Below are 72,089 nucleotides of genomic sequence, written 5' to 3'. Positions count from 1 at the left end.
TCTCATGCTGTTAAATTAGTGCTGAGACACTAGCAGACAAGACTGTCTGTAGTAAGTTCAGTTCAGAAATCTCAGCTAATCTGTGATGGTTTCCAACGAGACATTTCAATACAGATAATATTACATGGTGCACCCTTACTTAGATAATCTCTTCTAGCTGAAAAGCCAACTGAGATTTCTATACTTCTTTGATTCTACCCTCTTGATCGCCTCTGAAATGAATCAATCTACCACTGGTGGATGTGTTTCAAGTGCCAAAGCCCTAACATTTTCATTCCCTCACTTAACCTCCTTTCTGACTCTCTTTTTCCCTTTTACATGTCTATTAAACCTACTTCTTGGTCAAGCCATTGGTCACCATCCATTACTCCAAGCTCATCATCAAGTTCTGTATGGCAACACTTACATGGAGCTTTATTTTTTGGTGTGGCTGTATTTTACTGATATCTGATATGTCCCTGCTACCTTGAATGTGCTGTGTGTAACTGTTGGTACTGTGCTTTGCACCTTGGCCCCAACCTAATGCTGTCTCGTTTGTATTAAATTTTATCCTAAAATGTTGAAGCTATTATAGGTTTGTAATGGTCATTTTATAATGTTAAAGATGCTATGTAACATAAAGTTACTTTAGAGGCAGGGGTAAAACCTTTAAATGGAGGTCCATAGGTTAAGAACAGTAAGGACTGGAATGATTTTTATATAAGGACGTTCTCAATATTTTTTTCTGGAAATAGAATAATCTGGGCGTTCTCAAAAGCAAGTTGTATAGCATTTGAATTTAACACTAAACTAGGTGGTAGAGTGGACAGTGAAGAAGGTTTAAAAATTACAGGAGGAAATTGAACAACTAGGCAAGTGAGCAAGGAATGGCAAATGGGTTTCACTCAGACAATTGCAAACTTTTGCACCTCGGAAAGTAATACTGAGTTAGGAATTTTTTATTAAATGGTTGGCTCCTTTGTTCTTCAATAAAGGGACCTTGATGAACATGGTTCTCATGGTGAACAGGGTGGCAAAAAAGACTTTAATCATGCTGGCCTTCTTTAGTGAAGGAATTATGCATAATACTGGGAGGTTATGGTGCCCTTTATCCAGAACACTGATAATGACATAATTAGAGTACCGTGTTCAGTTTTTGGTCACCCTACTGTAGAAAAGATGTTAATAAACTGGAAAGAACGTAGAAAAAAATTACAAGGATATTCAAGGACTTGAGTGAGTGAGTTATAGAGAGAGGCTGGACAGATCAGGACTTTATTCCTTAGGGTGTAGGAGACTGAGGTGATCATATAGAAATATATTAATGTTGCGAGACCTACAGCAGATAGGGTGAATAAACTTAGTCTTATTTTTTCCAGAGTTGAGGTATCAATAACTAGAGGACATTGGATTAAGTTGAGAGGTAGAAATTTAATTGGAATTTGAGGGGCAATGTTTTTACTTTAAAGGTACTGAGCACAGGCTAAGCTGGCAAAGGAAGTGATTAAGGTATGTACAATAAAAACTTTTAAAGAGTCAGACAGGTAAATAGATTGAAAAGGATTAAAAGGTTACTAGTGAATGGCATTATTCTGTATGGGTCATTTTGATTGGCATGTATCAGTTGGTCTGAATGACCTGATTCCATGCTGTATAAATCTATGACTCTGTTTGAGAAAGAATAATTTGGTGGACTACAGGGGAAAAAAAAGGGAGGAAGGTGATTGGCTAAGTTGCTCTACAATGATGAGAGGCATTGATCATGTGGATAGTCAGAGACTTTTTCCCAGGGCTGAAGTGTTTGCCACAAGAGGACACAGGTTTAAGGTGCTGGGGAGTAGGTACAGAGGAGATGTCAGGGGTAAGTTTTTACTCAGAGAGTGGTGAGTACGTGGAATGGGCTGCTATCAACGGTGGTGGAGGCGGATACCACGGGCCTTTTAAGAGACTTTTAGAAAGGTACATGGAGCTTAGTAAAATAGAGGGCTATAGGTAAGCCTAGTAATTTCTAAGGTAAGGACATGTTCGGCACAACTCTGTGGGCTGAAGGGCCTGTATTGTTCGGGAGGTTTTCTATGTTTCTATGTTTCTAAGTAACTGGCATTGACTCAAAGGATCGAATGGTCTCTTTCTGTTGCATATAGGTACTGCAATTATTGTAATTAAAAGCTGAATCAAAGAATTTTTGCTGGTTATTTACTTGTTTAAAAATCCATGTGAAATTTCAAGCCATTTATTTCAGACAAATGCATCTTATAATATATGGTAATATAGCTTCCTTTACTCAGTTAACCATTGTTATGTAGCAAATGGGATCTGTGGCAGCCGCTACAGTGTCAGTCTTAATGTCACGGTCAAAGGCAGTGACAGCAGCAGACGAGATATGGTCCAGTGAATGACAGAATAATCAAGGTGGCAAGGAATTGTCTTCCCCATGAAGGATGGAGCCAGCAGGATGGCACTGCTCATTCTGAGCAAGATTGCAGTATTATTGAGCCATAATTTACTGTCAAAAATCTGTGAGACTAATAGCACTCAATGTTATTTATGCTCATTCTGCAATAGGTGAGGGGCTGCAGCAAGTTAAATGCATTCCCTCAGTGAAATAATATAGAAAACTGGACTCCTCTGTGGTAAACATAGAACTATTTGAAAAAGTTAAGAATCTGTCTGATTCACTAATAATACTCCACATAGCATGTGTCTGATTCACTGATATTCTATGTGGAATGAAATTAGCCATGTTTATCTAGTCCAGCTATTGTTCCATTTGTGAAGGTGACTTGTTACCTTAATTCAGGCAATTGAAGTCAGTAAGACCAAGGAATTGATTGGAGACTTTGAAAGGGTAAGACAAGGAAACACACGCCAGTCCTCACAGAGGGATCAGAAGTGGAAAGAGTGAGCAATTTCAAGTTTCTGGGTATCAGTATCTCTGAGTACCCTAGGCCCAACATATCGATGTAGCTAGAATGAAGGCACAATAGTAGCTATATTTTGTTAAGAGTATGAGGAGATTTGGTATGTCACCAATCTATCGTCTGCATCACAGTCTAGTGTGAGGAGGGTGGGGGTAGATGGCACAGGATCGAAGTTTGCTGCAGAGAGTTGTAAACTTAGTCCGCTCCATCATGGGCACTAGCCTCCATAGTGTGCAGGACAACTTCAAGGAGCGATGCCTCAAAAAGGCAGCATCCGTCATTGAGGACCCTCATCACTCAGCATATGCTGCGTTCTCAATGTTGTCATCCAGAAGGGGGTACAGAAGTCTGAAGGCACACACTCAGTGATTCAGGAACAGCTTCTTTCCTCTGCCATCCGATTTCTGAATGGACAGTGAACCTATGAACACTACCTCACTACATTTAAAAAAATCCATTGATGCACTGCTTGCTTAATTTAACTATTATGTATACTTGCTGTAATTCACAGTTTGCTTTCTCTAGCATTATATATTGTATTGCTGCTGCAAAGACAAAATGTTGCACCACATACTGTATGCTGATTATACTAAATGTGATTCGGATTCTCATTGTAAAAATTAATATTAAATGACAGAATTTCCAGCTATGTCCATAATAATTGTTTGAACCAAGCTGTGTTAGGTTGCTGTTGACATTTTTGGACTCTCACCCTAAAACTTGTACTGGAGACAGGGCAGTGAAGAATAACCAGGATATTGCCAAGGATGGAGCATTTCTTTCATCAGGAGAGAGTGAATAGATTGGATTGATTTTCCTTGGAGAACAGGAAGCTGAGAGGAGACCAGGCAGAGGGTTGTTAAAGATAGGTAGTAAAAAACAATTCCCTGTGGGTAAGACCAGGGGGATTGGTTTAAATTGAGAAGCGGGACCTTAAAGGTAGTAATCTCGGGGTTACTGCCTGTGCTACGTGACCGTGAGTATAGGAATAGAGTGAGGTGGAGGATAAATGCATGGCTGAGGGATTAGAGCAGGGGGCGGGGATTCATATTTCTGGATCATTAGGACCTCTTTTGGGCCAGGCGTGACCTGTACGAAAAGGACAGGTTGCACTTGAAATCAAGGGGGACCAATATCCTGGTGGGGAGGTTTGCTAAGGCTATTGGGGAAAGTTTAAACTAGAATTGCTGGAGGGGGTGAACCAAACTGAAGAGATGAAGGATGGGATGGTTGGCTCACAAATCGAGAAAACTTGTAGACAGTGTGAGAGGGACGATATGGAGGAGAAGGTGATAGAGAAGGGATGCGCTCAAACTGATGGTTTGAGATGTGTCTATTTTAATGCAAGGAGTATTATAAACAAAGCAGATGAACTCTGAGCATGGGTCAGTACGTGTAGCTATGAGCTATTTAGAATGCCAGGCTTTAGATGTTTCAGAAAGGATAGGGAGGGAGGCAAAAGAGGTGAGGGCGTGGCACTGCTGATCAGAGATAATGTCATGGCTGCAGAAAAGGAAGCAGTCGTGGAGGGATTGTCTACTGAGTCTCTGTGGGTGGAAGTTAGAAACAGGAAAGAATCAATAACTCTACTGGGTGTTTTTTATAGGCCACCCAATAGTAACAGGGACATCAAGGAGCAGATAGGGAAGCAGATTCTGGAACAGTGCAATAACAACAGGGTTGTCGTGATGGGAGATTTTAATTTCCCAGATATTGATTGGCATCTCTCTAGAGCAAGGAGTGTAGATGGGGTGGAGTTTGTTAGGTGTGTTCTGGAGAACATGTAGATAAGCTTACAAGAGGAGAGGCTGTACTTTATCTGGTATTGGGAAATGAGCTGGTCAGGTGTCAGGTCTCTCAGTGGGAGAGCATTTTGTAGATAGTAATCACAATTCTATCTCCTATAGCATAGCATTGGAGAGGGATAGAAACAGACAAGTTAGGAAAGCATTTAATTGGAGTGAGTGGAAATATGAAGCTATCAGGCAGGAATGTGGAAGCATAAATTGGGAACAGACGTTCTCAGGGAAATGGATGGCAGAAATGTGGCAAATGTTCAGGAGATATTTGTGTGGCGTTCTGCATAGGTTTGTTCCAATGAGACAGGGAAAGAATGGGTAGGGTACAGGAACCATAGTGTACAAAGGCTGTTGAAAATCTAGTCAAGAAGAAAAGAAAAGCTTATGAAACGTTCAAAAAACTGGGTAATGATAGAGATCTAGAAGATTATAGGGCTAGCAGGAAGGAACTTAAGAATAAAAATTAGGAGAGCCAGAAGGGGCCATGAGAAAGCCTTGGCGAGCAGGATTAAGGAAAACCCCAAGGCATTCTACAAGTATGTGAAGAGCAAGAGGATAAGAGGTGAGAGAATAGGACCAATCAAGTTTGACAGTGGAAAAGTGTGTATGGAACCGGAGGAGATAGCGGAGATACTTAATGAATACATTGCTTCAGTATTCACTATGGGAAAGGACCTTGGCGATTCTAGGGATGACTTACAGCGGACTGAAAAGCTTGAGCATATAGATGTTATGAAAGAAGATGTGCAGGAGCTTTTGGAAAGCATCAAGTTGGTTAAGTCGCTGGGGACGGACAAGATGTACCCGTGGCTACTGTGGGAGGCAAGGGTGTAGATTGCTGAGCCTCTGGCAATGATCTTTGTATCATCAATGGGGATGGGAGAGGTTCTGGAGGGTTGGAGGGTTGCAGATGTTGTCCCCTTATTCAAGAAAAGGAGTAGAGATAGCCCAGGAAATTATAGACCAGTAAGTCTTACTTCAGTGATTGGTAAGTTGATGGAGAAGAACCTGAGAGGCAGGATTTATGAACATTTGGAGAGGCATAATGTGATTAGGGATAGTCAGCATGGCTTTGTCAAAGGCAGGTCATCCCTGATGAGCCTGATTGTATTTTTTGAGGATGTGACTGAACACATTGATGAAAGTAAAGCTGTAGATGTAGTGTATATGGATTTCAGAAAGGAATTTGATAAGGTACCCCATACAAGGCCTATTGAGAATGTAAGGAGGCAGGGGATCCAATGGGACCTTGCTTTGTGGATCCAGAACTGGCTTGCCCACAGAAGGCAAAGAGTGGTTGTAGACGGGTCATATTCTGCATGAAGGTTGGTAGCCAGTGGTGTGCCTCAGGGATCTGTTCTGGGATCCCTTCACTTTGTGATTTTTATAAATAACCTGGATGAGGAAGTGAAGGGATGGGTTAGTAAATTTGTTGATGACACAAAGGTTGGGGGTGTTGTGGATAGTGTGGAGGGCTGTCAGGGGTTACAGCAGGACATTGATAGGATGCATAACTGGGTTGTGAAGTGGCAGATGGAGTTCAACCCAGATAAGTATGAGATGGTTCATTTTGGTAGGTCAAATATGATGGCAGAACATAATATTAATGGTAAGACTCTTGGCAGTGTGGAGGATCAGAGGGATTTTGGGGTCCGAGTCCATAGGACACTCAAAGCTGCTCGGAATAAGATGGTGGCAGGCACTCCCGCAACAATTAAGAAGCATTTAGTTGAGCACTTGAATCACTAAGAGATTAGAAGCCTAGGAATCAACTGGCAATAAAAAGCATTAACGAGGGGTGATTGATAAGTTCGTGGCCTAAGGTAGAAGGCATCAATTTTAGAAAACCTAGCACAGTTATTTTTCAACATAGTCCCCTCCTACATTTACACACTTAGTCCAGCGGTCGTGGAGCATATGGATTCCTTCTTTGTAGAAGTGGTCCACAGCAGGGGTGATTGATTATTTGGTGACCTAAGGTAGAAGGAGATGAGTTATTAACTTCAAACTTTCTGCATTATCATTCAAAAAGTTGAACTGCACGTGCATGGAACGAGAGCGTCTTGGACCTCCAGGTGGTCCACAGCAGGGGTGATTGATAAGTTTGTGGTCTGAGGTAGAAAGAGATGAGTTATGCAGCTGTCATTACCTGCTCGTGCAGTTCAACTCTTTGAAAAAGCAGAAAGTTTTGTTTCTCCTTATTTCCTTCTACTTTCGGCCATAAACTTATCAATCACCCCCACTGTGGACCACTACTGGAGGTCCAAGATGCCAACTTCTACAAAGAAGGGATCCGTATGGACTAGGTATGTGAATGTAGGAAAAATAAATGTGCTAGGTTTTCTAAAATTGACTCCTTCTACCTTAGGCCACAAACTTATCAATCACCCCTCGTATGAATAATGGATAGCATGAGGACCGAAGAGCTGAATGCTCTGCTGTATGACTTCATGAATCTATGAAATGTTTAGCTCCTGAAATGATCTAAATGCAGATGTGTTGCAGTTTTAACACTCTTTTAATGGCAAGATAAATATTAAGCATAAGCAATCAAGTTTCCTCCTACTGAAAACTATTGCAAATATTAAAGATTTGGCCTTTATGCTCTGTTGGGGAGGGAAAGAGTACACTGTGCTTGAAAATTGATCAAGAAATTCTATCACAGCTTTAGATTAAGGATACTTGTTAATACATAAACTAAATATAGTTTGAATTGAATGAAATCAGTTACATAATAGCAACTCATCCAGCTACATGCCGTCGAGGACATATTCAAAACCCAGCCCTTCAAGAAGGAAGCATTCATTGTTAATGACTTACACAGTCTAGGATATGCCCTCTTCTCATTACCGTCGTTAGGGAAGAGGTACAAGAGCTGAAGATGCACTCTCAACAAATTAGCAACATCTTCTTCCCCTCTGCCGTTAGGTTCTGAACGGTCCATAAATTGATCCTCAATATCCCTTATTTTTGCATTGCTGAAAAGTAATTTATGGATCCATTTGAGGAGGAATGATATGCAGATGAAGGAGGAGGAAGTGGAAACAAAGACAGAAGCTGGGAAGTGACAAGTGGAAGTGACAAAGGAGTCTGATAGCAGAGATGGTGGATCATAGAACCGAGGGAGAGGGGTGGGAAGGGCAAATGGAAAGAGTGAGAGGAAAGGAATCAGAGGACGGAGCGTGTGGATGATAGGTGGATGGAGTGAGTGGAGGCAAGGAATGAAACAGGATGATGGGCTTAGTGTAGGGAGAAAAACTGACAGAGAGGAGGAGCAGGTTACCTGAAACTGGAGAATTCAATGTTTTTACTGTTGGTTTGTAGATTAATCAGGCAGAATAAAAAGCGCTGTACTTCCAGTCTGAATTTAGCCTCACCATGGCAGAGGAGAAGATCAAGGACAGGCATGTCAATATAGGATTGAGGAGGGAAATTAAGATAGCTGGCAACAGGGAGCTGTAGATGGTCATGGCAGATGGAATTTATTTCCAGTGATTTGCTGCTCAAAACATTTAAAATATTAAATAGTCACTGGCTAGTCCAACTAATGGAAGAAGCTTTTAGTTTCACTCCAGCAAAATTTACACTATCTCTGCTTGTTCCATATGAGTCACGATTTAGTTAGTTATGCAAATCAATTACAAAACAAAGATATGAATTATTAATTGATTTCCCAGCATAGATATAATTTTAAATGTCACTTTTACCGATAAAATTGGTTGGTGCATTTCTGTCTGATGATTTGGGTCTGCCCCTACTTCCAAATAATACAATAATTCTACCCCCATTGGCTTTATGGATTTGCTGTTTGTGTCGAGGCACGCTTAATCAAATACAAATTTTATGAAAATGAATCTAATATCTGATGTGTCATAAGGCATTCCAAGTCACTAGAAATTTCAAATCTCAATTCCAGCTGTGTGTTAAGTACAGCAAAATTATGTTTCCATTCTATAAAATATTTTACCATATAAGAACTTTCCCAAATGACTACATACTGATAAGAAATTAACAAATTAATTTATAATTACTCTATACTGTCTGCTGGGAGCAGGATTAGTTCTGTGAAAATTGGGTTAACCTTTGCCTTCTATAGTCAGAAATATGGGAGATTAACATATTCTTTTCAACATTTGACAGATCAGAATTCATATTCTTGCAATAAGAAGCATTTTTACTGTGCAATTCAACATATTCTTTTATATTAAAGCCTTTTATTTTTATATGCAATGTTTGTTCGAACAATATTTGTTCCTGGCTATTTGCACTATTGGTCTTGTAAATTGTTGGTTGTTATTGTGTTGTCTGTTATGGTATTGCCCTGTGTCTAATGCCAGACACCGAACAACAATCAATTCTGGTATGTTTCACATATTGACAATAAAATGATTCTGATTCTGACTCTGATAAAGGAATAATTTTATTTCAAAGTCAGTTTGGAATAGTGTATTAAACTTCCAATTTCAAAATAGGATGCTTTGAATATTATTTGTAAAGGGATTGTAGCTTGAAAGGCTATTATTTGGTATTGTTGCCAAATCATTAGTTCTGTTCTCCATTTAAGAAAGGTTCCACACAGGTGATGGCTCCTCAAAATATTTACCTGTGTATAAGATACAAATATGGGAATTTTACAGCTGTAAACCTTGGTCTATTTTAAAAATCCTATGAAAATATGATCAGAACAGAACAATTGCATCATTATGACCGTCTGCTCAACATTAATAGGTAACTGTCTGTGGGAAATGACAGTTAATTACATGCTATTGCACTGTGGTAATTAATATGTTCTCCCACCCTGTGACTGAGATATAAAGACCTACGTAAGGGATTATAATAAGATGAAAGTCTTTTTTATCATGTGCTTAAATACACTTGGAATAATTCAGTCTTAAATCACAATAGATCATCAACTAATCAGGTGCTCCAGAGGATATTTTGAAATGATCATTACAATGACTTCTTTGGATATACTTTACATACTTATGCAGAAATTTCACATATTCCATCTACTTTTGTAACTGTTAATATATTCAGTGATATATTTGTTAAAGAACCAATCTCAACATACTTAGAAGTGTAATAATGTGTAATATGTTAATAGTCCCTGCAGCAGAAGAGGTTAAGAGTGGACATGACTGAGGTATATAAAGTTATGTTGGGCAGAGATAGAATAGAATGCAGGATGCTCCTCATATCGGAGATAGTTAAATCTAGATGCCATACATTTGGGGTAAGAATACCTGGAATACACTGTCTGAGAGAGCGGTGGAAGCAGAGCACTGAGGATGTGTCTGTACAAAACTTGGGTTATACAGGTATAGAAGTTGACAAACCAGTTGCTGGACGATGGGATTAAAATGGATATATTTCCTCTTGGTGGCAAGGACATGGAGGGCCATATGACCTGCTTCTATGCAATATGAGCATGACGTAAAAGCCAAAGTAGTTGGGCCTGTGTGTTAATGGACACCGCAAAGTTGGAAAAAAATGAATTCACCACTTCTGGCTTTGATGTGGACAGAACAGAGGGGAAGACGGCCAATATGTTCCCAGCTACTTACTGAAATATGGTACAAATCTATGTATCATGGTTTGATCTAATCATGAATCCTGAGAGCAGAAGAGAGACAATATGTGCAACCAGCTCCTCTATCATTGATCCTCTCTCTAAGAAATGGCATGATTTCTCACTCTTACTATGCTCCTGTCCTTTTATCTCTTCATAACATCCCAATCTCAGTCGTCAGCATGAGGTAAAGCAGAAAAACATAGGGCAGGCAGCACCTGTGGAAAGAAAAACAGAGTTAATGTTTCAGGTCAAAAGACCTCAGTCCATATTATTTCCTCTCTCTATCTATTTGACAATCTACAGATATGCAAATTAAGGCAGTTAAAAATTGGAATTGGTTTATTATTGTCATAAGTACAGTGAACAACTTGCCTTGTATTACTGTTCATACAGGTCAATTCATCGCACAGTACTTTGAGGTAATACAAAACAAATCAAAAACAGAATGCAGAATAAGGTGCAGGAGTAACAGAATAAGAACAGTGCAGGTGGACAATAAGTTGATAACTTTGAGGTCACGAGTTCATCTTATTTTCTTAGAGAACCCTTCAGTAGTCCTATGACAGTGAGGTAAGAATCTGTCCTTGTCGCTGGTAGCATGTGCTTTCAGGCTTTTGTATCTTCGGCCTGATGGATGGTAGGGGGTGGGGGGAGAAGAGAGAGTAACTGTGGTGGGTGGGATCTTTGATTATGCTAGCTGTTTTACTACGGCAGCAGGAAATATAGACAGGATCCAAACTGGTTTCTCTGACATGTTGAGTTGTGTTCACAACTCTGTGCAATTTAATCTGGTCACGAGCACAGCAGCAGACATACCAAGCAAATATGCATCCGGACAGAATGGTTTCTATAGTGTATCAATAAAAATTGGTAAGAGTCGAAGGTGACATGTTATATTTCTTTAGCCTCACGAGTAGGTAGTCACATTGTTGAGCTGTCTTGGCTGTGGCATCGGTGTAGTTGGATCAGGACAGGCTATTTGTGATGATCAATCCCAGGAACATGATGCACTCGGCCCCCTCAATCTCAATGTCACTGATGAAAAAAGGAGTGTATGCACTGCCCCTTTCCTGAAGTTAATGACCAGTTACTTTGTCTTACTGATATTGAGGCAAAGCTGAGAAGCTAGTGCCAGACACAGGGCTTCAGGTTCTTGGATCATTTGGATCTCTCCTGTGGGAGGTATGACCGGTTCAAAACAGAAGGGTTGTTCCCAAACCCGAAGGGAACCAATATTCTCGTGGGCAGGATTGTCAGAGCTGTTGGGGAGGGTTTAAACTAATTTGGCAGGGGGGTGGGAACCAGAGTGAAGGGACTCAGGACAGGACAGACAGTGAAAAAGTAAGTGCGCAGTCTGACTGTCAGGAAAGGCAGGGAGATGATAGGACATAACTGCAACTAGCAGGGTGAGTATCAGTACCTTAGGGATGCAGAACCAAAAAGGGTAGCAAATACAGTACTCAAAGTGTTACAGTGCCTTTAAGAAGTATTCACCCCCCCCCCAGAAGTTTTCATGTTTTATTATTTTACAACATTGATTCACAATGGATCTAATTTTGCTTTTTTGACATTGATCAACAGGAAAAGACTCTTTCATGTCAAAATGAAAACATCTCTACACAGTGATCTAAATTAATTACAAAAATAAAACACTAAATAATTGATTGCATAAGTATTCACACCCCTTTAATATGACACACCAAGTCATCACTGGTGCAGCCAATTGATTTTAGAAGCCATATTAATTAATTAAATGGAGATCACTGTGTGCAGTCAAGGTGTTTCAATTGATTGTAGTAAAAATACACCTGTATCTGGAAGGTCCAATTGCTGGTGAGTCAGTGTCCTGGCAAAAACTACACCACGAAGACAAAAGAACACTCCAAGCAACTCCACAAGAAGGTTATTGAAAAGCACAAGTCAGGAGATAGATACAAGAACATTTCCAAGTCACTGAACATCCCTTGGAATACAGTTAAGTCAATCATCAAGAAAAAGAAAGAATATTGCACAGCTGTAAATCTGCTTGGAGCAGACTATCCTCAAAAACTGCGTGACCACGCAAGAAGTGGACTAGCGAGGGAGGCCACCAAGACACGTATGACAACTCTGGAGGAGTACCAAGCATCAGTGGCTGAGATGGGAGAGACCGCGCATACAGCAAGGGTTGCCTGGGTGCTTCACCAGTTGCAGCTTTATGGGAGAGTGGCAAAGGGAAAGCCACTATTGAAAAAGACTCACATGAAATCTCAGCTAGAGTTTGCCAGAGGGGGTGTGGGAGACTCTGGAATCAGCTAGAAGAAGGTTCTATGGTCTGATGAAACCAAAATTAAGCTTCTTGGCCATCATACTAAATGCTATGTTTGGCATAAGCCAAAAACCGCACCACATCAAAAACATCATGAAGCATGGTAGTGGCTGCATCATGCTCCGGAGATGCTTCAGGCTCTGAATGGTTTGTGCAGGTAGAAGGAAAAATTAATGCAGCAAAATACAGGGAAAACCTGATGCTGACTGCAAGAAAACTGCAACTTGGGAGAAGATTTGATTTCCAGCAAGACAATCACGCTAAGTGCATAGCAAAGCTACACAGGAATGGCTTGAAAACAACAAAGTTAATGTCCTGAAGTGGCCGAGTTATATTCCAGACATTAATCCAATTGAGAATTTGTGGCTGGATTTGTAAATGGCTGTTCACTCATGATCCCCATGCAATCTGACAGAGCTTGAACAGTTTTGTAAAGGAGAATGAGGGATTATTGCAGTGTTCTGATGTGTAAAGCTGATAGAGACCTATCCACACAGACTCAAGGCTGTAATTGCTGCCAAAGGTACATATACTAAATGCTAACTTGAAGGGGGTGAGTAATTATACGAGGGGTGATTGATAAGTTTGTGGCCTAAGATAGAAGGAGATGAGTTATTATCTTCAAACTTTCTGCATTATCACTCAAAGAGTTGAACTGCAAGCGCATGTAACAAGAGCTGCATAACTCACCTCCTTCTACTTTAGGCCACAAACTTATCAATCACCCCTGCTGTGGACCACTTTCTGGAGGTCCAAGATGCCGAGTTCTACAAAGAAGGGATCCGTATGCTTCACGATTGCTGGACTAAGTGTGTAAAGTGGGAGGAGAAGATAGCGCGCGCACAGCTCTCCAGTGAAAATGATATTTTATCTGTTACATAGGGGCCGTGGACAATTCTGATTTGATCGAGACAAATGTGACAGCACAGAGGAGCATCTAGAGAAATTTCTGAAACGCTGGTTCGCTGCCGCTGTTACTGCGCGATCGAGAATCTTTCAGAAGGAAGGCCTCAAAATCCCTGGCTTTGCTTGCTGCTGGCGACCGAGACTGAGATCAAATCGTTCGGACAGAGATGGTGCTCAGTACTCGGTGTCGGAGAGCTGATCGGAGGCTCGAAGTTTTCGGACGACTCAGAGTCGGACTGTGGCATGGCAGGGAAAGTTTTCTTCCTTCTCCCATCTGCGTGAGATGTGGGACTTTCGAGAAACTTTGAACTCTTTTACTGTGCCATGGACTGTCCTTCATCAAGTTATGGTATTGTTGCACTGTTGTAACTATATGTTATAATTATGTGGTTTTGTTAGTTTTTTCAGTCTTGGTCTGTCCTGTGTTTCTGTGATATCACACCGGAGGAGTATTGTATCATTTCTTAATGCATGTATTACTAAATGACAATAAAAGAGGACTGCATGTCTTCATAATCTAAATCTAAATATAGGGGGGGACTATGTTGAAAAATAAATGTGCTAGGTTTTCCAAAATTAGCTCCTTCTACCTTAGGCCATGAACTTATTAATCACCCCTCGTACAATCAATTATTTTGTGTTTAGTAATTGTAATAGATTTAGACAAATTTGTAGAAATTTGTTTTCACTTTGCACAAGAATATTTCCTGTTGATCAGTATCAAAAAAGCCAAATTAAGTCCACTATGATTCAATGTTGTAAAATAATAAAATATGAAACCTTCTAAAAGGTGAACTTTTTTTTAATTGCGCTGTATATCTCAATGCACGGAGTATAATTAATAAGGTGAATGATCTTGCTGCACTATTACAGCTTGTCAGGTATGATGTTGTGGCCATCACTGAATCGTGGCTGTATTTGGGAGCTAAGTGTCTAAGGTTACACGTTTTATTGGAGGGATAGGAAGGTAGACAGAGGAGCTGGTGTGGTTCTGATGATAAAGAATAGCATCAAATCAGTCGAAAGATGTGACATAGGATTGGAAGATGTTGAATCCTTGCGGTTTGGGTAAAGAAACTACAAGGGTAAAAGGACCCTGATGGCAATTATATACAAGCCTCCCAACAGTAGCTGTGATGTGTGTTACGTACCCCGTAACTAGGTTGCCAAACCAGCAGAAATGGATCACTCAGTTGGAGTCTGGATTACTAGAACTAAGAAAGTTTTATTAAAGTAACAAGCAACACAGTAATCGAAAGGATAATAAATGCAACAATTCAGCAATGATAAACACACGTGCACAGAATTAAGATAACAGCATCAATCAAGCTCTATCGTTGTCTAGGGGTAAATGACCAATTTCAAAGTGACACAAAGTTCAGTCCAATTTAGTTCAGTTCACAGTAATCGTTGCCATGGCAATGGACAACGTGGGGGGGAGGGAGAGAGAGAGAGAACGACTGATCATTCAGAATGGCTTCCACTCACAGACCGGCGATATTGCTCACAAGCAGTTTTCGGGCGAGTCCTTTGTGATGTCACCTGAGGTCACCGACTGTGACCCCTCCTCCAGATGCGGTCGATCATCTGCAATGAACCTGGCACCCAAGCAAGGGTGGACACACACCGGGTTCCCGCTGATCATACCTTTCCACCCTGTGCGTTTAAAGCTGATCCCCCGATCAGCTGTCCAAGAGCTTCCCACTGACTCGTGAGAGGCTCACCGCTTCCAGGGTCTCGTTACCTCGAGTGTCATGTGTGTTCTGCCTTAGCGAACCTGTGCCTTTTTATCCCCCTGCTGGGGTATCGCCTGTCCATCACTTCAAACAGTTCAGGGTTCAAAGGGGGAGCCGCTCTAGACAGCTCTCTCTCCCGTCCCTTCATTACACATCTCCAGATGCTGCTTCATTGTGTGCCTTATCTCTCCCTCCCCTGAGGACAGGTGGCAGACCAACTGCTGATGCCTCTGGTGCTAGCCCAGGCCAGCAAATATCTTAATTTATGTGTATTCTCATCACATGTGAACCATAGATTACAACAGAAAATAGAAAAGGTGCATCAAATGGGTAACTTTTTTGATTGTCATGGGAGATTTCAACATGCAGATCATTGGAAAAATCAAGCTGGAAATGGATCCCAGGAGGGAGAGTTTGTTGAACACCTGTGAGATGGCTTTTTGGAGTAGTTTGTTGTTGAGCCTATGAGGAGATCAGCTAAACTGGATTGGTTGTTATGTAATGAACTGGAGGCGATTAGGGAGCTTAAGGTAAAAGAACCCTTAAGTGATAATGAACACAATATGATTGAGTTCAACTACAAATTTGATAGGAGAAAGAAAAGTTTGATGGAGGGGTATTTTAGTGGAGTAAAGGAAATTTCAGTGGTATGAGAGAGGTACGAAAGACAAAGATTAAGGCGGCAACCAAGAAGGCCAGGCTGGATATGGACTTACTGAAGAAGAGCGAGTATAGTGAAAGATTTTCTGCAGCGGTACAAAATAGGATTAAAGGATTGAGAGTTGAAGACATGGAGCAGACACCAGATAACGTGGTCAAATCTAAAGGACTGTATGCAAATAGCAGCTGAAGAATGTCTCCCCAAAAGAAGGTGTGTAGCTAAACAAGCCTGGATGACAGATCACATTCTGAAGCTCATGGAAGGTAGAAGGAAGCACAAGAAGGGCACATCTAAGTACAAGGAATTGGACCAACAAATAAGAGCAGAATATGCAAAAGCTAAAGAACAATGATTATCAAAGGGTGTGAAAAGATAGAGACCATACTACATCTTTCAAGGGATATACACAGGGAGATTGCAGAGATGACCAGCAGAAACAAGAAACAATCAAGGGCTGGCATTATTCAAGACAAGGACGGGAACATATCCTGAGAATGACAAGGTAGAAAGTAGATGGATGGAATACATTAGGGAATTGTACTACGATGCTGGAAATGATCAAGTGAGTGAGAAGAACACGAAAGGTCCAGAAATTTTGGTAGCGGAAGTAAGGGCAGCTATTGGAAAGTTAAAAACTGGTAAAGCTTGCGGTGTAGATGGTATTACAGCTGAAATGTTGAAATGCCTTGGCAACTCAGATGTTGAGAAGATCATGAGGCTTTGCAATACAATCTACTCAACAGAAAAGTGGCCAACAGATTTTGTGGTGTCAGAGTTTGTCATGATCCCAAAGAAAAGTAAGATCACAAAATGCTCAGACTTTAGAACTATAAGTCTTACACGTCATGCCTCCAAGATCTTGTTATTAATACCTCTAACCAGAATGAAAAGGACAGTTCTTAATGAAATTAATGAGTGCCAGAGCGGATTTATACCAGGTAAGGGTACCCGTGAAGGGATTCTCAATTTGCGAATGATTGTGGAATGAGGTCTTGGAAAAAAAAAGACATTTACATGTGCTTCCTCGATTACGAAAAAGCTTTTGACCGAGTCAATCATGAACAGCTGGTCAATTGCCTGAACTCATTGGGGCTGGATGGGAAAGATCTTCGACTGATTGCGAGTCTGTACTGGCATCAGAAGGCAGTAATAAGAACTAGTGCTGGGAATTCACCAGAAGCTGAGATCCAAAAAGAGCTGCATTATCTGCCCTTTATTATTTAACATTTACTCAGAGGTAATCTTCAGTGTGTTGAACGATGAAGCTGGTGTCCAAATTGATGGAGTGATGGTGGACAACTTGAGGTATGCAGATGATTCAGCGTTGTTAGCCGAGACTGAGGACGAGTTACTTAGAATAATAGATAAGATAAATGCTGAAGGTGAACGATTTGGAATGAAAATAAATGCTGCAAAGACAAAGATGATGGTAATATCACGGAAGAAAGAAGTCCCCAAAATCAGTATCAAAATTAACGGCGTAGGCATAGAGCAAGTCAAGAAGTTTGTGTACTTGGGACAAATGGTCACAGAGGATGGGAAATGTGATACAGAAATTAGACGAAGAATTGAGATTGCAAGATCAATGTTCTGGAGCCTGAGTGACGTGCTGTGTGGCAAGAGGTTGGACTTTGGGCTGTGTTGTAGAATTTGGAAATGCTACATCTGGAGCAGTCTGTTGTATGGAGTTGAATCATGGACCTTTTGCAAGGAAGTGCAATGATCACTGGAGGCATTGAAATGTGGTGTTTAAGGAGAATGCAGAAAATTAGATGGGTGATGAAGATCAGTACTATGGAAGTGCTGAAGAGTGTGAGGAGAGAAAAGGAGTTGCTGAAGAATGTGCAGAAAAGGAAGCTGGAATTGGCCGGGCACTTGTTAAGAGGTGCTGGACTGCAGAAATTGTTATTGGAAGGGATGATAGAAGGAAAGAGGGAAAGTGGAAGGCAGCAAACCACTTGGTACAATAATGTGAAGCAATGGACTGGGTTGAGTTATGCTGAGCCCAGAAAAAGAGCGCAAGATCGAAGAAGATGGAAGTGCACAGCCGTCAACCCCGGATTTGGTTGGCACCCACTGACTGACTGACTGATGAGAGAGGAGTTGGCCAAAGTAAATTGGAAGGAGATGCTGGCAGGAATGACAGCAGAGCATCAACGGTGTGAATTTCCGGGAAAAAAATGAGAAAGTTGCTGTATAGGTGTATTCCAAAAATGAAGAAATACTCAAATAGCAAAATAGTCCAACTATGGTTGACAAGGGAAGTCAAAGCTAATGTAAAAGCAAAAGAGAGAGCATAAAACAGTGCAAAAAATAGTGGGAAGACAGAAGATTGGGAAGCTTTTAAACCCTACAGGGAGCAACTAAAGGAATCATTCAGAGGGAAAAGATGAAATATGAAAGCGCATGAAAACAGGCCATTCAGCCAAACAGGCCTGCACTGACTGAAGTATCCCATCCAAGCTAGTCCCATTCATCAGTATTTGGGCCATAAACTTCCAAACCCTACCAGTCCTTGTGCCTGCCCAAATATCTTTTAAATGTTGTTATTGTACCACTGCTGGCATTTCCTCTGGCAGCTCTTTCCAGGTAGATACCACTGTTTGTGTTTTTTTTAAACGAAGATGCCCCACTGGTGATACAGAAAGAGGAGTGTGAGGAGGGACTTGAAAACAAAGGTAAAATGGACCATTGCTTAAGCTGGAACCAATATAGATAAACAATCACTGTAATAATGGGAAAAGTGGACATGGTTCTGTATTCTCATCTGAACAGCATCAGATTGCTTTTCCTTGAATATTTTCTTTCTCAACAGTTTCTGGCAGTATTTTGAAACAGCTTTATGAGAAATGGAAAAATTTATTACCCATCAGGAAGAAGATCAATGGCTACTATTACAGAATGGCTGCTACAAACGGGGATGTCCGTGCAAGAGATGTATTCAGCACTGCCATTGTAAATGTAACATTTATTCAGTGCAGATTTTATTTGGCCCTTGTTTCCACAAAGGTAGAGCTATAACCAACAGAGTTAAAGAATGAGATAAAACATATCATTGCCATGGGTCATTGAACAGACAGAGACAAATGATTTCACAAGTGACAAGATCTCTTTCATCTTTAAATATTAGGATAAGGCTTTTTCCTAACTCATTCATTTTTAATTGATCTTAGAGATTTATTTTCTTTGTTTCAAGTGAGAAAATAATAACTATTTATTTTGCCTTCAAGGCCTTTTACTATGAATTGAATTTATGTTGTCTTATGCAATTTGTACAATGGCTATTCAATTCTAATTGCAATTGATTGAGAAACCTACATTCATTACTACTGTTTATATAGAAAGAGATACAAATCTTTTAAATAATGATTTCAAGCTTAAGTAGAGCATAGCTTCTATGCTGTAGTAAAATGTGCATTGAAAATGCTCCGCTTCAAATGTAAATTGACTCTCTTCTTGGCTTGCTTTTATTGTTTAAACTATACAGCAATGCAGAAAATAGTTTATAATAAAATGGGAAATGGAAGCAGCAACACAGTGCAAACAACCTTTGGAAGCAAGGATTACTAAGATGTCGCTACAGAAAAACTAGGACTGGCTGTGATACCTACACTCAGTGGCCACTTTATTAGGTATAGGTACACCTGTACACCTGCTTGACGATGTAAGTATCTAAACTTACAAGTCGTGATACATGTTGGTACCAACGACATAGGCAGGAAGAGGGGTGAGATCCTGAAGTATGAGTTTCAGGAACTAGGCAGAAGGCTGAGGAACAGGACCTCAAGGTTGTTGCCAGTTCTACGTGATAGTGATGGTAAGAATTGGAGGAGATGGCAGTTGAATGCATGGATGAGGAGTTGGTGAAGGCGGCAGGGTTTTAGATTTTTGGATCATTACGATCTCTTCTGGGGAAGGTGGGACCTGTACAGATTGGATGGGTTGCACCTGAACTTGAGGGGGAGCAATATCCTTGCATGTAGGTTTGCGAGCATGGTTCGGGAGGGTTTAAACTAATTTGCAAGGGGTGTGGGACCCAGAGCGATACAGCAGTGAAAGAAGTGCATGGAGTAAAGCCAGATCTAACATATAAAGTGCCTTTGAGGAAAGAAAAGCAGAATAAAGATGTAAAGGTAGCAAAGTAGAAGGGTTAAAGTGCGTGTACTTCAATGCAAGAAGCATCAGGAACAAAGATGATGAACTGAGAGCTTGGATACATACATGGAATTATGATGTAGTGGCCATTACAGAGACTTGGCTGGCACCGGGGCAGGAATGGATTCTCAATGTTCCTGGATTTCAATGCTTTAAAAGGGATGGAAAGGGGGGAGAAGGGGAGGAGGGGTGACATTACTGGTCAGGGATACTATTACATAAACAGAAAGGGTGGGTAATGTAGCAGGATCCTCTTTTGAGTCAGTATGGGTGGAAGTCAGGAACAGGAAGGGAGCAGTTACTCTGTTGGGAGTACACTATAGGCCCCCTGGTAGCAGCAGAGATACCGAGGAGCAGATTGGGAGGCAGATTTTGGAAAGGGGCAAAAATAACAGGGTCATTATCATGGGTGAGTTTAACTTCCTTAATATTGATTGGCACCTGATTAGTTCCAAGGGTTTAGATGGGGCAGAGTTTGTTAAGTGTGTCCAGGACGGATTCCTGTCAAAGTATGTTGACAGGCTGATTAGGGGGAATGCCATACTAGATCTAGTATTAGGTAACGAATTAGGTCAGGTCACTGATCTCTCAGTGGGTGAGCATCTGGGGGCCAATGACCACCGCTCCCTGGCCTTTAGCATTATCATGGAAAAGGGTAGAATCAGAGAGGACAGGAAAATTTTTAATTGGGGAAGGGCAAATTATGAAGCTATAAGGCTACAACTTGCAGGTGTGAATTGGGATGATTGTTTTTGCAGGAAAGTGTACTATGGACATGTGGTCGATGTTTAGGGATCTTTTGCAGGATGTTAGGGATAAATTTGTCCCAGTGAGGAAGATAAAGAATGGTAGGGTGAAGGAACCATGGGTGACAAGTGAGGTGGAAAATCTAGACAGGTTGAAGAAGGCAGCATACATGAGGTTTAGGAAGCAAGGATCAGATGGGTCTATTGAGGAATATAGGGTAGCAAGAAAGGAGCTTAAGAAGGGGCTGAGAAGAGCAAGAAGGGGGCATGAGAAGGCCTTGGTGAGTAGGGTAAAGGAAAACCCCAAGGCATTCTTCAATTATGTGAAGAAGAAAAGGATGACAGGAGTGAAGGTAGGACTGATTAGAGATAAAGGTGGGAAGATGTGCCTGGAGGCTGTGGAAGTGAGCGAGGTCCTCAATGAATACTTCTCTTCAGTATTCACCAATGAGAGGAAACTTGATGATGGTGAGGACAATATGAGTGAGGTTGATGTTCTGGAGCATGTTGATATTAAGGGAGAGGAGGTGTTGGAGTTGTTAAAATACATTAGGACAGGTAAGTCCCCGGGGCCTGACGGAATATTCCCCAGGCTGCTCCACGAGGCGAGGGAAGAGATTGCTGAAACTCTGGCTAGGACCTTTATGTCCTCGTTGTCCACGAGAATGGTACCGGAGGATTAGAGGGAGGCGAATGTTGTCCCCTTGTTCAAAAAAGTTAGTAGGGATAGTCTGGGTAATTATAGACCGGTGAGCCTTACGTCTGTGGTGGGAAAGCTGTTGGAAAAGATTCTTAGAAATAGGATCTATAGGCATTTAGAGAATCATGGTCTGATCAGGGACAGTCAGCATGGCTTTGTGAAGGGCAGATCGTGTCTAACAAGCCTGATAGAGTTCTTTGAGGAGGTGACCAGGCATATAGATGAGGGTAATGCAGTGGATGTGATCTACATGGATTTTAGTAAGGCATTTGACAAGGTTCCACATGGTAGGCTTATTCAGAAATTCAGAAGGCATGGGATCCAGGGAAGTTTGGCCAGGTGGATTCAGAATTGGCTTGCCTGCAGAAGGCAGAAAGTGGTGGTGGAGGGAGTACATTCAGATTGGAGGGTTGTGACTAGTGGTGTCCCACAAGGATCTGTTCTGGGACCTCTAATCTTTATGATTTTTATTAATGACCTGGATGTGGGGGTAGAAGGGTGGGTTGGCAAGTTTGCAGACGACACAAAGGTTAGTGGTGTTGTAGATAGTGTAGAGGATTGTTGAAGATTGCAGAGAGACATTGATAGGATGCAGAAGTGGGCTGAGAAGTGGCAGATGGAGTTCAACCCGGAGAAGTGTGAGGTGGTACACTTTGGAAGGACAAACTCCAAGGCAGAGTACAAAGCAGATGGCAGGATACTTGGTAGTGTGGAGGAGCAGAGGGATCTCGGGGTACATGTCCACAGATCACTGAAAGTTGCCTGACAGGTAGATAGGGTAGTTAAGAAAGCTTATGGGGTGTTAGCTTTCATAAGTCAAGGGATAGAGTTTAAGAGTCACGATGTAATGATGCAGCTCTGTAAAACCCTGGTTAGGCCACACTTGGATTACTGTGTCCAGTTCTGGTCACCTCACTATAGGAAGGATGTGGAAGCATTGGAAAGGGTACAGAGGAGATTTACCAGGATTCTGCCTGGTTTAGAGAGTATGCATTATGATCAGAGGTTAAGGGAACTAGGGATTTACTCTTTGGAGAAAAGGAGGATGTGAGGAGACATGATAGAGGTGTACAAGATATTAAGAGGAATAGATAGAGTGGATAGCCAGCACCTCTTCCCCAGGACAGCACTTCTGAATACAAGAGGACATGGCTTTAAGATAAGGGGTGGGAAATTCATGGGGGATATCAGAGGAAGGTTTTTTACTCACAGAGTGGTTGGTGCGTGGAATGCACTGCCTGAGTCAGTGGAAGAGGCAGATACACTAGTGAAGCTTAAGAAACTACTAGACAGGTATATAGAGGAACTTAAGGTGGGGGGTTATATGGGAGGTAGGGTTTAAGGGTCGGCACAACATTTTTGGCCGAAGGGCCAATAATGTGCTGTACTATTCTATGTTCTATGTAAACAGCTAATCATGTGGGAACAACTCAATGCCTAAAAGCACTTTGACATGGTTCAGTTGTTGTCAGACCACACATCAGAATGAGGAAGAAAATGTAATCTAACTGACTTTGACCGTCGAATGATTTTGGTGCCAGATAAGGTTGTTTGAGTATCTCAGAAACTGCTGTTCTTCTGGGATTTTCAGTTACAACAATCTCTAGAGCTCACAGAGAATGGTGCAAAAAAAGGCATCCAGTAAGCAGCATTTCAGTGAGTGAAAGCACCTTGTTAATGAGAGAGATCAGAGGAGAATATCCAGATTGGTTCAAACTGACAGAAAGTCAACAGTAACTCAAATAATCATGCATTACAACAGTAGTGTGCAGAAGATCATCTCCAAACACACAACATGTCAAACTTTGAAGTGGATGGGCTGCAGCACCAGAAGACCATGAGCATATACTCAGTGGCCACTTTATTAGTACAAGAGGTACCTAATAAAGTGGCCACTGAGTATATAATATCACAGGGGACCTGAAAGCAGGAACACGTTGCAGGAAAAGTTTTGTAGCAAAGATTACTATGATGTAACTACAGAAAAAAATAAGAACTTGCCCATTGTACCAATTTTGAAATGAGGAACCAGGAGATAATGTGAAGAATCTTATCAACAGAAAACAATAACTGTAGATGTGACACAGTTTTCAGTAAGGCAAGAACAGAATCCATACAGAAAGAGATAAATAGTACTTAAGGATACGACACTAATATAAGCACCAAACGGAACAGACTTGGAAGAAGACATGACAAAATAGAAACACGAGATAAAATAATTACCTTTATGAGGAAAATCAAATTTCCCGAAACTAATTGCTAAAAGAGCTGGATAAAGAAAATAGGACAACGGATATGCTAAGGATTGATTTTCATTTAATATATTAGAAGCTCTGAAAAAGAAGTTATACTAATTCATCTCGAAAATGTATTAGCATTGAAAGACAAATTAAATATTCTAGATATTTGAATTATGACAACAATATGCTTCAAGAAATTAATTGAGAAAGCGATAAACAGGACAGGAGAATGAGTTCCTACTGAAAAGGTAAGATGAAATAGCAGAAGATAAAATGAGCATTAATATTGACAAGCTATGATGCAAAGGGAACAGCATATAATGTTCATGAAAACAAGTAGGCAATAAATGACAATGCGGTACCAAGGCTGAATAATTTTATAGTGCAAGTTTAATAGAATAGATACCTTGGGTAAGGAAAGAGTTAGTCATTTAGTACTGAATTAAGGTATGCACCATTCATGGTAGGACAAGAACAATCAATAAAGCTGCTGACACTTGACTGTAGCATCTCACAGAAGTTTTTGGTGACGAAAAGATCACACTGCATGGCAGGCAGATTGTATTGGCACACATGTTATGTATTTAATGGAAGGGAAAAGAGGCTAAAAAAGACAGTGGTCTTCCCTCCTCGCTAACAATTTAACATGGTTTAATTGTTGTGTAGTGCCCATTTATGCTGGTAAATGGCAAAATGAATCAAAGAGGAGTTAAAGAGTCTGTGACAAAGAATAAATTGCAAGTGTACTGGGAAATTAGGAGAGATGGAATGGGTTGCTTCCTGGAAGCTGACATCAGCTGAATGGTCTCCATCTCGATTGGATAAGCTAAGAGTAGTCTCCTTGAGGATAAATGATCCCATGGAGAAACTTAGAAATCAAAAGAAATTTTAGTTTCATGGATCACATTAAACTGGGAGATGTAGCCTATTATCATGAGTATTAATCTAAATTAAAGTTGATATTATTAACCTCAAAAAAAAACAAATACTTTACTGGCAAATATATCTTTCATGTCAACTTGTCTGTTTTAAGTCTACACTAATGTAGTCATGACTGATGTCTGAACTCCCAGGAAATATAGAACTTTTATTTTACACTGTCAAAAATGTATTATTAAGTTCTTCACCTACCATTCAAGCACATGTTTATTAACCTTGCATTCAAATGTTAATGTGTATGCAATCGATGAAAATTTGTGAAGGTTGACATCTACTACGTCTCTTTTTTTCTTCCAGTTTCTGCTATTGATTTATTATTATCACATGCACCAAGATACAATGAAAATCTTGTATTTCCTACTGTTTATGCAAATCAAATCATTACATACTGCACTGAGATAGAAAAGAGTAAAGCAATAATAATGCAGAATAAACTGTAAAAGCTATCAAAAGAGTGTGGTGTAGGTAAACAATAAAGTGCAAGATCATAATGAGGTAAATAGTCAGGCCAAGAGTCCATCGTACTTTAGAAGAGGTTCATTCATAAGTCTGATGACAGTAGGACAGAAGCTGCCCCTATGTCTGGTATTACGTGCTATCAGACTTTTTACGTTCTGCCCAATGGCAGAGGAGAGAAGAGAGAATGTTTGCGGCTGGTGGTGCCTTTGATTATGCTTACTGCTTTATTGAGGCAGTCAGAGAGTCCGTAGAGGGGAGTCTGCTTCCTGTGATGTGCTGCCATTTGTGTCAAAAGGCATCCATACAACTGGATTTCAGAAGCAATGCTTTGTGTGCTGAGGGTATACAATTAATATGCAATAAAAGGAACAATGAGAAAAATATAGGAGTGTATTTCTTCACCATAGGGTAAAATGAAAATAAGAACAAAATATTTAACACTTCTTTCCTTCCTTCTTAAAATGAGGCAGCAATACTTAAGCCAAATGTATTGGTGTATCTGCTACTAACCGTGAATTCTAAAAGATGTAACAATAAATGTGAAGCTCTCAGACTTATGAGTTTATTGGCCTTGAGTTCAAACTTTGCTGTGTGAACTTATTAAGGTACCGTATTGGAGATCCTCTGATTTCCTTCCATCTTCCTGTTGAATGGGGTTTTACACTGACTTGGCTCATGGTCCCTCTCCTATGGAATTTAACTGCACCTCAAATCCATCAGCAACATGTTTGTCTCAGCTTTACCAAAGATACATCATACAAGTTGTTCTGTAAGAGTACGTTTTCTCTTATTTACTGCATTCCCACCACTACCCTACATGTGTACCATCACTGGGATGTATTCACTTGCTGATGCGCCCTGCTGTGATAAAAGCCTCTGTTTTAAAAGCTTTTCATATCTGTTGTTCACAGACAGGCCTTCTGTGAGAAAGATGAAAATAAAAAAAAAACAAAGCTTTTCAAAAGCCTGATTTAAAATAATAATTTTCCATTTTTTTTGTCTTGCATGCATTAGAGCAAAAATGCTGTTTAAAGAAAACAATATCCGAGCATAGATTGACATTTTTCATTAAATACTTGTTAAAATTAGAAACTCAAAGAGAAATAGGATTTACCTTTACAAGTGAAAATTAGAGAGGTTTAAGACTCCTGATGCAGGATTTCAACAGGAAACGCTGACAATTCCTTCACTCCCATCCCCCACAGATGCTGTATGATCCACAGAGTTCCTCCAGTACGTAGCTTGTTGTTGAAGATTTTATACTTAAAGTACAAGTTTCGATAATGGGGTGAAAGTCACCAGGACCACATATGCTGAGCTTACCGTAACCATCATCTGAAGCTATTGCACCAATTACTTACCCATTTAAGTAGTTGGTGCAATAGCTTCAGATGCCAGAACTTCTCCTATCTGTGCTTCCTACAATAGCTTTATGAGCTGCCTCAGAACCCATAAAAACAAAGGAGATTCAAGTTATCCTTGGTCCTAAAATACTGCCAATGTGGAAAATACTTCCAGTGTACACAACTGAAAATGAGTTTCTCCACCACTGGATTGCTTTTTTATCATGTTGGATAGAGAATGTTAAGACCTTCAAGTTCCTGGATGCAAGCATCATCAATAGTTTGTCATGAGCTGACCGCCTTGATGCTATGGGCCACCTATAGTTTCATTTCATCAGAAGACTAATGAAATTCAGTAGGCCTTCATCAACCCTCACTAATTTTTATAGATGCAACATAGAACACACCCTATATAGATGCATCACAGCTTGGCTTGGCAACTGTTCTGCCAAGGCTACAAAAATTGCGCTGTAGGAAACTTCCTCTCCACATCTAGTCAATCAATGCCTTTCACCACCAATAAGGTCACCCGTCATTCTTCTGAATTCTAATGAATGCAGGCCCAGAGCCATCAAATGCTCTTCATATGACAAATCATTCAATGCTGGACTCATTTTCGTGAACCTCATTTGAACCCTTTCCAGTTTCAATACAGCCTTTCTAAGATACGGGGCCCAAAACTGATAAGGACTTACCAGTGCTTTATAAAGTCACAACATTACCTTCTTGCTTTTACTGTATATTCTAGTTCTCTTGAAATGAATGCTAACATCGCATTTGTCTTCCTCACCACAGACTCAATCTACAAATTAACCTTCAGAGAAACCTGCACAAGGACTCTCAATTCTCTTTGCATCTCAGTCTTCTGTATTTTCTCTCCATTTAGAAAATAGTCATTCCCTTTCATTTCTTCTACCAAATTGCATAACCATATACTCCCCGACACTGTATTCCATCTGCCATTTCTTTGCCCATTCTCATAATCTAGCTAAGTCCTTCTCTAAACTCTCTACTTCCTCAAAAGTACCTGCCCCTTAACCTATGTTCATTTTGTCTGCAAACTTTGTAACAAAGCCATTAATTCTATCATTCAATCTTTGACATATAACATAAAAAGAATTGGTCCCAACACAGATCCCTGTGGAACACCACTAGTCACTGGCAGTCAGCCAGAAAAGGCTCTCTTTATTCCCACCATTTGCTTCCTGCCAATCAGCCACTGCTTTATTGATGCTAGAATCTTTCCTGTAAGCAGCCTCATGTATAGCACCTTGTCAAAGACCTCTGAAAATCCAAGTACACAACATAAACCAATTCTCCTTTTTCTATCCTGCTTGTTATTTCTTCAAAGAATTCCAACAGATCTGTCAAGCAAGATTTCCTCTTGAGGAAACCAAACAAACTATGGCCTGTTTTATCATGTGCTTCCAAGTACTTTAATAATTGATTCCAACATCTTCCCAAAATCGCTGAGGTCAGGCTAACTGGCATACAGTTTCCTTTCTTCAGCCTCTCTCCCTTCTTGAAGAGTGGAGTGACATTTGCAATTTTCCAGTCTTCTGGACCAATTCCAGAATCTAGTGATTCTTGAAAGATTATTGCTAATGCCTCCACAATCTCTTCAGCCACATCTTTCAGAACTCTGGGATGTACACATCTACTTCAGGTGACTTATCGACCTTCAAATCTTTCAGTTTCCCATGAACTTTGTCTCTAGTAATGGTAACTTCACACACTTCATGACCTCTTACACCTGGAACTTCCACCATACTGCTGGTGTTTTCCAGAGTGAAGACTGATACAAGATACTTATACAGTTCACCCATAATTTCATTATCCACCATTACTACCACTGCATCATCGTGTTCTTGTGGTCCGATATCCACTTGTGGTTCTCTTTTATACTTCATTATTGTGAAGAAACCTTCTGTATCTTCTTTAATAATAATATTATTGGCTAGTTTTCTTTCATATTCCCTATTTACCTTCATAATGACTTCTTTAGTTGCCTTCTGTTGGCCTTTAAAAGCTTCCCAATCCTCTAAAATCCCACTTATTTTTGTTCTATTATATGCCCTCTCCTTGGCTGTTATGTTAGTTTTGACTTCTTTTGTTAGCCACAGTTGTGTCATCTTTCCTTCAGAATACTTTTTCCTCTTTGGGATGTGTATAACCTTTGCCTTCCAAATTGCTTCCATAAATTCCAGCCATTGCTGCTCTACCATCATCCCTGCCAGCTCCTCTGTCATTCCTCTGTAATTCCCTTTACTCCACTGTAATACTGATACATTTCATTTTAGCTTCTCCTTCTCAAATTTCAGAGTGAATTTGATCATATTATGATCACTCTTCTCAGTGTTCTTTTATCTTAAGCTCTCTAATCAATTATAGTTAACTGCATACCACCCAATCCAGAATAGCTGATTCCCTAGTGGGCTCAACCATGAGCTATTCTAAAAAGCCATCTTGTAAGCACTCTAGAAATTCCTCCTCCTGGAATCCAGCACCAACCATATTTTCCCAATCTATCTGCATACAGTATTACAAATCTAGTTTAATCCCCACCTTACAGCATTAACAAACCTTCCTGCTAGGATATTAATCACCCTCCAGTGTAGGGTCAAACCATTCCTCCTGTTTAGCTTGCACCTTCCCTAGAAGAGATCTTAATGATCCAACAATCTCTCTCCTACACCAACTCCATAGTCACACATAATCTTTCTAGTTCTGGCTTCACTAGCACGTGACATGGGTAGCAATCCTGAGATTATAACCCTGAAGGCCCTGCCTATTAACTTAACACCTAATTCCTTGAACTTCCTATTCAGAACCTTGTCACTAGTCGGACTCATATCATTGATACCCTCAAGGACCATCATTTCTGGCTGTTCACCATCCCACTTAAGAACACTGAGGACCTGTTCTGAGATATCCTGGACCCTGGCACCCAGAAGGCAGCATGCCAGTTGTCAAGCAGATCAAAATCGGAATCAGAATCAGGTTTAATATCACCAACATATGTTGTGAATTTTTTAAACTTTATAGCAGCAATACAATATAATAAATGATAAATAATTTTAGAGAAAAAACTGAATTACTGTGTATATCTGTATATGTATATGTGTGTGTATGTGTACATGTGTATGTATGTGTATATATGTATATATGTATATATGTATGTGTGTTTTATATATATATATATATATACCCATTAAATAGTTAAGTTAAAATAAGTAGCAGAAAAATAACAGAAGTAAAAAAAATGTAGTGAGGTTGTGTTCATGGGTTCAATATCCATTTAGAAATTAGAGGGCAGAGGGGAAAAAGTTGTTCCTGAATCACTGGGTGTGTGTCTTTACACATGTGTATCTCCTTTCCACAGTCACAATGAGAAGAGGACATGTCCTAAGTGGTGGGAGTCCTGAATGATGGTTGCCTCCTTCCTAAGACTCAACTCCTTGAAGACGTCTTAGATACTGTGGAAGCTAGTACCCTTGATGAAGATGACAAATTTTACAAGTTTCACAAACTTGCTTCGATCTTGTGTAGTAGCCCTCTCCCCCATACCAGGACTAATGCATCCAGTTAGAATACTCTCCTTGGTACATCTGTAGAAGTTTTTGAGTGTTTTAATTGACAGACCAAATTGCCTCAAACTTCTACTAAAATATAGCCACTGCCTTACCTTCTTAATGGCTGCATGGGTTTAGAGTCAAATATAGGGTAGACAACAGATTTCCTTCTGTTAACTGGTGGCACAGTGGCCTAGCTCTTAACGTTTGAAACCAGGTTTAATTTTGACCTCAAGTGTTAGCTGTACAATGTTCTCACGCCTACTTTGTGATTGTTTGAGTTTTCCTTGGATGCTTTAGCTTCTTCCCACATCTCGAGTGAGGAGGTTAATTGGCCAGTGTGAATTGTCTTGAGTGTGTAGGCAAGTGGTGAGAGTGTGGAGGGAATACAAAATGGGATTAATGTCGGGGTAACGAAGAATGATTAGTGTAAGTGGGTGGTTACACTCATGGGCTCAGTGGGGCAAAGGAAATATTGCAGTGCTGTGTCTCTCTATCACCCTCTGACTAACCAGTGAAATAGATGGGCTTTTCTAACAATCAAGTAACTTGTCACAGCCACTATTAGTTTTTATTTCAGTTTTACTTAATTATCTGGAGTTTATTTGCCTGGGTGCTTTGATGGAATCTGGATGGATTTCTGCCATCCATTAATATAGGGCATGCTAACTGCAGCCTATTATTATGAACAAAACACAGCACACCCATGTTGTTGAACTAGATTGTACCAATCCACTGCTGGTGTCTCCTACAGAAACCATCAGCACCTGCAAAGCATGAGTCTACTTATCTCAGATGTTTGTACATGTAGTATGGGGTGAGAAAGGGGACAGGTGGTAGTTCCTTTTTCCTCCACGGCCCAACTCACCGACCAACAGCAGACTGAGCACAGACTTGCTAAGCTGAGGGATCTGTCCCCTTTACATTGTAAGTACCACAACTCCATTCATTTATGTCATTTTGTTAAACTTAACTTGAAAAGTTAGTAGTTTGCTTCCTTCTCTCCATTACATTTGAGTGTTAAGGTTTTAATTAATTCATTCATTTGTTTATTGAGATACAGCGTGGAATAGACTCTTCCGACCCTTTCAGCCGTGCTGCCCAACTTAATTCTCGATTTAATCCGAGCCTAATCATGGGACACTTTACTATGTCCAATTAACCTACCAACCGCTATGTCTTTGGACTGTGGGAGGAAATCCACTCTGTCACAGGAGAACGTACAAACTTCTTACAGGCAGCAGCGGGAACTAAACCCAAGTCATTGATACTGTAAATCCAATCAGTTAACATATTTTTGCAATTCTTTTTAATGATTTTAGGTCTATCTGAAATATTTTAATTTCCTCTATTTATCAGCAATATCTTAGATTCAGGTTTAGAATAATTTATCATATGCACATTGCTGGGAACATCTAGTAAGTGTCACTACACATTCCAGCAACATAGCATACCCACAATATTCAGGATTTAGCATCGGTTTTGGATGCAATAGGTCTGCTAGACGCAGCTCTGCAACCACCAACATATCTAGCTTTATTCTCATGTGCTAAACAGGTGAAATTCCAATGTACCGTGGGTTCATCTGAAGTTATCGCGCTGTTTAAAACTGGGTGCCAGAGACTTATTGTATTGATGTCAATGGAACTGAACTTCAGAAACAAAGTACTATGCCTTGAGGTGCATTTAATGCAAACGGTAGAGGGTAAATCTTATTCTCAAGGTCTCCAAGTGATATAATTGATGGATAAGAAAATGTCTTCAGATGGTTGCTTTGTGTCTTTGTGCTCTTCGCTGCCATTAGCACTGCACTTGGCATTTCCTGTACTGCAATTCATACATACATCAGAAGGTGTCTTGGGACAATTGGAACTTGTGAAAATGCCATGGAATTCATTTTCTCTTTAGCACTATGTAAAACAGGTTCATTCTCTCAGCTTTTCAGCAGAACAGAGGCCGGTTATCTTCTGCGATGTGTAAGCAAAGTGCCGGATACACATGCAAGGTGGGCATTGAGGTTGTTTAATGGGCAGCTTATTGCCGCACATTGCCCGTGAGCCAGCTTTCACCCTGACCACTGGTTGTTTGGAGTGTGCACATTCTCTCTGCAATTGCGTGAGTTTCCTCGAGGTGCTCCTGCTGCCTTGCACATCCCACAAATGTGTGTGGTGTCATGTTAATCATCTATTATAAATTGTCCCTAATGTGTAGGTCCTAAAGTCATAGAGTTCTACAGTACAGATATGGGTTCTTCAGCCCATCTATTCCAAGGAGAGATAATCTTCTGCCTAGTCCCATCTACCTGCACCCAGATGATATCCCTCCAAACATCTCTCATTCATGTACCTATCAAAACTTCTCTTAAATGTTACAGTTGAACCTTCATCTATCACTTTTTCAAGCACTTTTCAGCCACTGAGTGAAGAAGTTCTTTTCTAATTCCCCTTAAGTATTTCACCTTTCATCCTAAACCTATGACCACTTGTTCTAGTCTTGCACAACCTGAGGCAAAAAACCTGCATGCATTCAACTTATCTATACTCATAATTTTGTATTCCACTATAAGATCTCCTCTTATTTCCCTGTGCTCGAGGGAATAAACTCCTAATCTATTTATTGTTTTCCCTATAATTCAAGTCCTTAAGTCTGGGAAACATTCTTGTAAATTTTCTCTGCCCCCCTTTAAGTTTATTGATAACTTCCAGGTAGGTAGGTGACCAGAACTGCACGTAATACTGTGCACTGAATGGCGGAATCTGGAGGGAGCTGAGGGAAAGATGAGGAGAATAAAAACAAGATTTGTACTTGTCTAGTACAAATGGCCTCTGTGGGCCAATGGGTGTGATTCTGTGCTGCAGGACTCCATGACTCTACTATATCTTATGGTCTTTTGGTCTTAAATATTTTGCCAGAGGTCATACGTTCAAAATGTTTTAGAGACGTCTGTAGCATGATGTAAATGTCAAATGCCATGACATTTCTACAGCTGTATTCGGAGAAGAGGGAGGTTGCATTACAATCAGCTTTCATGTGTTGGGCACATGGCCAAGTGGTTAAGGCGTTCGTCTAGTGACCTCAAGGTCATTGGTTCAAGCCTCAGCTGTGGCAGCGTGTTTGTGTCCTGGAGCAAGGCACTTAATCACACATTGCTCTAATGTCTGTGCGAGCAGTGGCGCCCCACACAGACTTCCAATCTGCACCTTGTATGGCATGAAAATGCCCGACACAGGCCTCTCTGAGCCGACGTTCCCTTCCCCTTCATGGGTGATCATCTGCCTACTTGTAGACTAGAGCCAGCAACTGTTTCCATAAAGGTCACAGGCCTGCGTGTAAAATAAATGGTTCCAACGTCAAAAAGTAAAATATTATCCTCGAAAGTTGGAGAAATCTTGTCATATCGAATGTAAGCTTGAGTCAATCAATAATTATCAGATTAAATCACTATGTTTATAAAATTTAAAAGCTTGAAATATTTTACTTAGACTTTTAGGGAGTCAATACAGTAATAATAATGAATATTTAAACTTGGGAACATTTTATCTAGTCTTTTAGGGAGTTTATTTAATAATTATAATGAAAATACAAACTTGGAAACTTGGTTCACCACCCCAGTCTTTGAGCATCAAAGTCCAATCTCACATAAGTATATTACTCATACACTGTCAGGAAACACAGACTCAGTCAAGAGCTCATTGCAGAGCAGATGGTTCGTCATTTACAGCTCATCACCATAGTTGCACATCATAGATTCACTGTCATTAGTATCATCCTGGCATCGTTACATTTGAGTGACCAGTGGCAATCTGTAACTAGATGACAACTGTGAGGTTGGCCTTGGTTTGGAAGCTCCAGCTGGGAGGTGGTCACTAGGTTTGATATCCAAATGACATGGCCTGTTCCATGATTGTCCTCTTCAGGTCTGTAATCTTCCCTCGTTTCATATCAGTGCTGCAAGCATTTACAGACAGCAGGAAGCCACCTCTTGAATTTTGTCAGCGTTAAGAACATGGATTTATGCTATATGCCTTCTGGTGCAAAGTGTTCCAAGGAACATCACAGAGGGAGAAGGAAAAGGGAAAGGGAGCGAAGAGAGAATATTATTTTTAGCAGGAAGCAGTCAGTCAAATTCTGTAAATGTTAAGAATGTGAGCTTATTACATATGCTCATTAGGATAAAACACTCCGTGAACTCCACACACAAATGGCCCTCAAGCCTGGTCCAACACTTAATAGGATCATATTTCATCTGTCCAGGACTACAACCCCTCTTCAATGCACGTTCCCATAGTTCTTAACTCCTAAATTGTTCAATATTTAATATTCTTCCTTTTTAAATGCCCTTACTAATCTAACCTGTAAAACCCTCCAAGTTAACAATTTCAGAGATTCACCACACTTTGGAAGAAAAAAATCCTACACATCTCATTTTTAAATAAACACACCTTCATCTTGAAATTCTTTCTTCTCTCTTGAGACTCTCCCAATGGTGGAAACATCTTAGCTTCCACCCTGTCATTCCCATTAGGATCGGTATGTTTCAGTAAGTTCATTTTGCATTCTTCTAAGCTCCAACGGAAACAGATCCAACTCTTCGACTCTCAATTTCCCTCCATAAATGCTGCCTGACCCATTGAATTCCTCCATTGCTTTGTCTGTTGTAACTTGTTTAACTGCATATAATTGGACAAAGATTTCATCTGAGGAACTAGTTCAGTGAATCTCTCTTGCACGACCTCCAATGCTAGTATATCCTGTCTCAAATAAGAGATCCAATAGTGTGCACGGGTTTGGCCTCACCATGTATTAAAACTATACTTGCTTGATTCTGAACACTGAACCTTTTTCAGTAAAGGCCAAGATGATGACTGTGTATCTAACGATTTGTGCTCCTTCCTACTAGCCTTTAGTAATTCATGTATAAGGCACATAGATCCCTTTGAACTTCAATCACTTGCTGTTTCTCTCCATGTTGATAAAAATTGCCTTTATATTCCTCTGAACGAAGTGTATGATGTCGCACTTTCTCACCTTAAATTTCATTTGCCAAATATTTGCCCACCTATCTATATTCTATTGCAGAGTCTTAATTTCTTTAGTGTAACATACACCCTGTTAGATTAAGGTCTAAATTATTATTTTTCTTGGAGCTCATCTTTATTCATGCTTGCTTATTTGTTTGTATAATCACCTGTTTAGCTGTAGATGTTCAATAGATTTTCAGTAATTTGCAGTGTAGCTGGTTCTGTACTTCTGTAGATTCTGTGTCTGTAAGCCTGTGAAATCAAGATTGTCTTTGTTTCATACGCTGTTCTTATCCTGGAGGATTCACTTATCATTAACCAGATTTCTATATAGAGAAGGACCACAAGTCAGGTTCTTTGTCAGAGTGAATTGGTTACAGGTAGAGTTAGTTACCTGCTGCGGTGCTTTACTTTTGTTTCTTTGTTATGAATATCTAATATAACAGCTGTATGCACTAGGATATTGCAACATTCTTGACTTCTAAAGAATCTTCTGGTTAATATCATCTTCATATCCAACATCTCCCTCTTCTTTTATTGCCATTGGCAAACTTAGAACCCTTACACAGGTACATTTTCCAGGTCATTGATATAATTTGTAAATTATGAGGGCCAAGAACTGATCCTTTGTACATAGAAAGCCTACAGCAAAACAAGGGCTCTTTGGCTCATGATGTTGTGCCAAACATGTACTTAATTTAGAAATTACCTCAGGTCACTGATAGCCCTCTATTTTTCTAAGCTCCATGTACCTATTCAGGAGTCACTTAAAAGACCCTATCGTATCCTCCTCCACCAACGTCACGGGCAGCCCATTCCATGCACTCACCACACTCTGTGTCAAAAAACTTGCCCCGACATCTTCTCTGTAACTCCTTCCAAGCACCTTAAAACTGTGCCCTCTCATGTTAGCCATTTCAGTCCTGGGAAAAAGCCTCTGACTATCCACACGATCGATGCATTTCATTATCTTCTACACCTCTATCAGGTTACCTCTCATCCTCCGTCGCTCCAAGGAGAGAAAACCAAGTTTACTCAACTTTTTCTCATAGGGCATGCTCCCCAATCTAGGAAACAACCTTGTAAATCTCCTCTGCATTCTTTCTATAGTTTCCACATCCTTCCTGTAGTGAGGTGACCAGAAATTAGCACAGTACTCTAAGTGGGGCCTTACCAGAGTCCTATATAGCTGCAACATTAATTCTCAGCTCTTAAACTCAATCCCACGGTTGATAAAGGCCTATGCATCGTATGCCTTCTTAACCGCACAGTCAACCTGCACAGAAGCATTGAGTGTCCTATGGATTCGGACCCCAAGATTCTTCTGATCCTCCACACTGTCAAGAGTCTTTCCATTGATACTATATTCTGCTATCATATTTGACCTACCAAAATGAACCACCTCACACTTACCTGGGTTGAACTCCATCTGTCACTTCTCAGCCCAATTCGGCATCTTATCGATGTCCCGCTGTAACCTCTGACAGCCGTCCACACTATCCACAACACCCCCAACCTTTTGTGTCATCAGCAAATTTACTAACCCATCCCTTCACTTCCTCATCCAGGACTTTTATAAAAAAAATCACAAAGAGAAGGGGTCCCAGAACAGATTCCTGAGGCACACCACTGGTCACCGACCTCCATGCAGAATATGACCCATCTACAACCACTCTTTGTCTTCTGTGGGCAAGACAATTCTGGATCCATAAAGCAAGGTCCTGTTGGATCCCATGCCTCCTTATGTTCTCAATAAACCTTGCATGGGGTACCTTATCAAATACCTTGCTGAAATCCATATGCACTACATCTACTGCTCTACATTCGTCATGTGTTTAGTCACATCCTCAGAAAATTCAATGAGGCTTCAAAGACACAACCTGCCTTTGACAAAGCCATGCTAACTATTCCTAATCATATTATGCCTCGCCAAATGTTTATAAATCCTGCATCTCTGGATCTTTTCCATCAACTTACCAAACACTGAAGTAAGATTCAGTGGTCTATAATTTCCAGGGCTATCCCTACTCCTTTTCCTGAATAAGGGAACAACTTCCGCAACCCTCCAATCTATGGGAACCTCTCCCGTCCCCATTGATGATGCAAGGATCATTGCTAGAGGTTCAGCAATCTCCTCCCTTGCCTCCCACAGTAACTTGGTGTACATCTTGTCCATTCCCAGTAACTGATCCAATTTGATGCTTTCTAAAAGCTCCAGCACATCCTTTTTCTTAATATCTATATGTTCAAGCTTTTCAGTCTGTTGTATGTCATCCCCACAATCGCCAACGTCCTTTCCTGTAGTGCATATTGAAGCAAAATATTCATTAAGTTCCTCTGCTATCTCCTCTGGTTCCATACACACTTTTCCACTGTCACACTCGATTGGTCTTATTCTCTCACATCTTATCCTCTTGCTCTTCATATTACATAAGTTTAATCTTTTTGACTTAAAAGACCTACTTACTCCACTCTTTATCTTTTCTGTGACAGCAAATCTCCAATCAATAGCTGACACCGTTCTGCAATGCCATGAGCTCTTTTCCTTATGCATCAGCCTTTCATGTGCCACCTTGTCAAGGGCCCTCCCAGAATCCAAATAGACCACATCTGCCAGCTCTGTACTATTGCCTTTGTTCGTTACTTGATCGAAAGTTTCTAACAAGTTTGTTAGAACTGTGATCCTACTCTTCTTGCATAAAACGATCACATTTGCAGTTTTCCAATCTGTTTGTACCCTCACAGACCTCTGTGAGTTTTGAAAACCATCGGACAATAGCTGCATTGTCTCTGAAGACACTTCCTTTAAGCCATTAGTGCTGGCCACTGAATCCTTATATGCCTTAATTCCTTTACTGTGTCTCTCATGAATCAATCACAATCTTTGTGAAGAGTTTGAGAAGATTTGATATGTCACCAAACACTTCTTAAAATATTTCTGTTGCTGTAGGTGGAGAGCACACACTGATGTGGAGCCACCAATGCACAGGATTTCAAGAGGGTCCACAGGATTATGGTGTCAGCCAACTCTGTCATGGGTTGAAGACATCTTCAAGAGACAACATCTCAGCAAGCTGGAATCTGTCATTAAGAACACTCACCATTTGGGCATGCCCTATTCCCATGACTACCATCAGGAGGGAGGTATAGTAACCTGAAGACCTACAATCAATGATTTAGAAACAGCATCTTCTCCAGCATCAGGTTCCTGAATTGTCCATGAACATAACATTGTTTTTCCTTTATTCTGCACTATTTCTTTACTTATGTAGTTTTAATGTATTTTACTGTACTGCTGCGGCAAAACATCATATTTCACATTATGTACAGCATTGGTAATAAAACTGATCCGGATTCTGATTCTGATGATGGGAGTTGCTACAAGTTATTTCATGCTATTTAGTCTAGCCTATCTGTTACCTTTGGGATATTGTAAAGAGAATGCAGATAGTCATGAGTGCTGCCAGTCCATCACTCAAATCAGACTCCTGTCTATTGAGTCTACTTACAATTCCTGCTCCTCAGAAAAGCAGCCAACATAATCATGGACAATTCCCATCCCAGTCATTCTCTCTTCTCTCCTTTCCTTTTGAATAGAAGTTACCAAAGCTTGAGAGCACACACTTACCGACTCAAAGACAGCTTCTCTCTCTCTCTGTTTTCACACCCCTGAATGAACGTCCCATGCAATAAATATGAACTCTTGATCTCCCAGTCCAGCTCAGTGAGACCATTGCCTTTTATTTCTTTTTAACCTACACTGCATTTTCTCTGTATCTATGACACTACATTCTGTTTCTTTTACTGCCTTAATGTCCTTATGTATGGCATAATCTGCTCTGATTGCACACAAATTGAAATTTTCTCAATGTACCTCAGTACACATGATAATAATAAACCAACGCCAATACTAATAATATTTTCTGTGTGCTGCACTGTGAACTCTATTGTAAAGTATTGGTTTAATTTATCTGCCTCTCTTTATTTTCTGTTATGAATTCCCATCTCACTTTTCCCATCTACACCTTCCTTTTTGTATATCTATATCAGCTTTTTGCTGCTTCTATTGATATTACACGCCAGATTTCTCTCATAATAAGCTTTCTCTCTCATTAGCTATTTAGGCTTTTGCTGCTGGCTCCTCAAGCTTTACTAGTTCTCTGTTCTATCACTATTCCCTGCAGTAGTTTTAGGTTTATTGTTATCACTGAGTTTCTTTGGCACTGATGGTTATCTATTTCATTGAATCCCTCTTTTTAATTAGGTAATTTTTCTGTTGAGTATTATGATCTAGGTGTTTAAATATCTATCACTGTTCACCCATGAAAAAAACATAGAAAACCTACAGCACAATACAGGCCCTTCGGCCCACAAAGCTATGCTGAAGATGTCCTTAACTTAGAAGTTACCTAGGGTTACCCATAGCCCTCTATTTTTCTGAGCTCCATGTACCTGTCCAGGAGACTCTTAGAAGACCGTATCGTATCCACCTCCACCACCATCGCCAGCAGCCCATTCCATGCACTCACCGCTCTCTGCATAAAAAACTTGCTCCTGACATCTCCTCTGTACCTACTTCCAAGTACCTTAAAACTGTGCCCTCTCGTGCTAGCCATTTCGGCCCTGGGGAAAATGCCTCTGACTATCCACATGGTCAGTGCCTCCTATCAGGTCAACTCTCATCCTCCATCACTCCAAGGAGAAAAGGCCGAGTTCACTCAAACTATTTTCATAAGCCATGCTCTCCAAACCAGGCAACATCATTGTAAGCGTCCTCTGCACCCTTTCTATGTTTTCCACATCCTTCCTGTAGTGAGGCGACCAGAACTCAGCACAGTACTCCAAGTGGGGTCTGACCAGGGTCCTATATAGCTGCAACATTACCTCTCTGCTCTTAAACTCAATCCCACGATTGATGAAGGCCAATGCATTGGATTCCTTCTTAAACACAGAGTCAATCTGTGCAATAGCTTTGAATGTTCTATGCACTTGGACCCCAAATCCCTCTGATCCTCCACACTGTCAAGAGTCTTACCATTAATACTATATTCTGCCATCATATTTGACCTACCAAAATGAACCACCTCACACTTATCTGAGTTGAACTCCATTTGCCACTTCTCAGCCCAGTTTTGCATCCTATCAATGTCCTGCTGTAACCCCTGACAGCCCTCCACACTATCCACAACACCCCCAACCTTTGCGTCATCAGCAAATTTGCTAACCCAACCCTCCACTTCCTCAACACACATGAAAATTGCTGGTGAACGCAGCAGACCAGGCAGCATCCCTAGGAAGAGGTACAGTCAACGTTTCAGGCTGAGACCCTTCATCGGGACTAACTGAAAGAAGAAATAGTAAGAGATTTGAATGTGGGAGGGGGAGGGGGAGATCCAAAATGATAAGAGAAAACAGGAGGGGGAGGGATGGAGCCAAGAGCTAAACAGGTGATTGGCAAAAGGGATATGAGAGGATCATGGGACAGGAGGCCCAGGGAGAAAGAAAGGGGGAGGGGTGAAGCCCAGAGGATGGACAAGGAATATAGTGAGAGAGACAGAGGGAGAAAAAGGAGAGAGAGAAAAAGAATATATATATAATATAAATAATGGATGGGTACAAGGGGGAGTAGGGGCATTAACAGAAGTTAGAGAAGTCAATGTTCATGCCATCAGGTTGGAGGCTACCCAGACAGAATATAAAGTGTTGTTCCTCCAACCTGAACAAGGGGGGATAAAACAGTGTTGAAGTATGCAGAAATATGTTCGGTGGGGCAGGAGCAAGCTGAGACAATGGGTCTACCTGGACAGGCAGGTTTGTGGACCTTGGGTAGGAGGTAGAAACAGGAAGTGCGGGGTGTGGGAACTATAAGGTTGGTAGCAGTGGATGGGAGATCCCCTGAGCAGATAAAGTTGGCGATGATGTGGGAGACAACGGCCTGTTGCTCCTTAGTGGGGTCATGATCGACGGGTAAATAAGAAGAGGTATCCGCGAGTACTCCCCCTCCCCCTCCCACTTTCTAATCTCTTACTAGCTCTTCTTTCAGTTAGTCCTGACGAAGGGTCTCAGCCCGAAACGTCCACTGCACCTCTTCTCAGAGATGCTGCCTGGCCTGCTGCGTTCACCAGCAACTTTTAGTGTGTTGCTTGAAATTCCAGCATCTGCAGATTTCCTCATGTTTGTGTTTACCTCCACTTCCTCATCCATGTCATTTATAAAAATCACAAAGTGTAGGGGACTCAGAATAGATCCCTGAGGCACACCACTGGTCACCGACATCCATGCAGAATATGACCCATCTACATCCACTCTTTGCCTTCTGTGGGCAAGCCAGTTCTGGATCCACAAAGCAATGTCCCCTTGGATCCCATGCCTCCTTACTTTCTCAATAAGCCTTTCATGGGATACCTTATCAAATACCTTACTGAAATCCATATACACTATATCTACTGCTTTACCTTCATCAATGTGTTTAGTCATATCCTCAAGAAATTCAATCAGGCTCGTAAGGCACGACCTGCCTTTGAAAAAGCCATGCTGACTGTTCCTAATCATATTATGCCTCTCCAAATGTTCATAAATCTTGCCTCCCAGGATCTTCTCCATCAATTTACCAACCACTGAAGTAAGACTCACTGGTCTATGATTTCTTGGGCTATCCCTACACCCTTTCTTGAATAAGGGAACAACATCCGCAACCCTCCAATCCTCCAGAACCTCTCCAGTCCCCATTGATGATACAAAGATCATCGCCAGAGCCTCAGCAATCTTCTCCCTCGCCTCCCACAGTAGCCTAGTGTACATCTTGTCCGGTCTCGGTGACTTATCCAACTTGATATTTTCCAAAAGCTCCAGCACATCTTCTTCCTTAATATCTACATGCTGAAGATTTTCAGTCCACTGTAAGTCATCCTTACAATCACCAAATTCCTTTTCCGTAGTGAATACTGATGAAAAGTATTCATTAAGTACCTCTGCCATCTCCTCTGGTTCTATTGACACTTTTCCACTGTCACACTTGATTAGTCCTATTCTCTCACGTCTTATCCTCTTGCTTTTCACATACTGCTTGAGGATGAGCAATGGGTTGGAAAGGTTATCAAAACAACCCGGCTCAAGGAACATTATTCGGTTGTTGTTGAAATGTAGATTTTCCAGCTGCATTGTTGAAAATGAAGTAGTTTTGTTTTCTGAAAACATGTTTGAACTCAGATCTAAAGTCTCCAAAGAGGTGTATGGCTGAAGATCCAATGTACTTATCTTCGTAATCTGATTATGCGTTAGAAACAAGGTGGTAATGTTAGCCGTTGCAGCTCTTAATTATGGGATTGAAGTGAGTAGGTTGTAGTTGATTTTCACTTTCTGTAGTCCATAAGGACCATCAAATTCAGCATCATTAATGGAAGCTAATCTGTTATGACTCAGATCTCATTGCATGACCCAAGCTGGAAGGTGCTGAGGAACTCCAGTCGCCTGGTGCCTGCTGCAGTCCACCAGGCCATTGGCACAAAAGCATTGCAGAGGCACGCTGAAGTCCGCCCAGGAGGAACTCAGCAGGCCAGGCAGCATCTATGGAAAAGAGTACAGTCGACATTTTGGGCTGAGACCAATTTACACAGTCCAGTAGAGACCACTCTTTCTTCATACCATTGGAAAATTATTTAACTTGAGGATGCTTGTTATGGATCTGAGCTATTTGCCTTCATACAGTGTCTGGAATTCTAATGAGTTGTGTTCACTTCTTCCCTGGGATTGTTAACAACAGAAGCATTTTCAAACAAAAATAGAAGTTCGAGAGGTTCCTTCTTTGTGTGAAACAATAAATTGAGGTCCCATCTGCTTTATTGCATGCATGTATATGTCCTATCATTTTCAAAGGTGTGGTTTTGCAGTGCCCTGGTCATTATCTATTCTTGAATCATATCTCTCAATTAAATAGGGCCTAGAGTTCATCCCTTGTTTTGCCTTTTGGTTGCACGCTATTTTGTCGTGGAGAAATGCACTAATGTTGCCACCAAGGAAAAATGCAGGTCACCAGTATTAGATAAAAACTCCATGAAAAAGGAACAAATCTAAATAAAAATGTGGGGCACATTGGTAGCGCAGCAGTTCGTGAGACTATTACAGGTTGAGGCGCCGGAGTTCGAACTTTGATAGTGGTGTCCTTCGTAAGAAATTTTGCACGTTCTTCTTGTGTGTGCACGGGTTTCCTCCAGGTGCTCCAGTCTCCAACCATGGTCTAAAGTTGCACTTGTTAGTAGGTTAATTGGTCATTGGAGTTGTCCTCTGATTAGACTAGGGTTAGATATTTGGGTTGCTGGGCGGCATGACCTGGGGGTCCAGAAAAGCCTGTTCCACACTGCATCTCTAAATAAAAATAAATAAGTAAAGAAAAAGTCTCAAAATTCTTCCATTCTGATGATGCATAATTTGTACATCTCTAAAATAAACTGGGACGGGTCTCAGCTATAGCAGATCTCTGTCTATTTTTATTTGGTTCAGGCAGAAGCAGATGGGTCAACCACAAGTGGATCTCATCCAGCTAGCAGCTATATCTTTGTTTCATCTTTTAAGTCTCCCTCCATGTCCTTTTCCATTGGCTTGGCAAGTTCTGAAGAAAGGTTTCAGACTCTGTTTCTCTTTCCACTGATGCTGCCTGACCTGTTGAAGGTTTCTAGCATTGTCTGTTTTATTTCTATGCTTGCAAAAACCTAATCCTGTTATTAATGTGAGCCAGAGGAATTTGAAAAGCTGTTTCCTTTTGGTAATCAAATATGAAGCAGTCAACCACAGATACATTGATTGTCATTGGGAAAGCAGTACAGTTATCCTATCTTGTGGCAATGTGCCAACAAAACATTCTTATCTTCCTGTGGAGTGGGACAATATAGTTGGAGAGAGAGAAAAAAATAAGATAATAGGAATTTGTCTAATGAAAATATTCCAAAATCTCTGATGCTAACATTTGGGATAAAGTTACATGTGAACAAATATTTTACCCTACCTCAGAGAAAATTCATTGGTATTCAGCATATTTTATACCCAATGTTTTTACGTATGCATTAACCCTGATCAGCTTCATTACAAGAAAATTGTTCCTCTCTGACAGCATGTGCTGTTTGCAATATTGTGAAGAATAATCTCTCTCTCACTATTTGAGCAGGTGCTTTGCATTACTTGTCCTTACGCACTCACATTCTCCAATTTCTTTGTTAAATGATCATATTACTTAAATTTTACCCAATATTTCAAAATAATGCTGGTCTATTTCATATCTGAATTGAAAAGAACACACGGCAAGAAACATTTCCTTTTCTCCTTCATGATGAGCCTTGAGCTGAAGGTTTAGGCAGCAACACTGACATGGGTTTCATTGTATAAAATATCTGTGTGGTGTTGACATTCTGCTTTCCATGTCAAAGCTGTTGGTTTCCTTGTCCAACCTGCCTCCTGTGAGTAATGACTATAGTCAATTCTCAGCCTGCAAGATTAACCTTGAAAAATCAGATACTATGCCTATTAATTTCTTTATATCTGATAATATGTGCTCTGGCTCCCCCTTCCCGTGAGCTAAACAAAGGCTTGAAATATTTTGGTGTAAATATTGCATCACACTTGACAGGTTGTGTGAGACTAATGGATTTCACCAGTTCCTGATATACAGTAGCTATGATAACATTAGTTGGTAGACTCATCTTCCATATTTTGTTCTGATTAGTTATTCTGATGTGGTTTTGATGAATGCTCTGGAAATTAAATCATAAAGAACAATGCTTTACATTGTTATACTTGTTGGAGCCGTAAAAAAGTGTCAATAAAGGATGTGACTATATCTACATTTCAATGGATAAAATATGTCTCTTATCTAAAGAGGAGGATAATGAATTGAAAACTGTTTAGAAGCTTACCAGGCTTTATGTATACTTATCACAGAGTAGGCCTTTCTGGCCCTTTGATCCATACAGCCCAACAATCTTCCAATTTAATCCTAGCTTAATCACAGGACAATTTACAATGACCAATTAACCGACCAACTGTTAAGTCTTTGTACTGAGGGAGGAAACCAGAGCACCTGGAGGAAACCTACCTGGTTACTGAGAGAACGTACAAACTCCTTACGGGTAGCAGCGGGAACAGAACACAGGCACCTGTACTGTAAAGCGCTATGCTAACTGTTACTCTGTCATGCTTGTTGCTGCTATAAGTTTTGCAGTTGGACATTTGGTTAAAACCTACTCTATAGGATCCCAAAAAGCCTTTACAAAGTTGATGTGGAGAGGAAATTTGCTACTGTGGCAGAATATAGAACTAAAGAATCACTGTTAAAAAAAATAAAGGGTTGTCTTTTCAAGAAAGATGGGGTAAACAACATATTGTCTTTCAGAGGGTTTTGTGCCCTTTGACTTTGCTTTAGTGGATGTGGGGCCTTTGAGGCAGAGATGGAAGTACTCTTGATTACCAAGCGTTGGTGGCTGTGTAGATTTAAGGTTACAATCAGATCCGAAAGGTGGAGGAAGCTTCAAGGACCAAGTGACCTACTCCTACACCAAATTCATATCTTTTGTTTGTATGTTGACATTCTCTGCCACTGCCCACCTTTCCTTTCTGAGTTCTGTCTTCGATATCTTCACTAAATACTGATGTAGAACATAAACTTATGGAACAATACCACATACACCAACTCGGCACAAGCCGGCCCTCAGGACTCAGTACTGAATTCAGCTATTTCAGGTAATCTGATTTTGCCCAATGTATGTCATGCAGTTGTCATAGTCAGGGGAGGTAGTGGGGATAAGCTCCCACTACCTATTAAATGCTCCCAATGGTGTGCATCTCAAATAACTTCTGACAATCAAGTCCTGCTCCTAGCCTTTGCATATGGCTTAGCTACTAAGCCTGTCAGAACCATTTCTACTAATAGAAGAAGAGGCAAAGGTTAGTTACTGGCACCTTAAAGCCAGTCTTTTCAGGCAGATGGGGCTGTGAGCCATGGTTGGCAGCTCAGTTACGAGAAAGAAAACTGACTTCTGACCTCCGCCGGCTTGCAACTTTACCCATACATTGGGAAGGCTTCTTGAGTAAACCCCAAGGAACATCTAAAGTTGGACTTCCTAACTCCTGTGATTTCCCCCCCACCCCCACCCACACCTGGGGTCAGTCTCTTCCATTACTTTGGATTAATCAGTTGCATGGAGCAAGGGAGCCTGCTGCACGGGCATCAGTTTGCTCTCTGTACCATACTGCCCTGGCATGCATATCACGTAGAGAGCTAGGATGCAATTTCCATGGTCAACCCCTACCAAAAGAGGGCCTCATAATGGAGTAACAAGGGGATACAACACAGAAAGAAGGCTTTCATCCCACTGTATCCACACTGACCATCAACCACCTATTTAGAATCATCCCTTTTTATTCTCCCATATTCTCACCAATTTCTTCAGATTCTATTAATCATTTATGCATGAGGGGTGATTTACAGTGGCCAATTAGCTGACACACATTTGTTTTCTTTTCTCTCTCTCTTTAACGTAGCTTTTTAATCTGATAGCCATAAATCAATAGATCCTCCATCTTGTCTCAGGCCTTCTCTCTTTGTCTCCAGGATCTTCAACTTAAAACACACATTTTCTCATTTTTACAGCCATAATAAAGGGTTCTTGACCCAAAGCACTAATTTTCTTTCTCTCATCATAGATACTGCCTGACCTGCTGACAGTTTCTCAGATTTTCTATATTTTAAGGAATATTTTAGCAAAATCCATCTCTTTGGAAACCTTTAAGCTATAGGGTTGGATAATCAGGAAGCAGTCTCACTGAAATGAAATGAAATGAAATTAGGGACGGAAAGGATTTTTTGGGAAATGATAAATGTTTGATTGGTATATGAAGGGACTGAGGTTCAGATCATTTATGATCGATCCAAATTGTAGAATGGGCTAAACATATATGTATGGGATCAGTAAGGTGGACGCTCATTAACCCAGTGAAGGAAAATGAAAAGATATAGGAACAAAATAATATCTTCATCTCAATGCAAAGGTTAGAAAGAGAAAAACATGTCCTCAATCAGATTAATAATTCAGATGGAAAGAGATCATTTCATTTCATATTGGATCAGTAAGTGGTGAAATCTTTCACACTACACAATTGCTTTTATTTTCATTCCACTTTATCCCAAATAACCCCCAGATTTTACCACTCATCTGTACATTAGATGCAAATTACAGTGAATAATTAACCTACCAAAAAACATGGGATGAAAGCAGATTGAATCACTGGAACTGTGAAGCAGCAGTTCTACTAGCTGAGGCACTCTTATCTAAACCTAGTGACAGCAAGACTGTGAATACCTAACAGAGATAGGGTAAACAATGGAGAAATATTGGAGAGTAAAGTTAACATCATGAAATTATACGGATGACTTGGCTTCTTTAATTACACATGCTATTACAAAGTCAGAGTAACTTTGTTGAAATTGCAGTAGTTTTCAACTAATAACATCCAGTTATTTCTGTTCCTTGAATCTTTATGAGACTCACAGAAGTACAAAAAGATGAAAAATAGATTTTGAAATAGTGAACTGAAGGTATAAAGTTAAAAAGGCTTTTATTTATAGAGACAAAATCTCCTGAAAGCTTGGGAAAACCCAATGATCTTAACAACCAAATAAATAGAATTTGAACTGCAATCACTGTAGAGATCTTAAGATCAAAGCACCCAACATGTTCAGAGTAAGAACCAACAATATTCAATAACATTATTAATTGCATAACATGTGTTTAAGTTAGAATTATTAATCAGAACACTAGGAAATCTCCACTAAGTTTAGAAGTGCTATGGTGGATATTATTTTTTTTTGCTGTGTAGTATAAATTAATTTTCCTGCATCACTTTGTTGTCAAAAACTTTTGAGAAGAAGCCAGTTAAAGCATGGAAATGGATTTCCATCCCAAAATATCCAGAACTAACCCATATTTCTCTAGTCTCTAATAATTGAGTCTTTATCTTTGAGTTTTTGAAGTGGGAAATCAGAGCTGAAATTACAAATTATACTTCCTGATGACCCATACATAAAATGTGCCCCAACATCCACTCAAGTATTCAGACCCCATTGTGAAAATGGTGTTGAGAACCAATTAATTTGCATTTCCTTGTAACCCCCATAAGATGAGTTAACATGTGGCTAAGGAGATGCTGCAGGAGGGAGGGTTTCAGATTTTTGTCCACTGTACATAAGGGACTGTTTGCACCTGAACTGGATGAGGACTAATACCCTAGCATTAGTACAGGGCACTTGAACTGGAGTTACAGGGGAATGGAAACCAGACTGCCAGAGCACATAATGGAGTGGTTGTGGGGGAAGATGGTGTTAAGCTTACATACAAACTCTGGGATCACAAAGGTCAAGCACGGTGGTACTTATGTTCTGAGTTGTGTCTATTTCAAAGCAAGGAGTATTGTAGGAAAACCAGGTGGCCTTTGGGCATTGATCGGCATGTGGAATTATGACATTAGTGAGACTTGGCTGCAGGAGAGGAGGAACTGGAAGCTCAATGTTCCAGGGTTCTGTTGTTTTAGATATGGTACAGTGGGAGGGATTAAAGGGAGAGGGGTGGCAATACTAGTGAGGGAAAATGTCACAGTAGTGCTCAGATAGGACAGACTAGAGAGTTGTCTAGTGAGGTTTTATAGGGTTCTATTGGAAGAATTTATAATGTATTATTACAATGGGATAAGCGTCCTTTATTTAAGATTAAACAGGATTGGGAAAAGGAACTCAATTTGACTTTTATGACAGAGGATTGGACGCTAATTCTGAAGCTGGTTAACTCTTCTTCGACCTGTGCTAGTCATTCACTGATTCAATTTTAAATTGTACATCGTTACCATTTGACGAAGGAGAGGCTCTCTAAAATATTTCCTAATGTTGATAGTTATTGTGATAGATGTAAAATTGAGATAGCTACACTGACACATATGCTTTGGTCTTGTTCTAAACTGGAACAGTTCTGGAAGTCAGTTTTTTGGACAATTTCTAAAGCACTTAAAATTAATCTACAACCTAACAAATTAACTGTGCTTTTTGGAATAGTTCCTCAAAATATCCATGGTATTTCTGTATCTGACCAACATGTTATTTCATTTGTTACATTGATAGCTAGGAGGGCCATTTTGTTGAAGTGGAAGGATACATCAGCTCCCACTTTGTCACAATGGTTCTCCCAAGTGATGCTATGTCTTAGTTCGGAGAAAATTAGAAGTCGAACCTTTGAACCTTTATTTAATTTTGAGAAAAGATGGGGCTCATTTGCTTGTTATTATCATTTGAGCTAATTAGTAGATTTTCTCCACGAGCTAATTGTAAATTTTTTGGTATATTTTTTCTTTCTTTCTGGCGGTTTGATGTTTATTTTCAGAAGCTTTTTGTATGACGCATGGCTCCGGGGTTGTACACCTAATGGTTTTTTCCCTCACTTTTTCTGCTTAGTAGGGGTTTTTATTATCACAAAATTTTTCAATCTTTAAGATAATGTTTTTTTTTCCTTGAGACATTGTAAGTGTTACTTTGATGTACTTGTGTTGTTTTTTTGAATAATATAATAATAAAAAGATTTGAAAAGAACTTATCCTGCTGTTTCAGCAGCCTTTTCATGTACTCAATCAACTCTGCTGCCTGTGGGTAGTGGAACACCCACAGAATGCCGGGCTCATCTCCCTCCAAGAACAGATTTATTCCACGTTCATACTTTCCTTCCTTCAGAGCCTCCACAAGTAACTGCAAAACTTAGAACAGACAGTCGATTTCCACAGTGGAAAATTTCAACACATTTTCCAAAGAGCAAATAGAAAGAAAAGATAACTGGTACCTCAACACATTAGCACATTCACACACACAAGAAAATCTGCAGAGGCTAGAAATCGAAAGCAGCACACACGAAATGCTGGAGGAACACAGCAGGCGAGGCAGCTTCTAGGGAAAGACCAATTAGTCAACATTTTGAGACGAGGCCCTTCACCAGGACTGTTTTCACACAGACCCTCCTTCATACAGCTGATTAAAAGCATAGCCCTCTTAAAAGATGAGAGCACCTGCAAATTCTCTTCACCGAGTAGTGAAATATTTCAATTAGTCATCTTTTCCACTGAAGCATAGGAGTAATTCAAACACCTTTCCAACACAAGTTTAACAAACATAAGACAAACTTTTCACTCACACACACACTCTCTCACTGAAATGATCTCATGTGTGTCCACATCTCATACAATATTTTTAAAAAAATAAACCATTGATGGTTTATTATGGGGAGAGTGCAGTGCAAATGACCCCCTCCCTATGTAGATGGGGTAGGAAAACACTACCCACCGCCCAACCCCTGTTGCTGCTGAAAGTCTTTAAGTGCCTTTTGCAGAGAGTCCAGCAAGTGATGTAAGGAATCCTGAGCAGAATACAAGATATCTAGTGGAGGGGCAGAAAGAGCCCTTATCAGGAAAGAGCTTGGAGAATGTTCCTTCTCCCTTATTGGCCTCCTGACCTCTCTTCCCCTGGCAGTGCTGGTTTAGCAATTCCATTTCTTCCATATCTAGCTCTTTCTCCTTTTGAGAGATTATCTTATTCTAGTGCCTGGAGCCAGGAAGGATCCACCTGCCTTCCCTTTTCTCTAAAGGAGCACTGCCTGCCTTATTAAGTATGGATATGATGTTGTGCTCCATTTTCACACTGTGAGAATCCAACTTGTCTGATCCTTCTAGTGCATTCTGTAGTCTGCCAGTAGGTTGGCGAGATTCCCAAATCCCACACCGTTGTTGATCCACCCCAAGACTCAGTGCTCCTCATACAGAAAGTTCTCTCTCTTATTTTCCCTGATAAAGTTATTCATTTTTTGTTCAAACTATGAATCTTGCTCGCTGTGCCAAATGTTGTGGGAAATCAGGTTTGCAGGTTCGGTGAGTGGGGACAGAATTGACTCACTACAAGTAAGTGGGCTATTGCTTTATTTACAAGACAAGACAGGCACTAAACATTCAGTAAACTTCTCAAGCTAAACTTGGTTACAGATTCTTACCTAGACTGAGCGTCTGAAGTAGCAGGGCAAAGTAGACATTAAATTTAAATCTTGAAGAAGGATATCAGCTCAAAACATGGACTGTTTGTTCACTTTCATGGATGCTGAGTTCCACAAGTGTGTGTTTCTTTGGATTTCCAGCATTTGCAGAACTTCTTGTGTTAATGCTTTTGCGAAGTGCGTGCCCAGACCTTCTGTACCACAGCACATCCACTCTGTTTAGCGTTGCTGTGGCATCCTTGTCTACCTGGTCCACAGTAACCCATGAGGAAAAGAGACTGCATGGTATTGAGAACTAGATTTAACCCTTACCTGTGCCGTGACCTCATCACCTAAATGGAAGATAGTGAGAGGTTCTGTAACGCATCTTACATGGTGGAGCAGCTTTCAATGTGTAGGTCAGTTACTGTAATCTAGTGTTTATGTATCTCTGTCAGAATAAAAGGCAAAGATAGCAGGTTTAGTGAGCCTTGGGTTTCGAGAGATATTTAGGCTGTGGTTTAGAAATAAAAGGAGGTGCATAGCCGGAAGAGGCATATAGAAACAAATGAGGCACTTGAGGAGTATAAGAAATGAAAGAAAACACTTGAAAAGGAAATCAGGAGGGCTAAAAGAAGATACGAAGTTGCTTTAGCAGACAAAGTGAAGGAGGACGTCTTTAGATGTATTAAGGGGAAAAGGATAGCAAAGAACAAAATTGGTCCTCTGGAAGATCAAAGTGGTCATCTATGTGTGGAGGTGAAAGAGATGGAGGAGATCTTAAATGGAGTTTTTGCATCTGTATTTATTTGTGAAATGGACACAGAATCCATATAAGTAAGACAACGCAGCAGTGAAGTCATGGACCCTATACAGATTACAGATGAGGAAGTGTTCACTGTCTTGAGGTGAATTAGGGTGGATAAATCACCAGGGCCTGATAAGATGTTCCCTTGGACTCTGTGGGAGGCTAGTGCTGAAACTGCAGGGGCCTTAGCAGAGTAACTGTATTAAAAGGATTCTTAGCCATGGATGTGGTGCTGAAGGATTGGAGATGTTAATATTGTCCTGCTGTAAGGTGTGTTTAATCAGTCTTATAGAGTTTTTAGAGGAAATTACCTTTATGTTTTGTAATTTCAAAACATTAAACTAATTCAAAGGAAACACTGGAATCTGAAAATACTGGTGTAACTTTGTCTTTACATGAAGTGAGGCACACATATATCATGTGAAGCATAATAATGTATGCAATTAATATATTCTTACATATAACCCTAATTAATTATTTAAACAAACAAAATACTTAATCAACCGAACATAGCTGAAGTATTAAATACACATTTACCAGGAAAACTGATGAATGCAAAGCAGTGAATGTTGTCTACATGGACTTTAACAAGGCATTTGACAAGGTCCAGTGTGGGTTGTTTGTCTCGAATGTTCAGTATCTTGGCATTAAGATGAGGTAGTGAATTAAATTAGATATTGGCTTTGCAGAAGCATAGAGTGGTAGTAGATGGTTGCCTCTCTGAGTGGAGGCCTGTGACTAGTGGTGTGTCACAGGGATCAGTGCTGGGTCCATTGTTATTTGTCATCTATCTCAATGATCTGGATGATAGTGTGGTGAACTGGATCAGCAAATTTGTGGATGACACCAAGACTGGGCGTGTAGTGGACAGTGAGGAAGACTATCAAAGCTTGCAGCAGAGTCTGGACCAGCTGGAAAATGACAAATGGAATTTAATGCAACGTAAGAGAAGTCGTACTTTGTGGCAGCCAACTAGGGCAGGTCTTACATGGTGAGTGATAGAGCACTGGAGAATGTGGTAGAACAGAGGGATCTAGGAATACAGATCTATAACTCCTTGAAAGTGGTGTCACAGGTAGATATGGTAATAAAGAAAGATTTTGGCACATTAGCCTTCATAAATCAATGCATTGAGTGCAGGAGTTGGGATGTTATGTTGAAGTTGTATAAGACGTTGGTGAGGCCTAATTTGGAGTATTGTGCGCAATTTTGGTTACCTACCTATGGGAAAAAATGTAAATAAGATTGAAAGGGTGCAAAAAAAAGTTACAAGAATATTGCTGTGACTTGAGGACCTGAGTTATAGGGGAGGTTGAATAAGTTGGGACTTAATTCCCTAGAACATAGAAGATTGAGGGGAGATTTGATAGAGGGATACAAAATTACAAGCGGTATAGATAGGGTAAATGCAGTGAGGCTTTTTCTACTAAGGTTGGGTGAGAGTACAACTAGAGGTCATGGGTTCAGAATGAAAATTGAAAAGTTTGAGGGGAACTTGTTTACTCGGAGGGTGGTGAGAGAGTGGATGAGCTTCCAGTGCGAGTGGTGGATGCAGGTTTTATTTCAATACTTAAAAGGAATTTGGGTAGATGCATGGATGGAAGGCGTATGGAGTGCTATGTCTGGTTGCAGGTCGATGGCATGGCAGATAAATGGTTTTGCATGGAATAGGTGGGACAAAGAGCCTGTTCCTGCTGTAGAGTTCTATGACTCGATGATTGTATGTTGGAGTAGAATAAAGCCAATCAGTCCATCAACTGCTCTACCATTCAATAATGTTTGATTTTTTTGCATCCCTATTCTTTTGTCTTCTTCCTGTAATCCTAACCATTGTCAATCTCTGCCTTAAATACCCAGTGCCTTGGCCTCCGCTGCCCTCTGAGGCAACAAATTCCACAGATTCACCGTACTCTGGCTGATCAAATTCCTCCTCTTTTCAGTTTTAAAGAGTTATCCCTCTTTCTGATACTACATTACTAATGCAAATTAGCCTCTTCACATTCCACCTAACTCAGCATTTCCAAAATAACATGGTGCAAAAACTCAAGAAGCAGTGTTAGTTTAAGAGATCCTTATCTCTAGTAAGATTGAATCACTGTACCATCTGCATTTTCCTTGAGTGGGAAGAAAATCTAGTCAGGTGGAAGAAGACAGCATACATGAGGTTTAGGAAACAAGGATCAGATGGGTCTATTGAGGAATATAGGGAAGCAAGAAAGGAGCTTAAGACGGGGCTGAGAAGAGCAAGAAGGGGGGCATAAGAAGGCCTTGGTGAGTAGGGTAAAGGAAAACCCCAAGGATTTCTTCAATTATGTGAAAAACAAAAGGATGACATGAGTGAAGGTAGGATCGATTAGAGATAAAGGTGGGAAGATGTGCCTGGAGGCTGTGGAAGTGAGCGAGGTCTTCAATGAATACTTCTCTTTGGTATTCACCAATGAGAGGGAACTTGATGCCGGTGAGGGCAATATGAGTGAGGTTGATGTTCTGGAGCATGTTGATATTAAGGGAGAGGAGGTGTTGGAGTTGCTAAAATACATTAGGACGGGTAAGTCCCTGGAGCCTGACGGAATATTTCCCAGGCTGCTCCACGAGGAGAGGGAAGAGATTGCTGATCCTCTGGCTAGGATCGTTATGTCCTCATTGTCCACGGGAATGGTACCGGAGGATTGGAGGGAGGCGAATGTTGTCCCCTTGTTCAAAAAAGGTAGGAGGGATAGTCTGGGTAATTATAGACCAGTGAGCCTTACGTCTGTGGTGGGAAAGCTGTTGGAAAAGTTTCTTAGAGATAGGATCTATGGGCATTTAGAGAATCATGGTCTGATCAGGGACAGTCATCATGGCTTTGTGAAGGGCAGATCATGTCTAACAAGCCTGATAGAGTTCTTTGAGGAGGTGACCAGACATACAGATGACAGTAATGCAGTGGATGTGATCTATATGGATTTTAGTAAGGCATTTGACAAGATTCCACACGGTAGGCTTATTCAGAAAGTCAGAAGGAATGGGATCCAGGGAAGTTTGGCCAGGTGGATTCAGAATTGGCTTGCCTGCAGAAGGCAAAGGGTCGTGGTAGAGGGAGTACATTCAGTTTGGAGGATTGTGACTAGTGGTGTGTACCACAAGGATCTGTTCTGGGAACTCTACTTTTCATGATTTTTATTAATGACCCGGATGTGGGGGTAGAAGCGGGGGGTTGGCAAGTTTGTAGACAACACAAAGGTTGGTGGTGTTGTAGATAGTGTAGAGGATTGTAGAATATTGCAGAGAGACATTGATAGGATGCAGAAGTGGGTTGAGAATTGGCAGATGGAGTTCAACCCAGAGAAGTGTGAGGAGGTACACTTTGGAAGGACAAACTCCAAGGCAGAGTACAAAGTAAATGGCAGGATACTTGGTAGTGTGGAGGAGCAGAGGGATCTCGGGGTACATGTCCACAGATCACTGAAAGTTGCCTCACAGGTAGATAGGGCAGTTAAGAAAGCTGATGGGGTGGTAGGTTTCATAAGTCGAGGGACAGCATTTAAGTGTCGCGATGTAATGATGCAGTTCTATAAAACTCTGGTTATGCCACACTTGGAGTACTGTGTCCAGTTCTGTTCGCCTCACTATAGGAAGGATATGGAAGCATTGGAAAGGGTACAGGGGAGATTTACCAGGATGCTGCCTGTTTTATGATCAGAGATTAAGGGAGCTAGAGCTTTACTCTTTGGAGAGAAGGAAGATGAGAGGAGACATGATAGGGGTGTACAAGATATTAAGAAGAATAGATAGAGTAGATAGCCAGTGCCTCTTCCCCAGGGCACCACTGCTCAGTACAAGAGGACATGGCTTTAAGGTAAGGGGTGGGAAGTTCAAGGGGGATATTTGTGGAAGGTTTTTTACTCAGAGAGTGGTTGGTGTGTGGAATGCACTGCCTGAGTCAGTGGTGGAGGCAGATACACTAGTGAAGTTTAAGAGACTACTAGACAGGTTTATGGAGGAATTTAACGTGGGGTGTTACATGGGAGGCAGGGTTTGAGGGTCGGCATAACATTGTGGGCTGAAGGGCCTGTAATGTGCTGTACTATTCTATGTTCTATGTTCTATAAACGGTGGATATCTTTTCCCTTCTTCCTACTTCCTCTCTGTTGTTTTTCAGCCAACCAGCTGATCAAAACAGAAGAAGAGGGTTAGTGGTCACCTCACACACAATAAAACAAAATAACCTACTGCATAATAACATGGAATCCAACACCTTCAGTTTGCCTAGTAGAAGCGGCTGCATCTGAACACACCACTACCTTACTGTAACTCTGTGTATGACTGTTGTTAGTGTGTTTTTCATCTTGGCCCTGGTAAGTAACGCTGTTTTGTTTGACTGCATTCGTGGGTGTTGATGTATGGTCGAATGACAATTAAACTAGAACTTGAACTTGTGCACAAGCAATTGTGGGTAATCTTTGCCCAGGTAATAAATCCATCGAGAATCAATAGCAGATACAGATCCCACATGGTCTGTTCGCATCAGAAAAGGAAAAATTTATGAGAAAACATTGGAGTTTGCGTTAACATGTTTTCAAATTTATTAGGCATTATGGAGAGGATGACAACCGCTCACATGTGGAATCTCATGGAACAATATTGGGATTCTATCCCATGTAATTCTTCTCATTTACATAGAAATCAATTCCAATCTCACTTCTGATCCAGTTTTGCACATAAAATGAACTAACATCTTACCTTTAGTGTTTTAAAGCTGTGTGACGTCTATGGATTTCTGAGAGTATATGAGGAGATATGGTAGTTCTTAAACCTATTAATCTCAATGATCTTATCAAATTGTTAACTTTTCAACCTAAGTACACCATGCTTTGGAGAATATACAGTGCCTTGTAAAAATGGTCAGCTCCAACCCTTTGTTCATGTAACTGAGTATTACAAGCAGGGATTTTGATCAATTTAGCTGAGACTTTTTAATTGTGAATTACGTGCGCCCTTGTCACAAAGGAGCTCAACGAGATGGAAAAATGTAAAATTTGAAAAACTAAAACTTTAAAAATTGAATTGTCAGCAGTTCAAAATATCCATCTCCCTCTACTCAGTACTTAGTTGAACCATGTTTCAGAGCTAGCACAGCCAGCAGTCTTTTTGGATAAGTCTCTATTAACTGTGCACAACATGATGGAGCAAGATTTGTCTATTCCTTCTTGTAAAGTTGCTCAAACTGTGTCTGGTTAGTTGGAAAGCAGCAGTGGACAACAATCTTATGGTCTTGCCAGGTATGTTTGATTAGGTTAAAGTCAGGACTCTGACTGGGCTCCTCAAGGATATCAATTTTCTTTATTTGAAATCACTTGATGCTTGCTCTGACAGTGTGCTTTGGGTAATTGTCCTGCTGAAAGATGAACTTCCTCCCCAGTTTAAGCTTTCTGGCTGAGGTTAGCAGGTTTTTATCCAGGATCTGTCTGTATTTATCAGCATTCATCTTCCCTTCAATCCTGACCAGATTTCCAGTCCCTTCTGCTGAACAGCATCCTCATAGCCTGAGGCTACCTCCAGCAAACTTTACAGTAGGGATGGTGTTACCTGACTAATGTGCTGTATTAAATTTATGCCACACGTCCTGATTAGGGTTGAGGCCAAAAACTTCCATTTTAGTCTCACCTGACCACAAGACCTTTTTCCACACCTTTACAATAACTTCTAAGTGACTCTTTGCAAAGTCCTTACGAGCAAGGATATGTTTTTTTTAAGCTAGGGCATCTTCCTTGCCACTCCTCCATAAATACCCCGATTTTCCAAGGCATTTGATATTGTGTAGCCATGAACTTCATCTCCATTTGCAACCACTGACTTCAGCAGCTCACTCAGAGTGATTGTTGGCATCCCATTAGCCTCTCTTACAAGTGCCATTCTTCCATGGTGATTAAGTTTAGAGGGGCAGCCTGACCTAGACAGCAAGGCTGTAGTTTCACATTTTTTCCACTTTTTCATGATGGACTGCTCTGAGCTCTGATTAGTGTTATGTACCCCGTAACTGGGTTGCCAAACCAGCAGAAATGGACCACTTAGTTGGAGTCTGGATTACTGGAACTAAGAAAGTTTTATTAAAGAAATAAGCAACACAGTACTCTAATCACAAGGATAATAAATGCAACAGTTCAGCAACGATAAAACACACATGTACACAGAACTAGAATAATAGGATCAATCAAGCTCTATTGCAGTCTAGGGGTAAAATATTCAATCACAAGTGACAGTTTAGTTCAGTTCGCAGTAATCGCCGTCGTACTGTTGGAGAGAGAGAGAGAATGAATGAATATGCAAAGCGGATTCCAAACAGACCTTCGATATTCTTCGCAGTTAGCTTTCGGGCGAGCCCTTTGTAATGTCTTCTGAGGTCACCGACTCTGACCCTACCGTTCCAGACACGATCGTTCTTCAGTGGTGAACCCGGCACCTAGGCAAGGGCAGACACACACCAGGTTCCCGCCGACCGTATCTTTCTACCCTGTGTGTCTATGGCTAGTCCCGTGACCAGACCTCCAAAACTCCCACCGACTTGTGGGCACGCACCGCTTCCAGGGTCTCGTTGCCTCGTGGTGGCGTGTGCCTTGTCTTAGCAAACCTGCCCCTTTTTATCCCCCTGCTAGGGTATCGCCTGTCCATCACACTTCAAACAGTTCAGGGTTCAAAAGGAGTCGGTCTTGACAATACTCAGACCAGTGTCTCCTTCCGTTAAACTCTCTCGTCTCTTCATTAACATTTCCAAATGCTGCTCCATTGTCTTACTTATCTCTCTCTCCTGAAGACAGTTGGCAGATTAACTGTTGATCCCAGGGTTTAAAAGGAGCCGGTCTTGATAATATTCAGAGCGGTGTCTCCTTCCGTTAAACTCTCTTGTCTCTTCATTAACATTTCCAAATGCTGCTCCATTGTCTTACTTATCTTTCTCTCCTGAAGACAGGTGGCAGATCAACTGTTGATCCCACTGGTGCCAGCACAGGACAGTTAACATCTTAGTCTATGTGTACTTTTGTAACCCTCTTTCGTCACACCCCTCCCCTTTAAGGATTTTTACCGGGGTAAAAATTATAAGCATGAATACATTATTAGATACACACAAATATACATCTTCATCAGCTATTTGGCTAATACAGAGAATTTTAAGTTGTCAACAGCTTGACAGACGGTCAGCAATCACATTTTCCATTCCTTTTATATGTGTAATTTTTATATCAAATTCCTGTAGCACCAAACTCCAACTTAGCAATCTTTTGTTTTTATCTTTCATAGTGGCCAAAAACACTAATGGGTTGTGGTCAGTGTAAATTACCAGTGGTTTCCGTGCTGGGCAAATATAAACTTCAAAATGTTGTAATGCTAGTATGATGGCCAGTAACTCCTTTTCCACAGTGGAATAATTTCTCTGATGGATATTAAATTTCTTAGAAAAGTAAGCGACTGGGTGCTCAACCCCTCTTTGTCTGTCTGCAACAGCACCGCCCCGGCAGCTTCGTCGCTAGCATCTGTTGCTAGGGAGAAGGGTTTTGAAAAATCAGGCGCATTGTACGGACTGTGGAATCTCGCCTGGAGGGGGTTGGCTGCCACTGGGAACAGAACTAAGACCCGATCGCCCACTTGGAACATTTTTTCGCAGGGACGCCTATCATACCATTTTTTCATTTTAGTCTGGGAGTGTCGCAGATTTTCTTTGGCAAGGTCACAGATCCTTTCAAACCTCTCACGAAATTTTAAAACATAATCAATCACATTAACTTGGACTGCCGGACTGGACCATTGCTCTTTTAGTAAGGTCAGGGGTCCTCTGGGCCGATGACCAAAGACGACCTCGAATGGGCTGAACCCCAATGACTCTTGAACTGTGCCCCTCACGACAAATAAGAGGAGGGGCAAAGCATCATCCCAGTTCCTAGCGTTTTCTTGACAGTAAATTTTAATCATGGTCTTTAATGTGGCGTGGAATCGTTCCAACGCCCCTTGTGACTCGGGGTGGTACGCGGAGGCCAAAATCTGCTTTGCTCCCATCTCATCCAACATCCGTTGGAATGTGTGAGATGTGAAGACACTCCCCTGATCCGACTGGATTTCCCTGGGCAGCCCCACAAGCGCCTTTACCACTGCGGGAGCCTTGACACTGGCCAGGGGCACAGCCTCCGGAAACCTGGTGGCGGCGCACATCATAGTCATCGCATACTCTCGCCCACTCACAGTTCTGGGCAGGGGACCGACAAAATCCACAATTACTCGGGAAAAAGGTTCCCCGAACGCGGGTATCGGTCGAAGGGGCGCTTTAGGCAGGACCTGATTTGGCTTTCCTACCACCTGACAGGAATGATAATACCTACAATATTCAACAATATCTTTCCTCATGTTCGGCCAGTAAAACTCTTTCATAATTCTGTTGACTGTCTTCCTCACCCCAAAATGTCCACCGAGGGGTACCTTGTGGGCCAGGTTAAAAATCTCGCCCCTATAAATTTTCGGCACTACCACCTGGTGTACAACTCCCCACTCCTCATCTGTGGGCATGGTACGTGGTCTCCATTTCCTCATTAGTACTCCCTCCTTCACATAATAGCCTACTGGCTCCCTTTTTAATTCTGCGTCAGAGAGAGCTGTCTCCGCCAAATCCATCAGCTCCTCGCCTCGCTCCTGTGCTTGTATAAAGTCCTTCCTGGCTAATGCTAAGTCTGCCTCAGCTCCCTCACTTCCTCTTCTTCCACTACGCTCCTTCTTTCCACTTTCTACCTCCCCCTGGTACAGGGCTGGTAGAAACGTCTCAGCTAACTTTATATCAGCCTCTGCAGCCTTTCTGGACATACGCCGAGTCACTGCGCAAACTGGATAAAACTGTGAGTGCATGGGTGGGGCCTCAATGCTGGCAGGCTGACCTGTCAATCTCACTGCTGGGAACACAATTCCCCCCGCGAGGTCATTACCGAGTAAGAATTCCACGTCTTTCATCGGAAGTTCGGGTCTCACCCCGATCGTGACTGGTCCAGAGATCAGGTCGCTTTGTAGGTGTATCTGGTGCAAAGGCACGGCTTCAGTCCCTTTTCCAATGCCTTTGATCACACTGACCTCCCCAGTCTCGGTCTCTGAACTAAAGTCTAAAACACTCCTCAAGATCAGTGACTGACAAGCTCCTGTGTCTCTCCAGATCCGTACTGGAACTGGGTTTAACCCCTCCTTCACCGACACCAATCCGGCCGAGATAAACCTCTCGCGCCCTTCCTGAACTTTATCAGACCTCCTCTCCCCTGGAGGTTGGTTTGCCGGCTCAATACAGCCAGTCAGAACCGCCGATTTTCCTTTCCCCGTCTCCTTCCTTGGGGCAAAGCACCTGGACACAAAGTGTCCGACTTTCCCACAATTATAACAGACGACCCCAGGAGACTTCTTATCAAACTGCTCCCGGTCTACCTTTTCCTTCTCACTAGTCCCCGGCTTACTTACTGACTTTTTTGGCAGACTCTCCCCACCGTCCTGACTACCCTTCTGGTAGCCTTTACTTGGGGCAAACTTCATTTTATGCGTCAACGCATACTCATCCGCTAACTTAGCAGTTGCGGCTAACGTGGCTGCCTCTTTCTCATCTAGGTAGGGTCTCATACCCTCAGGGACACAACCTTTAAACTGCTCAATCAGGATCAGCTGCAGCAGTCTGTCATAATCCCCCTCTACCCCCTTCGAGGCGCACCAACGCTCACAATATATCTGCATCTCACGGGCAAACTCCAAATACGTGCGGTCCCACTGCTTCCTCGCATTCCGGAACCTCTGCCGGTATGCCTCCGGGACCAACTCATAAATCCTGAGGATGGCCTCTTTCACCACCTCATACCTCTGGGCATCTTCCGCAGAGAAAGCCGAGTAAGCTTGTTGGGCTTTCCCTTTAAGTACACTCTGAAGCAAAACAGCCCACTTATCCCTCGGCCAGTCCTGACTTGCAGCAACTTTTTCGAAATGGAGAAAGTACCGATCCACATCGGTATCGTCAAATGGGGGAATCAGCCTAACCTCCTGGGTCGCCCTGAACCCTCCACCTTGGTTCGGCATGGGCCCCTGCTCTGCCCTTATCTTTAACCTCTCCAGCTCGAATTCCTTTTCCCTCTGTTTCTCTTCTCACTCCAACTGTTTGTCCCTCTCTCTCTCTTGCCGTTTTAACTGTCTCTCTCTCTCTCTTCTCGTTGCCGTTCTAACTGTTTCTCTTTGTGTTCTAGCTGCCGTACCCGGAACTCGTGCCCGAGTGTCAGTTTTTCAAGCTGCACCTGTACTGAGTCTCCACCAGGTTTTCCAATAGATATCACCTTCAGCTCCCCTTGCGGAAACACACCTTTAGATACATAGTGCTCTACGATAGCTCTGTGTATCTCCTCTCTCCTCATTGTCGACTTCCCCTTAACAAGATTCAACCATTTGGCCACAGCTGCCAATTCCGCTTTCCTGGCATCCTCTAAAGCCTCCAAGGTCGGCGCCTTTAGACATTCCTCAATCTCCATTTCTGCTGTTTGCCTTTTCTTTCTTTCGGGAATTTTAACCCAATCAATTTACCCCGTCCCAAATTTAGCGTTCAAAATCCCAGACGAGAACCCCATTTACGTTACATACCCCATAACTGGGTTGCCAAACCAGCAGAAATGGACCACATAGTTGGAGTCTGGATTACTGGAACTAAGAAAGTTTTATTAAAGAAATAAGCAACACAGTACTCTAATCACAAGGATAATAAATGCAACAGTTCAGCAACGATAAAACACACATGTACACAGAACTAGAATAATAGGATCAATCAAGCTCTATTGCAGTCTAGGGGTAAAATGTTCAATCACAAGTGACAGAGTTCAGTTTAGTTCAGTTCGCAGTAATCGCCGTCGTACTGTTGGAGAGAGAGAGAGAACGAATGAATATGCAAAGCGGATTCCAAACAGACCTTCGATATTCCTCGCAGTTAGCTTTCAGTTGAGCCCTTTGTAATGTCTTCTGAGGTCACCGACTGTGACCCCTCCGTTCCAGACGCGATTGTTCTTCAGCGGTGAACCTGGCACCCAGGCAAAGGCAGACACACACCAGGTTTCCGCCGACCGTATCTTACCACCCTGTGCGTCTATGGCTGGTCCCACGACAAGACCTCCAAAACTCCCACCGACTTGTGGGGGCGCACCGCTTCCAGGGTCTCGTTGCCTCGTGGTGGTGCGTGTCTTGTCTTAGTGAACCTGCCCCTTTTTATCCCCCTGCTGGGGTATCGCCTGTCCATCACACTTCAAACAGTTCAGGGTTCAAAAGGAGCCGGTCTTGACAATACTCAGACCGGTGTCTCCTTCCGTTAAACTCTCTCGTCTCTTCATTAACATTTCCAAATGCTGCTCCATTGTCTTACTTATCTCTCTCTCCTGAAGACAGGTGGCAGATCAACTGTTGATCCCACTGGTGCTAGCACAGGACAGTTAACATCTTAGTCTATGTGTACTTTTGTAACCCTCTTTTGTCACATTAGTGACTCTGAGATGGTTCTTTACCCTTTTCCAGATTTGTGCTCTGTCTTATCATTGATGGTTCCTTGAATGTTCTTTGTCTGTTGAAAATCTACCATACTGTTGAACCTTACAGAGAACGGTAATTAATTAAAAGATCAACTGGTCACCAAATTGAGTGAATTGGTAAGGTAATACACTATATTGCACCAGAGGAATGTTAGTATAGTAATTACAAAGATAAGGAATACTTTTTCAGCCTCGCAATTTTGGTTTTTAATCTTTAGTAAATTGTTGACAAGTTTTGAAATTTTTCTTTTGATCTGATAAGATGCACAATGTTTTGTAGATTAGCTTAAAAAATCCTACTTTAACATATTTTATATTTAGAAAATGAGACAGTAAAATGTGAAAATAGATGTAGGGGCTGAATGCTTTTTCAGGGCACTGTAGTTCAATACGGATCATTTAGCAGAGGGAAGAACCATGTGCATTTACAATGTTCAAGGTAAATTTATTATCAAAGTACATATATGTAACCATATGCTACCCTGAGGTTCATTTTCATGTAGGCTTTCACATGAGAACAAAATAATTGATTAGAATCAATAAAAAACTACAAAGTCTAGCAAAATAATTGATTAGAATCAATAAAAAACTACAAAGTCTAGCAAATTTCTAAGGGTATATTTTCATCAATGAAAATAGGATTCAGAACTCTATGCAAATATATGCAATTCTGATAAGTACACACCAAAGAAAGCATCAAATGCCTGGCTCAGAGTTATAGACCTCTTCCCAGAAACAGAAGGTTTCCTTGTAGGAATAGAGAACCAGGTAGTTAACCCAAAAAAAATCAAAAATGCATAATGAAAGACTAAGAAATTAAAGATGATAAATGCAGAAAATGCCAAGGAAAAAAAACAGAAAGAAGTCAACACATTAAGGATTCTGCAGCATTTACACAGGCATAATCAAGTGGCAAACATTTACCAAAGCCTTGCTTTAAAATGCAAACTGATAAAAGACACTATGCCTTCTATAAATACAAATCTTGTACTGTTTTAGAATCAGTCTCAAAAATTATATTATGGATGATCCATTATTACAGATAGGACATACCAAAAAAACTCTCCAGATATAATATTACAGGGTAAACAAGCAAGAACAATTTATTTCATAGATATAACCATCCCAAATACACACAACATATAGAAATCAATAAGTGAAAATGCCAGAAATATGTTTAAATAAAAGAGGAAATCAAAAGACTACTGGATATGAACGGAATATACATTGTCCCAATAGTAATTTCTACAACTGGTGTCATCCTATAATCACGACACAATAGCATTAGACAATTAGGCCTATACAGCAATATTTATGTAAGTCTTCAGAAAACCACAATACTAAACATCAGTAGAATAGTCCAAAAGTTACTAGCAATTGAGAAATGAGTGTGCTTGGCTATGTCTATATTTCAGGTTTTACCAGCTTGAGCTGAAAAAATATAAAAATAGTAATAAATAAGTGAATAACATTGATAACATGAGTTGTAGAGTCTTTAAAGTGAGTCCATAGGTTGAATTGAATTAACTTTATTACTTACATCCTTCAAATACATGAGGAGTAAAAATCTGTATTACATCTCCACCTAAATGTGCAATGTGCAATTTATAATAAATATTATGTACAACTGGATAGTCTTTATAACATAGAAATACAATTGTATCAGCATGAATTAAGCAGTCTGATAGCCTGATGGAAGAAGCTGCCTGTTGGTCCTGACTTTGATGCTGTGGTACCATTTCCTGGATGGTAGCAGCTGGAACAGTTTGTGGTTGGGGTGACTTGGGTCCCCAGTGATCCTTCGGTCTGTTTTTACACACCTGTCTTTGTAAATGTTCTGAATAGTGGGAAGTTCACATCCGCAGATGTGCTGGGCTGTCCGCACCACTCTCTGCAGAGTCCTGCGATTGAGGGAGGTACAGTTCCCATACCAGGCAGTGATGCAGCCAGTCAGGATGCTCTCAGTTGTGCCCCTATAGAAAGTTCTTTGGATTTTGGGCCCCACACCAAACTTCTTCACCTGTCTGAGGGGAAAGAGGCACTGTTATGCCTTTTTCACCACACAACCGGTATGTACAGACCACGTGAGGTCCTCGATGATGTTTATGCAGAGGAACTTAAAGCTGTTCACCCTCTCGACCTCAGATCCATTGATGTCAATAGGGATTAGCCTGTCTCCATTCCTCCTGTCGTTCACAACCAGCTCCTTTGTTTTTGTAACATTGACGGAGAGGCTGCTTTCTTGACACCACTGTGTCAGGGTGATGACTTCTTCTCTGTAGGCTGCCTCATTATTATTTGAGGTAAGGTCAATCAGTATACTGTCCTCAGAAAATTTCTTTAGCAGATTGGAGCTGTGAGTGGTGACACAGTCAAGGGGTATACACAGAGGAAAGGAGGGGCCTTAGTACACATCCCTGAGGGGCACCTATATTGAGGGTCAGAGGGGCAGAGGTGAGGGTCCCACTCCTACCGCTAAATGGTGATATGACAGGAAGTTCAGGGTCCAGCTACACAAGGCAGGGTGAAGGCTGAGGTCTTTGAGCTTCCTGACGAGCCTGGAGGAATTATGGTGTTGAATGCTGAACTGTAGTCCAAGAACAGCATTCTCACATAGGCATCCCTCTTCTCCAGATATGTAAGGGCAGTGTGTAGAGCTGCATCTGTTGCGTCATTTGTTGATGGGCTGTGTCAGTAGGCGAACTATAGGAATTCTAGTGTGGGTGGAAACATGCTGCAGATGTAGTCATTGATCTATTCAGCATTGTGTTAGTGAAGTACTCCACATTGTTTTGCAGCCTAGTGGTTGAAGATGAACAGCAGTTCTGAACCTGATGGCATGGGACCTGAGGCTCCTGTACCTCCTTCACAATGGTAGCAGTGAGAGGATAGCATGGCCTGGGTGGTTGGATATCCTGATGATGGATACTGCTTTTTTTGCGCTAGCACTCTTTGCAGATGTACTCAATGATGCTGAGGGATTTTCTAGTGATACACTGGGTTGTACCCATTATATTTTGTAGGCTTTTCCATTCTCGGGCTTTGGTGATTCCATAGTAGCCCATGATGCAACTAGTCAGGATATTCTCCACTGTGAATCTATAGAAGTTTGTTAAAGTTTCAGACGACATGCACAATCTGCGCAAACCTCAATGAAAGTAGAGGCATTGCTTTGCCTTCCTTGGAATAGCACATACATGGTAGTCCCAGGACAGATCCTCTGATCAGATAATACCTAGGAATTTAAAGTTACTGACCCTCTCCACCTGCAATCACCTAATGAGCACTGGTTGATGGACCACGATTTCTTCCGCTTGTAGTAAATAATTGGTTCTCTAGGTTTTGCTGACTTAGAGTGAGAGGTTGTTCTTGTGGCACCATTAGACCAGATTTTCAAAGTTCTAAGTACATTTTATTATCAAAGTACATATTTATCACCATATACAACACTGAGATTCATTTTCTTGTGGGCATACTCAAAAAATTTACAGAATAATGACTATAACAGGATCATTCAGAGGCTGGCCCAATCAGGATATTCAACCAGAACAGAAGAAAATTAACTCTGCAAGTACAAAATAAGAAACAACAATAATAAATAAATAAGCAATAACTATGGAGAACAAGAGATGAGAAAGCCCTTAAAGTGAATCTATTGGTTGTGGAAGATTTCAGTGATGGGGCAAGTGAAGTTGAGTGAAGTTATCCCTTTTGATTCAAAAGCCTAATGGTTGAAGCGTAGTAAGTATTCCTGAACCTGGTGATGTGAATCCTGAGGTTCTTGTACCTTGTTCCTGAAGGTAGCAGTGAGAACAGAGCATGTCTTGGGTGGCTGGAGTCCCTGGTGATAGGTGCTACATTCTGTGACAGCGCTTCATGTAGATGTGCTCCTGGTGGAGAGGGCTTTATCTATGATGGACTGGGCTATATTCAAAGTTTTTTGTTGAATATTCCATTCAAGGACTTTGGTGTTTCCATACCAATCTGTGATGCAACCAGTCAATATGCTCTCCACTACACGTCTATAGAAGTTTGTCAATGTTTTAGATGTCATGCCAAATCTCGACAAACTCCTAAGGAAGTAGAGGTACTATCATGCTTTATTCATAATTGTTTTGGGTCCAGGACATTTCCTCCAAAATAATAACACCTAGGAATTTAAAGTTGCTAACCTTCTCCACCTGTGCTCCTGCACTGGCTCATGGACCTCTGGTTTCCTTCTCCTGAATCAGCTACTTGGTCTTCCTGACATTGGGTAAGAGATGGTTGTAATGAACAGCACTTAGCCAGATTTTTAATCTCCTTCCTGAATGCTGATTCAACACCTCCTTTGATTTGGCCTACGACAGTGGTGTCATCACGAATCTTGAATATGGCATTGGAACTGTGCTTAGCCAAACAGTCATACGTGAGTAGAGTAGGGGGTTAAGCAAGCAGCCTTGAAGTGAAACCGTGTTGATGGAGATTGTGAGGAGATGCTGTTGCCAATCCAAACTGACAGGGGTGGTAAGTGAGGAAATCCAGGATGCCATTGCACAATGTGGTACTCTGGCCAAGGTCTTGGACTGTACTGATTAGTTTTGAGGAGATGATGGTATTAAATTCTGAGCTATAGCTGAAAAAAGAGCATCTAATGTGTGACCTTTGCTGTTGTCCAAATGTTCCAGTTTTGAATGAGGTGCCATTAAGATAGCATCTGCTGTGGACCTGTTGCTCCAGTAGCCAAAGTGGAGCAGATGTAAGTTGCTTTTTGGGCAGGAGTTGATATGTTTCATCACCAACCCCTCAAAACACTTCATCACTGTGGATAAAGGGGGATAGTTATTGAGGCAGATCCTCTCACTCTTCTTGGTATAATTGATGCCAGTTTGAAGCAACTGGCTACCAGACACTGTTGAAGTGAGAGGTTAAAGATCTTAGTAAACACACGAGCCAGGCGGTCAGCACAGGTTTTTAGAACTTGACCAGGTATCCCACCTGGGCTTGACTCTCCTAAAGGCTACTTGCACCTCAGCTTCAAAGACTGAAATCAAAGGATCATCGGGGACGTTGGAGTTTGTGTTGGTTCCTCCACGTTTTGATCGCCAAACCGAGCATAGAAGGCATTGAGATCCATTGGAAACAAAGCCATGTTGTCTCCTATGTTGCTTGATTTAACTTTATTAGAGATGATAGTATTCAAGCCCTGCCACTACTGTTGAACATCCTTTGTTGGTTCATGTTTGGTCTGGAATTGCCACTTGACCTATGAGATGGCTTTCTGGAGATCATACTTGGATCTCTTGGAACTTTCTTGGTCACTAGACTTGAATGCCTTTGACCTGGCTCTCAGCAGATTTTGGATCTCATGGTTCATCCAGGGCTTCTGATTAGGGAAGACTCTGATTCTCCCTCCTATATGCTATTTCATCACCAGCTTTGATTTGGCCAACAACAGTGGTGTAATCAGCAAACTTAAGTATAGTGTTGAAGCTGTACTTAGTCTCACGGCCTTAATAGAACAGGGGGCTAAGCACACAGCTTGTGGTGTACCTGTGCTTATGGTGATTGTGCAGGAGCACATATTTTATGAGAAGCCATTTTTTGACAATGTTTAGAGAATTTCTGCTAAATTCAGTTCAAATTGCTATCAGTACTGGATTGTATTGTTAGCAGTTGTGGAATGCAATGTAAGTTTAGGTTCAACAAAAGAAATCCAACAAGTAATTTTGTTACCTTTTGAGAAAGTTATAATAAGTGATAAAAAGGTGTCCTTGAGAAAGAAAAGAATGCTTGCGGAGAACTCTATCTTCATATAAATAGAAACAATTAAATTGACAATGCATTTGAGACAGTTTCCTGGAATTATACACAGAACAATGTACAGAATAGGCTATTTCAGATCTTGGTATTTTATTAGGTAAGGCTAATTATTTAATCTGATAAGTAAGGAAGTGCGAGCATGAGTAAATTTTGCCTTGAAGGTAATGTAGATGTCTGATGCTAGAGCTCTAAGCTTGCATAGAGCCACTTATGTAGAGATGAAGGGTTAGTTGAATAGGATAAATTGAAAAATGAGATTGAACTTTGATGGTAGACAAGTAATAACACACATTGAAAGGATTTTTATAGAACCTTAATAAGTACGCATTACCTTGCGAAATAAAAACTCCACTGCAAAAAAAGTAATGAATTAACAAGGATAATGATAACATCACATAAAAAGAAGCAATTTATAATCTTTTCAAAACTAGAAAACTTTAAAATTAAGAGTGCTTTAGTTGCCAGTGAAAAAGCACTCGTCCCACTGATAAAGGGGGAGAAAATGGAATATGAGCAGAAATTAAATAAAACCCACAAGAACTGATAATAAGAACATTCACAAATATATTAAAAAAGGAAGGAAAACTGCACGAGTAAATATAGATTCCTCAGAGTTGCAACCAGAAAAATACATCCAAAATAGCCAAAATTTTAAAAATAGTTGATTTCTGAATGGACATTGAACCCATGAACACTACCTCACTATTTTTTTATTTTTATTTTTGCATTACTTATACTATTTAATGTATATTTATATTTTCTGCAATTCACTGTTTATTTTCTATATTATTATGTATTGCATTGTACTGCAGCTGCAAAGACAACAAGTTTTACAACACAAACAAGAAGAAATCTGCAGATGCTAGAATTTCAAGCAACACATATAAAATTTGCTGGTGAACGCGGCAGGCCAGGCAGCATCTAAAGGAAGAGATACAGTCAACGTTTCGGGCCGAGACTCTTCATCAGGACTAACTTTCAGTTCTTCCTTTAGTTGCTGCCTGGCCTGTTGCGTTCACCAGCAAATTTTAAGACATATGTGGTGATATTTAACTTGATTCTGTTTCTGAAATATCAGTCAAATATTTTATATCTGAACAATGCAATTTATAAAGATAGGGCAAATATCTGCTTGGAGTGAGAAATGTATAGGGCCATGATTTCCCTGACTAGCCACTATCTACTTTGCTGAGCACACTTTTCCTTACACACTGGTCTTGGATGTGATCTTCCATGGAGCAGCTTGTCTCAGTTGACCAGTGAAGCCAATGAAATACAGGGTCTCACCAAGTGCAAGTGGCAATGCCAACATGTAATATGATTTTGGCAGCCAGTTCCTACCCTCCCCTGAACATAATGGCCGTCAATCTTAATGTGCCGCTGACTTTGACAGTCTTTTATCGTAAAAATAGTTATAATGAGATTATTTTTATGGCATGTAAATAAACATTTTTCACTGTATCTCAGTGCATGTAACAATCAGCAGGTCTCAATAGGTACATTTAATGTCAGAGAAATGTATACAATATATATTCTGAAATTCTTTTTCTTTGCAAACATCCACAAAAACAGAGGAGTGCCCCAAAGAATGAATGACAGTTAAATGCTAGAACCCCAAAGACCACCCAGCTCCCCGCTCCCATGCGTAAGCAGCAGCAAAGCAATATCCCCCCTCCCCCACCAGCAAAAAAAGCATTTGCACTCTCCACCAATCACTTAAGCGTACAGCAAAGCATCAACAAAGTCTTTATTGTACCCCAAAGACTACATGTTCACTCGGTAATTCGACATACCACAGGCTCTCCCTCTCTCTAATAGGGCAAAAGAGGTGCCCCTGTTTCACAAACCATAAACCAATTAACAATGTTTAATACAGTATAGCTTCGAAAACATTAAATTCATTAATCTTAATAAATTAGCTCAAATATTTATTGGTATTAGTTTACTATTATGCTTTGTACCAAGATATAATGAAAAGCTCGTCCTGTATACTGTTCATATGGATCAAATCATTCCACAGTTCATTGAGCTAGAGTAAGGTAAAACAACAACAATGCATTATTTCTGTTTTTTGCACAATTTTTAATCTATTCAATATATGTATACTGCAATTTATTTATTTATTATTATTTCTTTTTCTTCTATATTATGTATACCATTGAACTGCTGCTGCTAAGTTAATAAATTTCATGACACATGCCAATGATAATAAACCTGATTCTGATTCTGAATAAAGAATAAACACTACTAAAAAAGTACAGTGCAGGTAAATGATAAAGTGCAAGATTATAACGAGTTCAATTACTTCTCATTACTCCTCATTACTTCCCATTCACTCAAATGGTTCTGCTTGTTTACACCTGATTAATCTGCCTTGGCTTCAGTGGGGCCATTACCTGAGCCACCCTTTGGATGTCTTAACAGAGGCTGCTAGGAGACTACAGATTCTAAAGATGGCACTTACTGTACTTTAACCTCTCATGGGCCTCATCCAGGTAAATTCTCAATACCAGATGGACCCTAGCAGGACTAAAGTAACTGATGTTTGCCAAGAAGAACAGAAAAATTATTGTTATTAAGACTGGACAAATCCTCTGGACCCCTGTATCTTCCAATTTGGTAGGAGGTTGCTGCAGAGAAATTGGCTGCAAGTGTTATAATTTTCCAAATGTCTCCCCATTTGACACCAGTCCCAGCAGACTGGAAAGCAACCAACGTAACTGCACTATTGAAGTGAAGGCGCAGAGAACTCCAGGCCAGTTAACTCGCCAACAGTCATTTAAAAAATGTTGCAGTCAATTACTGGAAATGTTGCAACATAACACTTGGGAAA

Source organism: Mobula birostris, chromosome 5 (assembly GCF_030028105.1).
Source record: "Mobula birostris isolate sMobBir1 chromosome 5, sMobBir1.hap1, whole genome shotgun sequence".
Lineage (NCBI taxonomy): Eukaryota > Metazoa > Chordata > Chondrichthyes > Myliobatiformes > Myliobatidae > Mobula > Mobula birostris.
Note: the sequence above shows the minus strand (reverse complement) of the source record.